Consider the following 72,089-nt stretch of genomic DNA (forward strand, 5'->3'; position numbering starts at 1 on the left):
TGCACTTCAGCATTATGAATTTTGTCACCGTTTAGAAAATAGTCCATGCCCCTATTCTTTTTTCCAAAGTGCAAGACCTCGCACTTGCCCACGTTGAATTTCATCAGCCATTTCTTGGACCACTCTCCTAAACTGTCTAAATATTTCTGCAGCCTCCCCACCTCTTCCATACTACCTGCCCCTCCACCTATCTTTGTATCATTGGCAAACTTAGCCAGAATGCCCCCAGTCCCGTCATCTAGCTCGTTAATATATAAAGAGAACAGCTGTGGCCCCAACACTGAACCCAGCGGGACACCACTCGTCACCGGTTGCCATTCCGAAAAATAACCTTTTATCCCAACTCTCTGCCTTCTGCCTGACAGCCAATCGTCAATCCATGTTAGTACGTTGCCTCGAATACCATGGGCCATTATTTTACTCAGCAGTCTCCCGTGAGGCACCTTATCAAAGGCCTTTTGGAAGTCAAGATAGATAACATCCATTGGCTCTCCTTGGTCTAACCTATTTGTTATCTCTTCAAAGAACTCTAACAGGTTTGTCAGGCACGACCTCCCCTTACTAAATCCATGCTGACTTGTCCTAATCTGACCCTGCACTTCCAAGAATTTAGAAATCTCATCCTTAACAATGGATTCTAGAATCTTGCCAACAACCGAGGTTAGGCTAATTGGCCTATAATTTTCCATCTTTTTCCTTGTTCCCTTCTTGAACAGGGGGGTTACAACAGCAATTTTCCAATCCTCTGGGACTTTCCCTGAATCCAGTGACTTTTGAAAGATCATAACTAACGCCTCCACTATTTCTTCAGCTATCTCCTTTAGAACTCTAGGATGTAGTCCATCTGGGCCCGGAGATTTATCAATTTTTAGACCTCTTAGTTTCTTTAGCACTTTCTCCTTTGTGATGGCTACCATATTCAACTCTGCCCCCTGACTCTCCGGAATTGTTGGGATATTACTCATGTCTTCTACTGTGAAGACTGACGCAAAGTACTTATTTAGTTCCTCAGCTATTTCCTTGACTCCCATCACAAAATTACCAGCGTCATTTTGGAGCGGCCCAATGTCTACTTTTGCCTCCCGTTTGTTTTTAATGTATTTAAAGAAACTTTTACTATCATTCCTAATGTTACTGGCTAGCCTACCTTCATATCTGATCCTCTCTTTCCTTATTTCTCTCTTTGTTATCCTCTGTTTGTTTTTGTAGCCTTCCCAATCTTCTGACTTCCCACTACTCTTTGCCACATTGTAGGCTTTCTCTTTTGCTTTGATGCATTCCCTAACTTCCTTTGTCAGCCATGGCTGCCTAATCCCCCCTCTGATAACCTTTCTTTTCTTTGGGATGAACCTCTATACTGTGTCCTCAATTACTCCCAGAAACTCCTGCCATTGCTGTTCTGCTGTCTTTCCCACTAGGCTCTGCTCCCAGTCGATTTTCATCAGTTCCTCCCTCATGCCCCTGTAGTTACCTTTATTTAACTGTAACACCTTTACATCTGATTCTACCTGCTTTCTTTCAAATTGGAGATTGAATTCTACCATATTATGATCACTGCCTCCTAAGTGCTCCCTTACTTTAAGATCTTTAATCAAGTCTGGCTCATTACATAACACTAAGTCCAGAATGGCCTGTTCCCTTGTGGGCTCCATCACAAGCTGTTCCAAAAAGCCCTCCTGTAAACATTCAATGAATTCCCTTTCCTTGGGTCCACTGGCAGCATTATTTACCCAGTCCACCTGCATAGTGAAGTCGCCCATGATCACTGTGACCTTGCCTTTCTGACATGCACTTTCTATTTCGTGGTGTATTTTGTGCCCCTGGTCCTGACCACTGTTAGGAGGCCTGTACATAACTCCCATTATGGTTTTTTTGCCTTTGTGGTTCCTCAACTCTACCCACACAGATTCCACATTATCTGACCCTATGTCATTTAGTGCTATTGATTTAATTTCATTCCTAATTAACAAGGCAACCCCACCCCCTCTGCCCACCTCCCTGTCTTTTCGATAGGTTGTGAATCCCTGGATGTTCAAATGCCAGTCCTGAACCCCCTGCAACCATGTCTCTGTGATGCCTACCACATCATACCTGCCAGTCACAATCTGGGCCACAAGCTCATCTACCTTGTTCCGTACACTGCGCGCATTTAAATATAGCACCTTTAATTCTCTATTGACCGTCCCTTTTTGTTTTCTTAGTGTGGTGGACCTTGGTTTACTGAGCCTTTCCATACACTGTGTCATATTTTGTGGGATGGGGACTATCGTAACCTCTCCTGAGTTTTGTCTTTTCGTGCTTTTTTGTATTCCTAAGCAGCTACACTTCCCACTGATTACTTCACCTCTTGGTTCCCTGACTTTCCCTTCCCCCCAATCTTTAGTTTAAAGTCCTATTGACCACCCTATTTATTCTTTTCGCCAGAACGCTGGTCCCAGCTCAGTTCAGGTGGAGACCATCCCAACGGTATATTAATGCGATGCATCTTTATCTTATGCAGCAACCTTTTGTGTGGCACCTTGTCAAAGGCTTTCTAGAAATCCAGATATACCACATCCATTATGCTCCCCATTATCTACCGCACTGTTAATGTCCTCAAAAAATTCCACTCAATTAGTTAGGCACGACCTGCCCTTTATGAACCCATGCTGCATCTGCCCAATGGGACAATTTCCATCCAGATGCCTCACTATTTCTTCCTTGATGATAGATTCCAGCATCTTCCCTACTACCGAAGTTAAGCTCACTGGCCTATAATTACCCGCTTTCTGCCTACCTCCTTTTTTAAACAGTGGTGTCACCTTTGCTAATTTCCAATCCGCCGGGACCACCCCAGAGTCTAGTGAATTTTGGTAAATTATCACTAGTGCATTTGCAATTTCCCTAGCCATCTCTTTTAGCACTCTGGGATGCATTCCATCAGGGCCAGGAGACTTGTCTACCTTTAGCCCCATTAGCTTGCCCATCACTACCTCCTTGGTGATAACAATCCTCTCAAGGTCCTCACCTGTCATCGCCTCATTTCCATCAGTCACTGGCATGTTATTTGTGTCTTCCACTGTGAAGACCGACCCAAAAAACCTGTTCAGTTCCTCAGCCATTTCCTCATCTCCCATTATTAAATCTCCCTTCTCATCATCTAAAGGACCAATATTTACCTTAGCCACTCTTTTTTGTTTTATATATTTGTAGAAACTTTTACGATCTGTTTTTATATTCTGAACAAGTTTACTAATCTATCTTACTCTTCTTTATAGCTTTTTTAGTAGCTTTCTGTTGCCCCCTAAAGATTTCCCAGTCCTCTAGTCTCCCACTGATCTTTGCTACTTTGTATGTTTTTTCCTTCAATTTGATACCCTCCCTTATTTCCTTAGATATCCACGGTCGATTTTCCCTCTTTTTACCGTCCTTACTTTTTGTTGGTATAAACCTTTGCTGAGCACTGTGAAAAATCATTTGGAAGGTTCTCCACTGGTCCTCAACTGTTTCACCATAAAGTCTTTGCTCCCAGTCTACCTTAGCTAGTTCTTCTCTCATCCCATTGTAATCTCCTTTGTTTAAGCACAAAACACTAGTGCTTGATTTTACCTTCTCACCCTCCATTTGTATTTTAAATTCCACCATATTGTGATCGCTCCTTCCGAGAGGATCCCTAACTATGAGATCCTGAATCAATCCTGTCTCATTACACAGGACCAGATCTAGGACCGCTTGTTCCCTCGTAGGTTCCATTACATACTGTTCTAGGAAACTATCGCGGATACATTCTATAAACTCCTCCTCAAGGCTGCCTTGACCGATCTGGGTAAACCAATCGACATGTAGATTAAAATCCCCCATGATAACTGCTGTACCATTTCTACATGCATCAGTTATTTCTTTGTTTATTGCCTGCCCCACCATAATGTTACTATTTGGTGGCCTATAGACTACTATCAGTGACTTTTTCGCCTTACTATTCCTGATTTCCACCCAAATGGATTCAACCTTATCCTCCATAGCACCGATGTCATCCCTTACTGTTGCCCGGATGTCATCCTTAAATAACAGAGCTACACCACCTCCCTTACCATCCACTCTGTCCTTCCGAATAGTTTGATACCCTCGGATATTTAACTCCCAGTCGTGACCATCCTTTAACCATGTTTCAGTAATGGCCACTAAATCATAGTTATTCACGGTGATTTGCCTAAAGATTGAACTAAAGTATCTGACTTTAAAGAGAAATGCCGAGGCGTTGAGAAATGGAGGGATTGTGCAGAGACCTTCTTGTTCAAAGAGACTGTCAATCAGGAAGGATTTCAGTTGGATGAAGAAGAACAAAAATGGACTATATTATTGTACCTGTTTGCGTGTGTTGTTTTTTACTGTGTGCATTTCTTAAAGGATAGTGAAAAGGCGAAAAATGAAACCATCTTGAAGTTGATGTTTATTTTTTTTCCTTGGGGGCAGGTGTCATGTGAGAGTACCTTTAAGAAATGGGTGTTTATAAATGGGTGTGTGTATAAATATTGTACTGAGAGTACTTTTAAGAAATGGGTGTTTACTACTGCAGTGATGTCAGAGAATGGGTGGAGCTGGGCTGTCTGTCAGCTTTTTACTTTCGTTTTTGAGCAGGCTGCAGGGTGTGTTTTAGTTTCATTTTCAGTGTTGGAGCTGAAGCCAGACCAAGCAGGTGCACTGCTGTTCTCTCTGCCATCAAAAGACTATCTCTTGATCATTTGGTGAATTCAGAATTATAAATGTTTTCAGTAGTGAATGTAAACCTAATGTGCTTCTGATAAAGGTTTTGTTTTTAAGTCGTATGGATGTTAAAAAGGAACGCTTAAATTATTACTTATTGTTGTAGTCTTTGGGGGTTGTATTTGAATTAATGGTTGCTAAGATGTTCACTATGTTTTAAAAAGGTTAACTTGAGTTCATAGAATAAACATTGTTTTGCTTTAAAAAATACTTATCCATTTCTGCTGTCCCACACCTGTAGAATGGGCCGTGCGCTCCCCATACAACAATCTATTCAAAATTGTGGGTCAGGTGAACTCCATGATACACTTTGGGGTTCTCTGAACCCTGCTCATAATACTAGATTGAGCAGACTCTCAGGCACCCAGAGTTTCTGCTGTTACCTTATATGGGAATAGGTTATGTGCAGACCACACCACCAGGGGCAGGCTCAGGTGTCTAGTCAAACCGGACGATTGGGTGCTGAGAGTCCCCCCAGAGGCCTCATTGGCAGAAAGCCAGAGGAAATGGCAAAAGGGTGGGAAGGCCGGGGGTATAAAAACAGGCACGCAAGGCACATCAGCAGTGAAGACTCAAGGGAGGGAAGTGGAGAAAAGAAAATGGAAGGGGAGGGAAGGGAAAGGGGAAGGGAGGGGAGCGGAGAGGAGGGAAGGGAACAGAATCTTGGATGTTTCTAGTTTTATATAGTTTGGATTAATTGTTGAATTTATACTTGCATTTGTCCTTTGTTCTCTATGCTATTAAAAGACACCTAGGTAAAACCTTTGAGTAAGTAAACTTGTCAAAGGTATCAGAATTGGGCAGATACAACACCTTTCTTGGAGATCCAGATCGCGCCTGCATAAAGGGCCCAGGAAGATTGCAAACTGATTTGTGCCGGGCACAAATCACATTTTGGGCCTCACACCAGATTTTCCCAACATAACGGGATTTGTGACAGGCCTAACACGGCCAGAAAATCATCCCCAATGCATAATGCTTCAATTTCATATCAAAAGGTTGTTAAATATTATTGACTCTTCCAATTTAAAAAAACTTTTCATATTAAATAAAATCCCTATGAATGGAAATTTTGTCACATACTTGATGAGGGAAAAACTAGTATCAGTTGTATATCAAAAATATAATTTGCTTTTCTCGATTCTGGTGAACCAGAGGAAGCCTGAACATAGCACTGCTGCCTCACAGTGCCAGGGATCCAGGTTTGATTCCAGCCTTGGGTGACTGTCTGTGTGGAGCTTTCATATTCTCTCCCTGTCACAGTGGGTTTCCTCTGGGTGCTCCGGTTTCCTCCCACAGTCCAAAGATGTGCAGGTTAGGTGGGTTGGCCATGAGAAATTGCCGCATAGTGTCCAAAGATGTGCGGGTTACGTGGGGTTACGGATTAGAGGGATAGGGTGGGTGAGTGGATCTAGGTAGGGTGGGAGGGTCGATGCAAACTTCATGGGCTGAATGGCCTCCTTGTACACTGTAGGGATTCTATGGAAATAAAGCTGCATTAATGTACTCACAATTTTCAAAATGTGCCATACTTGTAAATATGTAAATGCACCACTAAAATGGAAACAGAACAAGGCCAGCAGCGCGGGTTCAATTCCCGTACCAGCCTCCCCGAACAGGCGCCGGAATGTGGCGACTAGGGGCTTTTCACAGTAACTTCATTTGAAGCCTACTTGTGACAATAAGCGATTTTCATTTTTTTCGTTTTTCATGTCCAGGGTAATCTCGATTAGTCATATACTGGACAGTATGTGTTCAAGATGACTGTATTATGTTACCATTGTCATAAAATATTAGTGTAATAATTTTAATGTATGATAGATAAATTGCTTTACTGCTGGGTACACATCAATGAAGGGTAGAGTGCAGAAGAATGCATTAAATAAAGAAATAATTCATTAAATAAAGAACAAATAGAATTATGCATAATGTGCGGAATTATCCAGTCGCGCCTGCTCGGAGACCGAAAATTCCCTGAGGTCAATGGACCTTTAAATGGTCCATCAAGTGCTCCACAACGATTCCCGCAGTGGGCAGGGCAAGAAAATCTGCCCCACTGTCTTTCAATCTAGAGAACAATGACTTCTCAAAGCGAATGTTCCTTAAAATTGAATAATGTGACATTTTTATACATTTATCAAAGCAACGTCTTTAGGACACAACAGAAAATAATCGCAAATTTCAATATTTTCCTGCACTTTTAAGACCAATAAAATATCATTCCAACATCCTAATAGTGCAGGTTTTTAGGCCACATCGTCACTCAAACAAAGTATTGCTCACTGAAACCGACCTTTAATGTGCACCTTAGTTAGCAGAAATTATGAAAAATATAAATACCTTAGATAAATATGAATCAGCCAGGTATACAAGAAGACCCCATTTCTCAGCCACCAAATCATGTTTTTGCAAATTCTCAGCATACACGTGGACCACACTTTTCCGCCATGACATGTTATCTCATTTTAGCAGTCAGCCTCAATTTTGCACCGCATCATTGGATATTTTACTTACCAATACCTTACAGCTGGGTGCAAGGTTAAGCAGGAGTACAGGCTGTGTTGCAAAGTTGAGTGGGAGTTTAAGACATGCCCACACAGGGGGTTACATGTGGCGCAGTGGTCAGCACTGGGACTGCAGCGCTGAGGACCCGGGTTTGATCCCGGCCCTAGGTCACTGTCTGTGTGGAGTTTGCACATTCTCACCATGTCTGTGTGGGTTTCACCCCCACAACCCAAAGATGTCCAGGTTAGGTGGATTGGCCACGCTAAAGTGCCCCTTAATTGGAAAAAAATAATTGGCTACTCTAAATTTATTTTAAAAAAGAAATGCCCACACAGAGCAGACCCCATGTGGTGAGCGACAAAATCTACACTCATGTCAGCGGTTCACTCTTGTTCTTGGAAAGTAAGTCAAGCCCCGCTTTGGAGATTTTGTTTGGCTTCAAAAGCCGACATCTACGGTAGGTATATTATATTCGGTGAGCAACGTTCACAAGCGAGAGTTAACAGGCACCAAAGGAAATTGTATGAAGACTTGAAACAACTCATGAATGAAACATCAATGAATAAGGGCTGGATTCTTCCGTCCCGCCCGCCGCAAGAACACCACGGGCGTGACGCCGACAATGGAAAAATCCATTGACCTTGGGCGGGATTCTCCGGTCGGCAAGCGAATGCTTGCTGGAGAATCCCGCCCTAAGAATTATGCAAAGTCAAAAATTATTTGTACGCCACTACAATTAAAACTGTTAACAGGACAGCAACCATGAAAATTAACCATATTGTAACCATCCAGAATTGTCAGTACCATTACAAACCGATAATTATGCAGAGAGCATGAAAAATATAGCAAGTACAAACAACAATTTGAATAAACATGATTTCTATTTATAAAGCAGAAAAGTTACATTTGTCGCACATACGCAACTATATGTTGATACCCGAATATCTGAAAAACAGACTTTTGAAATGTTAATTTTGTTCAGTTTCTATTTAAATTTGAAATAACTGTATATTAAATAGTATGAAAGTAGTTCCATTTTTAATAATTCTTAATATTCATACCCGAGTTAATACTTTGAATCCCTTTTATTATCTGAAAGCCATGCAAAAACAGTTAGATGGCAGATTTTGATTATTTATTACAGCAGAAGTCCTGAGCAATACATGACATTTGTAAGGTTATAGCAAATCAGAAAATTCACAATGGAGAGCTGTCAAATTTCAACTTGTATCTAAATTACATTTTGTTTTGTTGACAAGCATCTCTAGCTTCAAAAGTATTCAACTAGATTTGCTTCAATTAGATTGCCTGATGGTTCCAAGTATTTCTGTATTCCAGTTCTTGTGTGTCCTTATTACTAGATTTTAGTTCACTATGAAGTGATAGAAGCTTGTCTGTCCCCTGTGTTAATTGTTCTGTTTGTACTTCTGCTTCCTTCCTCTTGTTAATGGGAGCTTAGCGTAAAGGGCAGTGAGGTAGAACATGGTCATGATGCAAAAGCCAGCCAAGAAAATACTTGCTTAATTATTCAGTAGCCTTGCTCAGTACTTCTTGTCTTCGTCTCAAGTCAATTATGTGAGCTTGATTAACCACAGTTGTAAGGATAGGGCCATTGTTTCATTTCAACCACATCCAGGTGCTGGCAGACAATAGTTCTGTCCCATCAACTTCTTTATTTCACATACACCTCTTCAATGCTTAATTGCTTCTTCAGCAGCTATGCCTCAACCACAGATTTTTTTTCACAACTTGACCTTTAGCCATAACCTTTTATAGTGTTGTTCTCTGAAGAACACGTGGCAGAAACATCACAGCAAACACTTTACATTTGCACTTGTCACTAACATTTTCACTGCTATAGAACACAGCCCAGATGAAGCATCTGTGATCACAAAGTTTAATTCAGATGGAGTGCGATACAGTTTTTTTTTGCAATTAATAAACAAGTCGCCCTTTTTAATGTTTTTTGTAAGGACATTTACTTGATAACGCATTTTGCATGTTTATGTTATGAAATTATTTCAGTTTATCAACCTCCCCATTAACGGTCTTCAATGGGGTTACATTTATTAACTTTTTTTTAAAGGCACTGTAAGTGTTAAATTTTCTTTGCTCTCCTTTTACCTCCAAGTTTCTGCCAACCTGACCTTAATTAATACAACACTTGCTGGAAATGGGAGCAAGGTTCGCACTCAGTCCTAGGCCTCCCCCTGAGCTTCTTGCAGTAATGAGAGTGTGTAGCATCATTATTCCCAGCTGAGGGGAAGGGTCACTGGGAATGGATTTGCAGGACTCTGATTGAGAGCTCCTCCATGCTGAGAGGAGCTGGCCTGCACCCGGACACCTGGTCATTAACATTGCTAATTACCAGCCATTAATCAGGGCCCTCGGTTTTTTGTGTGTCACCAACTCAGAGGACTGCTTGAATAAGAAGATTGTTCCCTACCTCCAGAAGAGGTGGAATAAAGAAGTTCCCATCAACTCAGGATGAGATGGATTAAGGAAAGGTTAGACAACAGTTTGAGATGAGCAGAAAGGACCTGAACTGCTTTCTGAGGGGAAATTAATCACCTATAATTAAAGAAATCTCTAACTAAATTTAGCTCACTGTCTCAGTTTCTGTAGTGATAAGTAAACAGTCTAATCAAGACTTTATGACCCATTTCTCTCCACAAGAAAAGTAATTTCAAGCATTATCTGAGTAAATTAAGTCAACTCATTAAGATATCTTTATTTTGCAACCAATGTAGGGAAGATTTCCTGTGTACTCTATTTAGTGAAATCTTAAAGCTATTTGCAATTTTGCTATGCATCATATTGAGGACATCTTCTGTCAGTGTCTTTTTGTTCCTGTTTAGTGGTTTGACAGGTTTCGGACAGATTGCATTTTTTTCTCTTTGTCCGTCAGAACAATTTAAGTTTTATCTCTGCTTTTATGTTAAACTAAATAGATTTTCCAATATTTGGACTGAACTCGTTTATCTTTTAATATGCAAACACTGTTTGCTGGTATACTTTCATTATAAACTCAGGCAGGATACAACACCTTTTCAACAAATATTGTTTGTGGAGAGTTACTTGAAATGAAAAAAGAATTAATTATTTTTCTTGTCAATGTAACATTTTGTTCTGAAATGCACTAGATGAATGTAATGTGGTAAAGAGCCACATTGTTTAATGCAACCATATATGAACACTATGGTGTTATTACGTAGGAAGTTAATTATTTTTGATTTTTGCAGAATATTTTATTTTCTGTTGCCTTCACTGTCATTTCAAGTACATAAAATAAAGAAGATTCATGGATTTTCATCAAAAATAATCTCCCAGGAAATTAGGGTAAAAGTTTATCAAATGCTCTTTTCCAATGAGCCAAAAAAATGTTGAGGAACATTTTCAATCCCGAACTAACTTTTTTCCATCTGATGCCAGGAGAAGGAATCCACAGTATAATTCAGCATAATTTTGAAAATACCCACTTTGCGGGGTCCTCTGACAAACACTCTAACTTTAATGTGTTTATTTGTCACCATGGAAAATTCTATTGAATTTCTGACAACATTCCTGTTGGAACCATCAATTTTAGACTTTTGACCTGTTGAGAATTATACAAAATGTTGCAAAGAGTTTCTTGAAGTAAAACCGGCAAGTCTTGGTGACGTTCGTCGTTCCTTTTTATTTCCACACTTGGCCATAAAAACAGCGGCGGGAGAAATGATTTTGTATGATTGTTGTGTTGCCTGGGAAAGTAGTATACTGGAAACCATACAAAGAACAGCTGAGAAGAAGTTGTGCGCTGGCATTGAAACATGCAAATAAAGCACATTCTTCAGTTTTCTCATGACGGATTGCTTCTGAAACTACTGTGCCAAGCTGCTAATATGCTAATGAGAGTGATGCATCAATAAGCTGTGTCAGCCCTAGAGAGTTCTGGAAGGACAGTGGATAGATACAGGAAAGGGGGAGGAGGGGGGGGGGAGGGCGGTGGGGGTGGGGGTGGGGGTGACAATAAGCCATTCGTGTTTAGCCAAAGCCAAACAGGTAACCTTCATCTCCACAGTTAATTGTCCACGTAACAAGCAGCGCACCAAAAAAAATAAGATGAACTACATGAACAATAATCTTTGCAGTCTGCACACTAGACTCCATCTCTCAAGCCACAGCGGATGAGGCTGCTACTGCTTTGAAAAGCTCCTAGAATGGCACAAAATTCCACATGCGTTATGTTCCAAGTGTCCTTGAGAAAATGGGACAAAAGTCTACTGACGCGATGCTGCCAGGCTACATGTAACTAATTAATATGGCTGGTCCCTATTTGCAGAAGGCCTTGTCATCCTCTAAAAAATAAAATAAGCCTGGCAGCCTGAAACTCTGCAATTAAAGTGTGAATTGCATGAGAGGATTACGTGAAGTGTTCTCGGCTGGGGAAGCCTAGACTCTTCTGTTTGAGTACCACAAGCAGCTGCTTGTAGGCTTTGCACCTGCCGGGTACCAGGCAGTCTTCACCTTAAGTCCGGAAAGGCCAGGCCTGTTCGCTATACAAGACAAGATTTTTAATTTTTTTTTTACGAAGAGAAAAACTTATTTTTAAACAAACTTAACCAGTGAAAGGTAGAAGGTTCTAAACCACATTTTAATGGTCAGGAGCTGCCATATTCTTATTTGAATTTAATTCAGATGGTTATTGTTTTGGCAGAGTTACAATGTAAATGATTTTCAGTGAAAAGAAAGAAGTCTTTACAGTTTCTTTCCCATAAGCCCTGCAGATCAGCATGCTCTGTTTGTACGTGCAATGTATTACAATTATGCACAAAAAAATGAGACTGTTTTCCTCAGGTTTTTTTTTCCACTAGGATTACAATCCAATCTGGACTGAATGTGGGGTTTTTTTTTCCACCAAGGAGCCTATTCAAAACCAGAACTTTGGATAGCTCAAATAATCAGGTTTTAGACAGAAGAGCTTGTGCACAACAACTCGCTGATTCAAACAGAAAGCATTTTAGGATTTTTTTCCCCCTGTCATCGAAAACAGGCATTATCCAAAACCAAGAGGTTAGCCAATGATACCAGTTATAACTTAAACGTGCCTCACAATTAAACTTTGCCCGAGCATTGCAGATGTGTACACAGTGGCACTCAAACACAGCACCTTCAAAAGATCTAATCAATCTATAAAAGGAAGGAGGCAGAAAAAAACATTTAAGACTTTAAAGATTAGCGAACTGCACAACTTTGTACCAAATATGTCTAATTGGAAGCACAATAACTTTACTCTGATTCTTTGGCATGCCTAACTTAGGCCCTCATGTAAATGATAGCTTTGTAATACAACTACCATTCAATTCACTGAATACAGCTTTTACACTAGACATTGGAAAATGATTCGTAGACAGGATACAAATTTGTCTATGGATAACTTTTACTCGTTCCTGCAACAGAGTAAATGTCATGAAAGGAAAGAAATGGTGACTGGATGTTGTTGTAAAACTTGACATTCCTCAAAAATGGTTAACTGCATGTCATGTATGTTTCTGTATCGGTGTGTTTTCCTCCCCTTCTATGAATATGAATCATGTCAACATTAACATTACTACATAAATGCAGATATTTGTTGTTGAATAAATTTGTACATCTGTTGGAAATAACGCTTTTTTTTCCTTTTCGCAGGACTCTTTCAATATCTTGGCCACATCCTAAAATGTATAAAATCAAATTTTGATTTCTAATTTTGTTTGAAGGATTCTCTGAATATTGAAAAGCTTGACAGTTGCACTATATTACTCAAACCTCTTTTTTTTTAAATGTAGAGTGCCCAATTCATTTTTTCCAATTAAGGGGCAATTTAGCGTGGCCAATCTACCCAGCCTGCACATCTTTGGGTTGTGGGGGCGAAACCCACGCAAACACGGGGAGAATGTGCAAACGCCACAAGGACAGTGACCTAGAGCCGGGATTGAACCTGGGACCTCGGCCCCTGAGGCCTGAGGCAGCAATGCTAACCACTGCACCACCGTGCTGCCCTTCAAACCTCATTTTAACATTCACAGAATATTACATTGGTAGATTTAATTGCAGGGAAATTGGTGCTTTGGAAGTTACCAAAAATGTTGTATGCTTGGAAGAAACATTTGCCATGAGATTAGGGAGGATGGTTTTAAACATGAATGGCTGTGTTTACCTCTGCTACAACATCCCGATATCCAATTTCCTTCCCCGCCACCCCAGCTCAGAGGACCACGATCCACATTATTGCTGGATCGCCCTGGGTAAATAATGATGGGAAGGTGAGATCTTGCAGCCATTGCAGCCACAGATGTTAACTCCATGGGACCATAAAGGGATGACTTACAGTAGCTCCTAGTGGCGCAGCAGCAAGTACCCTGATTGACTGAAGGGAGAGGGAGTTGAAGCCCAAGTCACTCACCTTTTCAAAGCCTCAGTCAGTTTGAGGACTTGCATGAAACAATGTTGTGCATTTGTCTATGTATTTCCACCCTATGACGTATCTCACTCTTCAGGTGCTGCATCTCCTGTTCCAGCTGTAGCATGTTCCCTCTTTGTGCTGTGATTCCAGCATGAGTTTGCCCAGAAAATGTAATAAGGCCCAAAGAGGGTTTGGGGAAGGGGTCAAATCAATATTAAGTCACACCTCAACACGTCTGCATGTGGATAATTAGGGTGGCCCTGCCACTGAGTGATTCCCACACAATACAAGATCTTGTGAGCAGTGTGCCCTCAAACTGATCTTTATCAACTTTTATCAGCCATCCTGTTCTTGTGGACGAATAATCTTGCAAAAGTGATTTGTCAGCCAGCCATGAAGTGAATAAGTTATTAATAACCGCATCCTTGCATCAAATGTGGCAGTAAAAATAATTTACTGCTGAATGCTCTGAAGCTTCTTCTTCTATTCATTCTTGGGATGGGAGGGTCATTGGCACCTTGGTACGTAGGAACATAGGAATTGGCGTAGGCCATTCAGCCCATCGAGCCTGCCTCACCATTCAATTAAATCATGGCTGATCAGTTAACTCAACGTCCCTTTCCTGCGCTATCCCCATATCCCTCAATGTCATTAGTATCCAGAAATCTACCAATTTCTGTCTTGAACATGCTCAATGATTGAGCTTCTCTTGACCTCGGGGATGGAAAACTCCAAAGATTCACCACCCCCTCAGTAAAGAAATTCCTCCTCATCCCAGCTAACTGTTACACTAAATAACCTGGAGCAGGATTCGCCGGTCCCCCAGCCGCATATTTCTCAGCGGCACTCCGTTCACTGGTGGCGAGATTCTATCTTTTCCCCGTTTAACAATGGGATTTCCCATTGAAGTCACCCCAGGCTGTCGGGAAACCCGTGGCCAGGTTGCGCGGGTGGCAGGAGCAGAGAATTGCAAAGGCTAAAGAATTCCAGCCAGTATTTATATTGGTGAGTAGGTTGTATAATAGATTAGAATCCGTACAGTGCAGAAGGAGGCCATTCGGCCCATTGAGTCTGCACCAACCCTCTGAAAGAGCACCCTAACCTAGGCCCAAACCTGAACTCTATCTTTGTAAACACACCTCGGGACAATTTAGCAGATCCAATCCGTCTGACCTGCACATCTTTGGATTGTGTGAGGAAACAGGAGCACTCAGCGGAAGCCCATGCAGACATGGGAAGAAAGTTCAAACTCCATGGCAGGCAGTCGGCCGAGGTCGGAATTGAAGTTATGAGGCAGCAGCACTAACCACTGTGCCACCATGATGATTGAGAGTAGACCTATGGGGGCAGTAATTGGCTGGGTGGATTTGTCCTGTTTTTTGACATACCTGGGCAATTTTCTACATGGTTGGGTAGATGCCAGTGTTGTAGTTGTACTAAAACTGCCTGGTTGAGGGCTTGGCTAGTTCTGGACCACTAGTCTTCAGTTCTACAACCAGGATGTTGTCAGGGGCCATAGCCTTTGAGGTATCCATTGCTTTGACTTGTTTCTTGATATCACATTGACTGAAAACTGATATATGTGATGTTGGGGATCTCATCAAAAAAGCCAAGATGGATCATCCACTCAGCAGCTCTGCCTGAAGATGGCTCCAAAGTGTCATTTTCACTCTTTGAGAGGGTCACATGCATGTTGACATCTCCTTTTAAGGAATGCTGGGTGCTACTCCTGGTACAATTTATTAAGCCAGGGTTGATCCTTCTTGGTAATAGCAGAGGGAGAGATATGTCAGGCCATGTGATTACAGATTGTGGTTGAATACAATTCAGCTCTTGATGACCACAGTATCTCAGGGCAGCATGGTAGCACAGTGGTTAGCACTGGTGCTTCACAGCACCAGGTACCTGGGTTCGATTCCCGGCTTCGGTCACTGTCCGTGCGGAGTCTGCACATTCTCTTAGTCTCTGCGTGGGTTTCCTCCGGGTGCTCCAGTTTCCTCCCACAAATCCTGAAAGACAAGCTTATTAGGTGAATTGGACATTCTGAATTCTCCCTCAGTGTACCCAGACAGGCAACTGGGGGATATTCACAGTAACTTCATTGCAGTGTTAATGTAAGCCTATCTGTGACACTAATAAAGATTATTATTATTATGAATGTCCAGTTTCAAGTTGATCAATTTGATCAAAATCTCTTCTATTTAACACGATGAAGAATCCTCAGTGTGAAGTTGAGACTTCACCTCCACAAAGACTGTGTGGTGGTCACTCCAACCAATACTATCATAGACTGATGCATCTTCAGGACTTGGCCAGCTCGATCAGTAGTGGTACTATCAAGCCACTCTTGGTGATGGACATTGAAGTCCCCATCCAGAGTATATTCTGCGCCCTTGCGTACCCTCAGTGCTTCTTCCAAATTGTGCTCAACATGGAGGAGTACTGATTCATCAGCGGAGGGAGAGTGGTAGATGGCAATCAGAAGGAAGTTTCCTTGCTTGTGTGTGACCTGATGCCATGAGATGTCTGGAGTCAATGGTGAGAACTCGCATGACAATTCCCACCCAACAGTATACCTCTATGATGCCACCTCTGGTGGTACAGGACATGCCGACGGATGAAGATTATGGAAGCTTCTGGGCCATTGACTTTAAGGTATAATTCTGTGAGTATAACCATGTCAGGCTGTTCCGTGACCAGTCTGTGGACAGCTCTCTCAATTTTGGCATTAGCCCCGAGATATTCATAAGGATGACTTTGCAGAGTTGACTGTGCAGGATGTGCGGCATTATTGTTTCCAATGCCTAGACTGACCTTGGTTGTCCCTCCTGTTTTATTCTTCAACTTTTCTGCAGATTGTTGATATAACTGAGTATGCTACTATCCCCCATGACCTGCCAATTTTCTTTCATTAGTCTAATTAACATGATAGTTCTCTTGTTAAATGGTGTGGTGCCGAGCATTCAGATCATAAGGGCAGAGTATGATGTTGGACTATTTATTGGATGATGGTTGCTGTGCCACAATTGGACCCAGAGATCTTTAGCAAGGCCAAAAGAGAATATTAGACAGGGTACCCCCAGTTGTGACCTCTGTATGTTGTGATGTTGAGTGAGGACAGCATTACATTTAGCTGTGATTCCCTGCTGACCTGCGCAAATCCAGGTATTTGTTCTTCATGTGTGAGCCCAGATAGCACAAAACCATCGTGTAGAAAGCATGCTCCCAAGAGTCCATTGCCACTGGGAGAAAGAAAAAGACAGATTTGCATTAAAATGGTTGAATTTAAGGGGGCCCTCAGGATTGGGTTGGGAGGTGGTGAGGTTGGGAATTAGAGGCAAGGGGAGGAGAGTGGATGCTCACCGCCTGCCCAGTATTGTGCAATTCTATGATGGGGATGATGGAGAACGGCCTTCCTGCCTAGAGGTCAATTGAGGCCCTTGTGTGGCCAGTTAAGGGTGGCATGGTGGCACAGTGGTTATCACTGCTGCCTCACAGCGACAGGGGCCAGGGTTCAATTCCCCCCTTTGGTCACTGTGTGGAGTCTGAACAGTCTCCTCTTCTCCACCCCCCCCCCCACCCCCCCCCGGTGTGGGTTTCCTCCGGATGCCCCGGTTTCCTTGCACAGTCCAAAGATGTGCAGGTTAAGTGGATTGGCCATGGTAAATTGCCCTTAGTGTCCAAAAAGGTTAGGTGGGGTTATTGGGTTATGGGGGTAGGGTGGGTCGTGGGCCTAAGTCGGTGCTCTTTGTGAGGGTCAGTGCAGACTTGATGGGCCAAATGGCCTCCTTCTGCACTGTAGTAATTCTATGATTCTATTCTATTCTTAAGGCGGCATGTGCTTGTCAGGTAATTTGGACGTTCTGAATTCTCCCTCAGTGTACCAGAACAGACGCCGGAGTATGGCGACTAGGGAATTTTCACAGTGGCTTCATTGCAGTATTAATGTAAGCCTACTTGTGACACTAATAACGTTTATTATTATTAAGAGTCTTTTCCTGCCTGCATTCAAGCGATGGATGCCGGGTCACTCTGCCGAGTGGGGAGGCTGGCCAGTAAGAGTTGGCAGCCTCCCGCGGGGGAGCCTTCTGTTCAGGCACCCTGTTGTCCATGAAGGACCCCTCATGATGGCCTCCCTGCACTCCCCAACCACCCCACCCATCTTTGCTGACTGGGCCCGGCAACCCCAACACCCTCTGAGGGCAGTGCCATATCCAGGACGGGTGCAGACACTGCAGTGGTCACTGCTCCCAGTGGCGCTGCTGAGAAGGAAGAACTGATGGCTCTCCAATTGAATGACGGCTCTTGGAAGCAGTATATCTTCCCTTAAAGGGGCAGGAGCCCTGATGCCAGGCAGTTAATTGCCTGATGGTACAGAATCATGTCCGGGCTCCTGGAAATGGCTGTGGTGGTGTTCTGGCTTTTCGGTTTTATGTTGTGCCTTCCATGACAGCAGGATGTCCCTTACAGCCAATGAGGTGCAGTCACTGTTGCACTGTGGGAAATCTGGCAGCCAATTTGACTGCAACAAGCTCCCACAAATAGCAACATAATGAAAACCACGTAATCTGTTTGTGCAATGTTGATTGAAGGATAAATGGCCAGGACACCAGGAAGAACTCCTCTGCTCTTCTTCAAAGTAATGGCATGGGATCTTTTACATTGGATTGAGAGGGCTGTCCCTTCACAGTTGGTCAGGAAAAGCATATGCTTGTTTTATCAGGATCAATTATCCAATTTGTCCCATGATCCAAACAGAACACAGAAGATTTTAACCGCCCACTGAATCTGGAAACCAAACAGTTTGGTAATATCACCAGATATCCAATAAGTTAAAGCATGGAATTAGAAATGGTTGTTTGGCCTATCAACTCTGGTGCTTCCACAGACCATGTTCATTCGACCCAGCTGTGGATTTTGCACAAGACATTTAATTCCCTGAAGGAAAGTCCTGTTTAAATACTTGCTGAGAATCAAGCAAAACTTCAGAATATCTCTTTGTTTTAAATTTAGAGTACTCTATTCATTTGTTCCAATTAAGGGGCAATTTAGCATAGCCAATCCACCTACCCTGCACATCTTTTGGGTTGTGGAGCCGAAACCCACGCAAGCACAGGGAGAATGTGCAAACTCCACACGGACAGTGACCAGAGCCGGGACCTCGGTGCCGTGAGGCAGCAGTGCTAACCACTGTGCCACCCTGCTGCCCCCAAAATATCTCTTGACTACACATCTTCATTATTCAACCCTACATCCATTGACAACCCCTTTAATTTGGCCATAGCAGTCCAGCAACCATCAGTTCGGTGGAGTTTTGTTTTATGTCTGGGTACTTATCTCTATAACTGCAACTCCATTCCTAACCAAATCCTTACTCCACTTTTTCCTTCCCCCAATTAATTTCAAAGTAAAAAATGGTTATGCTTAACATGAGAAGTGGAGATTTGTACAAGATCGCAATAACAACACTTTCAGTGCAATTTCACTTTTTGTTTTAGTTCACATTTTTGCACTTTTAACCGAAGAAATCTGCAGGAAGCTACCATTATCCGGGCATTGCTAAATCATTGATATTTTAAAGACCTCCAGCATGTCTCAGTATAAAACATTTATCTATCTCCCCCTTCAAAAGTCAAAATTCATTGAGGCACGTTGCATTTTTCTGGAAAAGGATTCAAAGAGCTTGTTACTTTTGTCTTGTTACTTTTGAAATCTGCCATTCAATGCTGTGATATTTACATCTTACAAGATCTCTAAAGTTGCTAATTTAATTCTCCTCATCAGCTTGAAAATATACTTTAGGTGCCTTGTTTTAAGTCAGCTTCTATATGTGTTCTGGTACAACAAGACTTGGCTGTGAAATAGCTACAGGTCTTTTGGATGAAGCAAAAATCCCTGAGTTCCTAAAAATACCGCTCTTCTCAGTAAGTGCATTGGGAGCGAGTACAAGCCTCTATTCATTTAAGACTGTGAAACCCGGGAGTTGCAATCCAGCTTAAAAATAGTAAACCCCTCCCTCCCCCGCTGGGAGGTTTCTTTGAACAATCTGCTCAGCTTTTCTTACCATGGAACCTACAAGAGACAGGAAATAATTCACGTGATTTGCCTTTACAAGTAGTATGGAGTTGAAACTTTGGAGCTCGAGGGGTCATTTGGAAAAGGTCACGTGATTAGCATTTGTAAGTAACCTTTTCTCTCACAGCTCACTGACACCTTTGGGCCATATAGAATTACGAAGAGATTATTTTCAGCATGCCGGGAACGCGAACGGCTCTACAAATTTTGCTTGCGTGTTTTGTTCGAAAGTTGACTGAATAAATTGAAGACATCTTTCATATATAAAATATTCAAAGTTTTCCGAAGAATTACAACAACGTTCCTGTTCAGTGAAAGTGACTGACCACGGTCGGCATGGTGATACAGCACATTGGAACTCCAAATGGTAGAATGCAGCTTTGAACCACAGTTTTTCACACAGTGAATTTCTCATCTTAACTTTGCAATGCCCGAACAAAGAAGAGCGACTTAGCAACAACAACTTGCATTTATATGGCACCTTTAACGTAGCAAAATGTCTCCAGTCGCCTAATAGAGTTATCAAATAAAATTTGACTAAACCACATAAGGAAATATTAGGTCAGAGAGCAAATGCTTGGTCAAAGAGGTAGATTTTAAAGAGTGGCTTAAAGAAGGACAGGGAGGTAGGTTCAGGGAGAGAATTCCAGACCTTAGGAGCTAGACAGCTGATTGCACAACCGGCATTAGGGCAGTGATAAAAATGTAGATTTGCAAGGAGGCTTATTCGTGGGAAAGAAAGACGAATAGGCGGAAGGCTAATCTCGTGCTTCCTTTTCAGCAGAAGTACAGATCAGTTTTCGCAGAGGGTCATTGGAACAGGCTAATTCAGAGGACTGAATCTGAAAGGGATAAAAATAACGGTAAGCATAAGCCAAGCATCACTATTTCACAGCGAATCCACACTTTGAGATTAAAGCTGTTCCAGTTCGATAAGTAAGGGATGGGGAAAATCTCAAATGGCAAGTTTAATACCAAAAGGATCTTGGTAAATACTTAACAGAAAATTGGAAATACTGCACAAATATGCTTTCTCGCTCACTTTCTCTCCCATACATACTGGGCAGGATTCTCAATTTGGGAGACTAGGGTCAGGATTCTCCGTTGCCCGACGCGGAAATCGGGAACGGCGATCGGGCGGAGAATAGCTCCCGACTCCGGAATAGCGGCAGCCGCAGGTTTGACGGCAGGTCTCAATGCTCCGTCCCCTCCAAATTGACATCATCAAGACGTGCGCCGCGCGCAATTGCAACCGCATTCGCATCTCATTATTGGACCCACCCACAATGCTCCACTTCCGATGGGGTGAGTTCCCAATGGCGCAGTCCACGTGTGGTCTCAACAGTTGTCAGCCTGGCATGGCGGCTGCGGAGAGAGAGAAAAGGCATACGGAGAGTGACCAGCACCGCCATACTTCAACAGTCATGCTGCTGGCCAGGGGGCTCCTGCCAGGGCTGGGAGGAGTGGTGGGGGTGGCCATGTGGTGGGCTGTGGGATGGGGGTGGATGGGTATGTGGTCCAGCACAACCGGCACCATCTTTTCAGGCGCGATCGTTGCATGTGTGGGGGTGTAAGTGTACGCGCAGCTGCAACTTATCAGCCCCGTGCATGTCCAGCACGGACCCGGCGATTCTCCCACTGTTTTCCACCCGTTCTGCGGGTGTTTCATGCGCCGCCGGTGCTAGCCCTCACCGATAGCGGAGGCGGTGCAGGCACGGTGCTTATTTTTCCGCAAATATAACGGAGAATCCAGCCCTCTCGTCAGAAATGAATGACTGCTGATCTGCACTGGCATGAGGAGCGGTGCCAGAAGCAATTCACTCTCCTTTGTCATGCAAGTTTATGGGGAGCTCAAGGGATTCCGCTATTGGGCCAGCAGCTGGCCCCCATCCTCCCTGCTGCCCCTGCAATGCAAATCAAGCCCTCTCCAGCCCCACAACAGGATTGCTGGGTCACTCAGCCACAGATGCATGCATGAGGATGACCCAATTCCCCCCCACCAGAAACCCACACTAGAGACCGCCATCAGAGACCCCCATAATCTGTCACTTTTCCATGAGAACCCCCCATATCATAGTCCCCCCATATCAGAGTCCCCCCATCAGAGACTTCCCCACATATGTTTATAAACATCTAGCTATGATTGATAGTTCCTGACCACATCCAAAGCAGTTAAGTGCTTTCTGGTGAGAAAAAGAGGAAGTGAAAGCATTGGGCTCCTAGATATTTATAAACATTGTGGTTAGGTTCAAAGCATTGAAGCATGAAGGAAAATGAAAAAAACAATCCAGACATCTGACTGGAAGCTAGTACCCTGCCGATTACAGCCTACTAAAAGCTATTTCTCTTTGAAAGTGAATAGAGCCCTTGCATCTCAAAGGATCTGAAGGGGGTTTGGCTTTCTATAAAGTAGCAGCTGATGCTTTCTACACATCTGCCTGAGGCAGCAGGTGTAAGGGACAGGTAAATGAAAAAGCAGTGATTTTTCGCTGTTTCTGCCTGGACCTCTCTTTAGCTTCCAGGCAGGGGTGACTGATGGAGAATGGTGTCTCTGATATGAGGGAGAGATCTCTAATGGGGGGGGGGTGTCTCTGATGGGAGAAGTGTCTGATATGGGGGGTCTCTGGTATGAGAGCTCTCTGATGGAGGGTCTGATTGGGGTCTCTGATATGGGGGCCAGATGGGGGGGCTCTGATATAGGGGTCTCTGATGTGGGAGTCTAATGGGGGTCTTTGGTAGAGGGCCTTTCATGGGGTGAGTCTGATCAAGGGATCTGATGGGGGTCTGGGGGTGGCATGAGCAGGATTTGCATTGTGATAGGGGAGGGGACCTGCCAATGGACTCTGGGACACCTATGTTAAATACTACCCCCTTGACCCACCGCAAGGTCCACTGTAGCAGGACTTTGCTGGCAAATACTTGCACCAATACACGCCGGCACGAATCCTGGCCGAGAGGACTGGGGCATCACTAAGGCATGGAGCATTCTGGTGTCCAGCCAGGTAATAAGATGGAAATGGGTTCAAATGACCGCAATGGTGCTGCCAGCGGGGGATCAGAGTCGGAGGCCCAACGTGAGATTTCCCACCACATCGGGAAGTCGGCTGCTGGCAGTGGGCGGCAGATAATCATGGCCACTAATTCTGATTTTCTCTCACTCTTGGGCGGAATTCTCCCATCCCACCTGTGACGGGTTTGGTGCCGGTTGGGAGCAGAAGATCCAGCGAGAGCCAGAAACCCACTGGCATAAAAACAGTTTGAAATTCTGCCTCTGGTGGGTGGGTTCTCCCGCTGCCTGGGGCATGAACATCATTTGCATTCACTTTCATCTCATGAATGCTCGTCAAAACAGCTGTTCATCAGAATGTCGTCAGGCCTACAAATCTTGTGTCACCGGTGGGAAGTCACGTTGGCCTCAAACCCGATTGAGAAAGAATGGTGTGCACAAGCTGGACCTCAGTTCGCTCGAGACTTCAAAGTGAGTGCACCATACATAGCCTAGCTGCCATAGTGCCACGCTGTTCCTGTTGCATTGAACGCCACTCATACCCTCCAGCTCCAAATGGCAGAGACCTGGGTTATCACTGCCTCCGAGTGCTGTGGCTCTGTGTTGGTGAGGTGTTCTCCGGAATGTGATCCTCAGTCTAATTTAGATGCGTGAACCACCAGGGTGTGTGTCTCTGCATTGGTGGAGGGCACAGGCGAACACAGTGACAGATCTTCATCGAATGGATCAAGAGCAAACTCCTCTGAGGTGACCTGGGGGACCGGGGCTTATGTTTCCTGTGCCAATCTGTCTGACCTGTTGCTACCTGTAAGAGAGAGAAGATAGATTTAGTTCATGAACAGGCTGAATATAACATTGCACATCTTTCACGGTGAATGTCAGGCTGTGATCAAATCACGGGAGGCTCACCCATGGCTTGCTGGGAGCGGTCAACCTTGCTTTCCCTACAGGAATGGTCACTGTCCTCCCCTGCAAAGGTGGCGGCATGCCCCTAGAATGTGATGAGAGGGGATGGAGGAGAGACTGGGAAGCATACATGCCTGCTGTGTGTGCTGAGTCCTCCCCAGTAAGGGCTAGAGATGCTGGTTGTGCAGCATGACAGATAAGATATTGGTGAATAGGCTTTCACAGGAGAAAGTACTTAGCTGCCTTTGATGTGGTGAGGAACTGTCAATCACAGAAAGTATGTTTAGAAACTTTGTGGTTAACATCAAAGCAGGGTACTTAGAATTATAGAATCCCTACAGTGCAAAAGGAGGCGATTAGGCCCATCGAGTCTGCACCATCTTTCTAAAAGAGCACCCTGTCTAGGATCAGGCCCCCATCCTATCCCCGTAACCTGGTAACCCCACCTAACCTTTTGAACACTAAGTAGCAATTTAGCATGACCAAGCCACCTAATCTGCACATCTTTGGACTGTGGGAGGAAACCAGTGCACCCGAAGGTAACCCATGCAGACTCGGGGAGGAAGTGTAAACTCCCCACAGACAGTCACTCGTGGTCGGAATTGAACCCGGGTCACTGGTGCTGTGAGGCAGCAGTGCTAACCACTATGACACCGTACCGCCTATTTGAGATGCAGTCAAACGTAAAGGGAAAGATAGATCAACAATCCACCAAGCACCTGTCTCTGGAGTAATAACATTGTCAATCACTGACAAATGAAATGTATTGCTTTGTGAAATTGAATGGAAGATTTGCATTACAAAGGCTGCCATGGGGTTGGAAACCATTTGAAGTGTACTTAGGTTTTGAGGAAAGCTGCTGCTTTAAACACTTTTGACTGAGGCAGCAGATGGCAGCAGATGTAACTGAAAATGCAGTGGTTTTTCACTTTACTGTCTGGGCTGCTTTTCAGCATTTAGGCAGAAGCCTCTGATGGGGAGGATCTCTGATGCGGGTCTCTGGTGGGATGTGGGGTCGGATGGGTGGGGTCGGACGTGTGGGGTCGGACGGGTGGCGTCGGACGGGTGGCGTCGGACGGGTGGCGTCGGACGGGTGGCGTCGGACGGGTGGCGTCGGACGGGTGGCGTCGGACGGGTGGCGTCGGACGGGTGGGGTCGGACGGGTGGGGTCGGACGGGTGGCGTCGGACGGGTGGCGTCGGACGGGTGGGGTCGGATGGGTGGGTGGGGTCGGACGGGTGGGGTCGGACGGGTGGCGTCGGACGGGTGGCGTCGGACGGGTGGCGTCGGACGGGTGGGGTCGGACGGGTGGCGTCGGACGGGTGGCGTCGGACGGGTGGCGTCGGACGGGTGGCGTCGGACGGGTGGCGTCGGACGGGTGGGGTCGGACGGGTGGGGTCGGACGGGTGGGGTCGGACGGGTGGGGTCGGGCGGGCGGGTGGGGTCGGACGGGTGGCGTCGGACGGGTGGCGTCGGACGGGTGGCGTCGGACGGGTGGCGTCGGACGGGTGGCGTCGGACGGGTGGGGTCGGACGGGTGGGCTTGGAGGAGTGTGGCCGGATGGGTGGGTGGTGTCGGATGGGTGGGGTCGGATGGGTGGGGTCGGATGGGTGGCGTCGGATGGGTGGCGTCGGATGGGTGGCGTCGGATGGGTGGCGTCGGATGGGTGGCGTCGGATGGGTGGCGTCGGATGGGTGGCGTCGGATGGGTGGCGTCGGATGGGTGGCGTCGGATGGGTGGCGTCGGATGGGTGGCGTCGGATGGGTGGCGTCGGATGGGTGGCGTCGGATGGGTGGCGTCGGATGGGTGGCGTCGGATGGGTGGGGTCGGATGGGTGGGGTCGGATGGGTGGGGTCGGATGGGTGGGGTCGGATGGGTGGGGTCGGATGGGTGGGGTCTGATGGGTGGGCTTGGATGAGTGTGGCCGGATGGGTGGGTGGTGTCAGATGGGTGGCGTCGGACGGGTGGCGTCGGACGGGTGGCGTCGGACGGGTGGCGTCGGACGGGTGGCGTCGGACGGGTGGCGTCGGACGGGTGGCGTCGGACGGGTGGCGTCGGACGGGTGGCGTCGGACGGGTGGCGTCGGACGGGTGGCGTCGGACGGGTGGCGTCGGACGGGTGGCGTCGGACGGGTGGCGTCGGACGGGTGGCGTCGGACGGGTGGCGACGGACGGGTGGCGTCGGACGGGTGGGGTCGGACGGGTGGGGTCGGACGGGTGGGGTCGGACGGGTGGGGTCGGACGGGTGGGGTCGGACGGGTGGGGTCGGACGGGTGGGGTCGGACGGGTGGGGTCGGACGGGTGGGGTCGGACGGGTGGGGTCGGACGGGTGGGGTCGGACGGGTGGGGTCGGACGGGTGGGGTCGGACGGGTGGGGTCGGACGGGTGGGGTCGGACGGGTGGGGTCGGACGGGTGGGGTCGGACGGGTGGGGTCGGACGGGTGGGGTCGGACGGGTGGGGTCGGACGGGTGGGGTCGGACGGGTGGCGTCGGACGGGTGGCGTCGGACGGGTGGCGTCGGACGGGTGGCGTCGGACGGGTGGGGTCGGACGGGTGGGGTCGGACGGGTGGGGTCGGACGGGTGGGGTCGGACGGGTGGGGTCGGACGGGTGGGGTCGGACGGGTGGGGTCGGACGGGTGGGGTCGGACGGGTGGGGTCGGACGGGTGGGGTCGGACGGGTGGGGTCGGACGGGTGGGGTCGGACGGGTGGGGTCGGACGGGTGGGGTCGGACGGGTGGGGTCGGACGGGTGGGGTCGGACGGGTGGGGTCGGACGGGTGGCGTCGGACGGGTGGCGTCGGACGGGTGGCGTCGGACGGGTGGCGTCGGACGGGTGGCGTCGGACGGGTGGCGTCGGACGGGTGGCGTCGGACGGGTGGCGTCGGACGGGTGGGGTCGGATGGGTGGGCTTGGATGAGTGTGGCCGGATGGGTGGGTGGTGTCGGATGGGTGTGGTCGGATGGGTGGCGTCGGATGGGTGGAGTCGGATGGGTGGGGTCGGATGGGTGGGGTCGGATGCGTGGGGTCGGATGGGTGGGGTCGGATGGGTGGCGTCGGGCGGGTGGGGTCGGATGCGTGGGGTCTGATGGGTGGGGTTGGATGGGTGGGGTCGGATGGGTGGGTGGGGTCAGATGGGTGGGGTCGGACGGGTGGGGTCGGACGGTTGGGGTCGGACGGTTGGGGTCTGATGCGTGGGGTCTGATGGGTGGCGTCGGATGGGTGGGGTCGGACGGGTGGGGTCGGACGGGTGGGGTCGGACGGGTGGGGTCGGACGGGTGGGGTCGGACGGGTGGGGTCGGACGGGTGGGGTCGGACGGGTGGGGTCGGACGGGTGGGGTCGGACGGGTGGCGTCGGACGGGTGGCGTCGGACGGGTGGCGTCGGACGGGTGGGGTCGGACGCGTGGGGTCGGACGGGTGGGGTCGGACGGTGGCGTCGGACGGGTGGCGTCGGACGGGTGGCGTCGGACGGGTGGCGTCGGACGGGTGGCGTCGGACGGGTGGGGTCTGAAGGGTGGGGTCGGATGGGTGGGGTCGGATGGGTGGCGTCGGATGGGTGGCGTCGGATGGGTGGGGTCTGATGGGTGGGTGGGGTCAGATGGGTGGGGTCGGACGGGTGGGGTCGGACGGGTGGGGTCGGACGGGTGGGGTCGGACGGGTGGGGTCGGACGGGTGGGGTCGGACGGGCGGCGTCGGACGGGTGGGGTCTGACGGGTGGGGTCGGGCGGGTGGGGTCGGACGGGTGGGGTCGGACGGGTGGCGTCGGACGGGTGGCGTCGGACGGGTGGGATCGGACGGGTGGGGTCGGACGGGTGGGGTCGGATGAGTGTGGCCGGATGGGTGGGTGGTGTCGGATGGGTGTGGTCGGATGGGTGGGGTCGGACGGGTGGCGTCGGACGGGTGGGGTCGGACGGGTGGGGTCGGATGGGTGGGGTCGGATGGGTGGGGTCGGATGGGTGGGGTCGGACGGGTGGGGTCGGACGGGTGGGGTCGGACGGGTGGGGTCGGACGGGTGGGGCCGGACGGGTGGGGTCGGACGGGTGGCGTCGGACGGGTGGCGTCGGACGGGTGGCGTCGGACGGGTGGGGTCGGACGGGTGGGGTCGGACGGGTGGGGTCGGACGGGTGGGGTCGGACGGGTGGGGTCGGACGGGTGGGGTCGGACGGGTGGGGTCGGACGGGTGGGGTCGGACGGGTGGGGTCGGACGGGTGGGGTCGGACGGGTGGGGTCGGACGGGTGGGGTCGGACGGGTGGGGTCGGACGGGTGGGGTCCGGTGGGTGGCGTCGGATGGGTGGCGTCGGATGGGTGGCGTCGGATGGGTGGGGTCGGATGGGTGGGCTTGGATGAGTGTGGCCGGATGGGTGGGGTCGGGTGGGTGGGTGGCGTCGGATGGGTGGCGTCGGATGGGTGGCGTCGGATGGGTGGGGTCGGATGGGTGGGGTCGGATGGGTGGGGTCGGATGGGTGGGGTCGGATGGGTGGGTGGGGTCGAATGGGTGGGTGGGGTCGAATGGGTGGGTGGGGTCGAATGGGTGGGTGGGGTCGAATGGGTGGGTGGGGTCGAATGGGTGGGTGGGGTCGAATGGGTGGGGTCAGGTGGTGGGGTTGGATGGGTGGGGTCGGATGGGTGGGGTCAGATGGTGTGGTTGGATGGGTGGCGTCGGATGGGTGGCGTCGGATGGGTGGCGTCAGATGGTGGGGTTGGATGGGTGGCGTCGGATAGGTGGGGTCAGATGGTGAGGTCGGATGGGTGGGGTCAGATGGTGGGGTTGGATGGGTGGGGTCGGATGGGTGGGGTCGGATGGGTGGGGTCGGATGGTGGGGTCGGATGGTGGGGTTGGATGGGTGGCGTCGGATAGGTGGGGTCAGATGGTGGGGTCGGATGGGTGTGTGGTGTCGGATGGGTGGGGTCAGATGGGTGGTGTCGGATGGGTGGTGTCGGATGGGTGGGGTCAGATGGTGGGGTCGGATGGGTGGTGTCGGATGGGTGGTGTCGGATGGGTGGTGTCGGATGGGTGGTGTCGGATGGGTGGTGTCGGATGGGTGGGGTCGGACGGGTGGCGTCGGACGGGTGGCGTCGGACGGGTGGCGTCGGACGGGTGGGGTCGGACGCGTGGGGTCGGACGGGTGGGGTCGGACGGTGGCGTCGGACGGGTGGCGTCGGACGGGTGGCGTCGGACGGGTGGCGTCGGACGGGTGGGGTCGGATGGGTGGGGTCTGATGGGTGGGTGGGGTCAGATGGGTGGGGTCGGACGGGTGGGGTCGGACGGGTGGGGTCGGACGGGTGGGGTCGGACGGGTGGGGTCGGACGGGTGGGGTCGGCCGGGTGGGGTCGGACGGGTGGGGTCGGACGGGTGGGGTCTGACGGGTGGGGTCGGGCGGGTGGGGTCGGACGGGTGGGGTCGGACGGGTGGGGTCGGACGGGTGGCGTCGGACGGGTGGCGTCGGACGGGTGGGGTCGGACGGGTGGGGTCGGACGGGTGGGGTCGGATGAGTGTGGCCGGATGGGTGGGTGGTGTCGGATGGGTGGGGTCGGACGGGTGGCGTCGGACGGGTGGGGTCGGATGGGTGGGGTCGGATGGGTGGGGTCGGACGGGTGGGGTCGGACGGGTGGGGTCGGACGGGTGGGGTCGGACGGGTGGGGTCGGACGGGTGGGGTCGGACGGGTGGCGTCGGACGGGTGGCGTCGGACGGGTGGGGTCGGACGGGTGGGGTCGGACGGGTGGGGTCGGACGGGTGGGGTCGGACGGTGGGGTCGGACGGGTGGGGTCGGACGGGTGGGGTCGGACGGGTGGGGTCGGACGGGTGGGGTCGGACGGGTGGGGTCGGACGGGTGGGGTCGGACGGGTGGGGTCGGACGGGTGGGGTCGGACGGGTGGGGTCGGACGGGTGGGGTCGGACGGGTGGGGTCGGACGGGTGGGGTCGGACGGGTGGGGTCGGACGGGTGGGGTCGGATGGGTGGGGTCGGGTGGGTGGGGTCGGATGGGTGGCGTCGGATGGGTGGCGTCGGATGGGTGGGGTCGGATGGGTGGGCTTGGATGAGTGTGGCCGGATGGGTGGGGTCGGGTGGGTGGGTGGTGTCGGATGGGTGGCGTCGGATGGGTGGCGTCGGATGGGTGGGGTCGGATGGGTGGGGTCGGATGGGTGGGGTCGGATGGGTGGGTGGGGTCGAATGGGTGGGTGGGGTCGAATGGGTGGGTGGGGTCGAATGGGTGGGTGGGGTCGAATGGGTGGGTGGGGTCGAATGGGTGGGGTCAGGTGGTGGGGTTGGATGGGTGGGGTCGGATGGGTGGGGTCAGATGGTGTGGTTGGATGGGTGGCGTCGGATGGGTGGCGTCGGATGGGTGGCGTCAGATGGTGGGGTTGGATGGGTGGCGTCGGATAGGTGGGGTCAGATGGTGAGGTCGGATGGGTGGGGTCAGATGGTGGGGTTGGATGGGTGGGGTCGGATGGGTGGGGTCGGATGGGTGGGGTCGGATGGTGGGGTCGGATGGTGGGGTTGGATGGGTGGCGTCGGATAGGTGGGGTCAGGTGGTGGGGTCGGATGGGTGGGGTCGGATGGGTGTGTGGTGTCGGATGGGTGGGGTCAGATGGGTGGTGTCGGATGGGTGGTGTCGGATGGGTGGTGTCGGATGGGTGGGGTCAGATGGTGGGGTCGGATGTGTGGTGTCGGATGGGTGGTGTCGGATGGGTAGTGTCGGATGGGTGGTGTCGGATGGGTGGTGTCGGATGGGTAGTGTCGGATGGGTGGTGTCGGATGGGTGGGGTCAGATGGTGGGGTCGGATGGGTGGGGTCGGATGGGTGGGGTCGGATGGGTGGGGTCGGATGGGTGGTGTCGGATGGGTGGGGTCGGATGGGTGGTGTCGGATGGGTGGGGTCGGATGGGTAGTGTTGGATGGGTGGTGTCGGATGGGTGGTGTCGGATGGGTAGTGTCGGATGGGTGGTGTCGGATGGGTGGTGTCGGATGGGTGGTGTCGGATGGGTGGTGTCGGATGGGTGGGGTCAGATGGTGGGGTCGGATGGGTGGGGTCGGATGGGTGGGGTCGGATGGGTGGGGTCGGATGGGTGGTGTCGGATGGGTGGGGTCAGATGGTGGGGTCGGATGGGTGGTGTCGGATGGGTGGGGTCAGATGGGTGGGGTCAGATGGTGGGGTCGGATGGGTGGGGTCAGATGGGTGGCGTCGGACGGGTGGCGTCGGACGGGTGGCGTCGGACGGGTGGCGTCGGACAGGTGGGTGGGGTCGGATGGGTGGTGTCTCGGGTGGGTGGTGTCTCGGTTGGGTGGGGTCGGACGGGTGGGTGGGGCCGGATCGGTGGTGTCTCGGATGGGTGGGGTCAGATGGGTGGGGTCAGACGGGTGGGTGGGGTCGGATGGGTGGGGTCGGACGGGTGGGGTCTTGGATGAGTGGGGTCAGATGGGTGGGGTCAGATGGGTGGGGTCGGACGGGTGGGTGGGGTCGGATGGGTGGGTGGGGTCGGATGGGTGGGTGTGGTCGGATGGGTGGAGTCGGATGGATGGCGTCTCGGATGGGTGGGGTCAGATGGGTGGGTTCAGACGGGTGGCGTCGGGCGGTGGCGTCGGACGGTGGTGTCGGACGGGTGGCGTTGGACGGCGTTGTGCATGCATGGTGTGTGAGGGGGGGTTATCATGGTGGGAGGATGCCCCTACTTATTAGCAGGGGTGGCCAGATTTGCATTGTTGGAGGGGGAGGTGGGGGAAGAGGCATCTGCGGACCTCGGTATCAGGTGCAAATTGGGTGCCATGCTGCCTACATTGCAAAGTATCTTCATCATCGGATGTGAAGCACTTTGGGACATCCGGTTGTCATGAAAGATTATAAATGCAAGGTTTTTTTCTTTGTCTTCTCCCTCTTGAATTTGCCTGAAATACTCCTTGGGGTAATAAATTGCATGTTCTATCCATTCTCTGGGTAAAGAACCTTCTCATGGATTTCCTATTGGATTTATTTGTGATATATTCATGGTCCCTAGTTCTGGTCTGACCTGCAAGTGGAAACATCTTCAGTGATATATTTATATGGCCAGCTGTGTCAGGCTGTAATTCTGAATTTAATAATATGCTTAAACATCTATCAAGTGTATTGTTCATCGTGAGAAGTTCTAGACCATTCTGACACTCCTCTGAAAGACCTTCATAATTCATTCCAGTTCAACAGCTCTTTCACACACTTCAAAAATGCTTCTGTGATTCATCCTCCTTGATATCAAATCTAAGATGACAACATGGTTTAGATTCCATTGAAGTCACAGTCCTGAGTGTAGGCAGACGACGTTGTGTAGCCTTCACTGAATGCCACCACATACCACGCCACCCCCAGAAAAAGCAAACAATATATGATTGTAAATCCTGATTGAATATATTTTTTGGCATACTTGAAGTATCCAGAGATTGTTAAAACAGACATATGGGGCCGGATTTTCTCCATGGGCCTCAGGACCTTACTGTTAGACTCTAATGGAGGTCAGAAGCCTGTGCTGTGTGGGTAACAGCCACTTACCAGTGATTTTCCCTGAATTGGCCAATTGGTGGACAAAAGATGGGCTTACCATCCAATTAAGAACAGTGGACGGGCTGTCAAAGTTCGACCATAAGACATAGGAGGAAAAGTAGGCCACTCGGCCCATCAAGTCTGCTCCTCCATTCGATGCAATCATGGCTTATTTGATATAATCCTCAACTCCACTTTCCTGCCTTATCCCCATAACCCTTGATTCCCTTACTGATTAAAAATCTGTCCATCTCAACCTTGAGCATATGTTATGACCCATCCTCTACAGCCCTCTATAGTAAAGAATTCCACAGATTCACTACTGTCTGAGAAGAAATTGCTCCTTATCTCTGCTGAAATGGGTGACCCCTTACCCTGAGATTATGCCCTCTAGTCACACACACCCCCCCGGCACCATGAGGCAGCGATGCTAACCACCCGACTAGACTCTTCCATAAAGGGAAACAACATCTCAGCATCTACCCTGTCAAGCCTCCCGAGAATTCCATATGTCACTTCTCATCTTCCAAATGCCAATGAGTACAGGCCCACTCTCAGAAAATCTCTCCATACCCGGGATCAACCTAGTGATCCTTCTCTGGACTACCTGCAATGCCAGAATATCTTTTCTGAGATAAGGGGACCAAAACTATTCACAGTATTCCAGATGAGGTCTAGTTAGTGCCTTGTATAGTTTTAGCAGGACTTCCCTTTTTTTATGTTCCATTCCCTTTGAAATAAAGGCCAACATTCCATTTGCGTGCCCAATTACCTTCTGAACTTGCATGCTAGCTTTTTGTGAATTATGCACAAGATCCCCCAAATACCTCTGTGCTGCTGTTTTCTGCAGTCTTTCTTCATTTAAATAATATCCAGCTCCTTTATTCTTCCTACTAAAGTGATAACATCACATTTTCCTACATTATATTTCATCTGCCAAGTTTTTGCCCACTCACATAACCTGTCTATATCTCTCTGTAGACTCTTTGTGTTATCCCCACCACTTGCCTTCCCATCTATTTTAAGAATAATCATCTGTTTTGTCACAAGTAGGCGTACATTAACACGACAATGAAGTTACTGTGATAAGCCCCTACTCGCCACATTTCGACGCCTGTTCAGGTACACACAGGGAGAATTCAGAATGTCCAAATTACCTAACAGCACGTCTTTCGGGACTTGTGGGAGGAAACCGGAGCACCCGGAGGAAACCCACGTAGACTTGTTCTACAATCTTGTAAGTAAAATAAAATAAACACATTAACTAAAACCAAACGAACAAATTGTCAGCCCCTTAAAAGGGGCACTGTAATATAAATCAAATATTTAAAGGTAATTTACCTAATTTGGATGAATATAATGTTTTTAGGGGAGACGATGCACTCCAGCCCCTTCAGCCACTGGTCGGACAAGGCCTTAAGCATTCCGGCTGGTGAACACTGCTGCTCCCAGTCCAGGGACACCCAGGCGCAGGTGTAACCACGAAAGAGGGGCAGGCAGTTGGGTCGAACAACTCTCTCAACCGGCCCACTACCTGGAGTTGTTAATGGCCACGTTGGCCAGGATCAGGATCTGTAAAATGAACAGGTCTGCAACCCTGACCACCCCCCTTGCACTAAGTTACCAAAGATCAGAGGCATGGGGTGAAATGTGAACAAAGGTTGAGGAGCAACCCCATCAGATAATCGAAAAGGAACTGCAACTACATAAAAGCTATAAAAACATGGAATATGGGCTCTTCCAGGCCGCAGTAATTACGAGGGGCCAGCAGGGAGCCCGTGAATCAGCTTAGCCACCTTCTGAATGGGACTACTGCGTGCAATACCCACACTGTTATAACCTGCCTGCCTACCATTGGCTGGGGACTAATGACAATCCCACAATCCTGTGGGAGTATGAGCTTCCCCAATGAGGGGGGCGGAGAAATCATTAGCACAATCCCTGTATAAATAAAGCTGGCCAGTTTGGAACCAGCCAGGAAGGAGTGAGTAGCAAGCGAAGTTGTTGCTGCTGTTGTATATATATGTTATTGTAAATAAATGTTATTTCTTTGTATCCTTAAAACTTGTGCTGGATTCTTCGTGGCCCTTACAAAACTGGCGACAAGAGTTCAAGTGAATAGTTGTCTACACTGCTGAAGCCGCCTCCCTGGATTTCTGTTGGATACAAGTTGGAAGTTGTTTTCTATTACACCATGACTCTGTATGGACGTTTGGATGTTTTTGATGCTGCGCTGGAAAGCTGGAACCAGTACGCACAACGGATGTGTTACTATTTCCGGGCAAACAACATCACCGAAAACGAGCGCCAGGTGGTCATATTGCTCACCACCTGTGGCCCACATACGTTTGGGGTGATTAGGAGCCTTACGTACCCAGCTGCGCCGGACACCGAAAGGTTTGATGAACTTGTGAACTTAGTGGGGCAACATCTTAACCCAACCCCATCCACGATAGTCCAACGTTACCGGTTTAATACCGCTGAGAGGACCCCAGGAGAATCCCTTGGACGACTTTCTATCCAGGCTATGCAGGATTGCCGAGTACTGTGACTATGGTGAGACCTTGTCAAAAATGTTACGCGACCGTTTGGTTTGCGGTATTAACAATGCGGCCACCCAGAGAAAGTTGTTAGCTGAGCCAACATTGACTTTGCAACAGGCCATTCAAATAGTATTGTCCCGAGAGAGTGCAGAACGAGGAGTACAGGAGCTACAGGGACTGGAGGTGCATGCCTTAGGGCGCTACCACTTCCATCCGAAAACGTCCCCCCACACCCCTGCGGTACCTTGGGTGAGGCGACGTCCGGATCGCCGTTGGACATTGCTCCCCGAAGGGAGCTTTCTCCAGAACCAATGGATGAGGAGCCATGTCCGTGTCAGACTTGTAGGCACCAACCCCGTCGCGGACGCCGGTCCTGGGGACGCCAGAGGCGCCGTCGTTCCGACCGAACTGGGGCCAGCCCAGGGGCCGTAACTTCCATGTGGATGAACCTGCGGCGACTAGTCCTGAGGACGTGGAGACGGAGGATGACTGCCTGCAGCTGCATTGTGTTACCCCCAGTAAGGTGACAGTATGGGTCAATGGTCACCCGCTTGAGATGGAGTTGGACACTGACGCAGCGGTCTCCATGATCGCCCAGTGGACATTCGACCGCATCAAGCAGGGTATACAGACCCTTACATTAACCAACACACAGGCCAGGTTGGCCACCTACACGGGGGAACCATTGGACATTGCAGGAACTACGATGACCCCTGTTGTTTATGGATGCCAGGAGGGGCGTTTCCCACTTATCGTGGTGCGCGGCCATGGGCCCAGCCTGTTGGGTCGGGACTGGTTGCGCCATTTGCGGTTGCAATGGCAGCACATCCTCCAAACAGTTTCTGGAGGGTTGACTGAGATGCTAGGATGATACCCAGATGTATTCCAGCCCGGTTTGGGGAAAATAAAAGGGGCTGTAGCCCATATCCAAGTCGAACCAGGAGCCACGCCGCGATATTTCCGGGCGCGCCCGGTGCCTTCCACCTCGCTTGAAAAGGTAGAAGGGGAGCTCACTCGTTTGGAGACTTTGGGTATTATCAGGCCCGTCCGTTTCACTGACTGGGCAGCACCAATTGTACCTGTAATGAAGCCATCCACAGTTCGCTTGTGCGGCGACTATAAACTTAGTGAATACGGTTTCCCGACTCAACTGGTATCCTTTGCCTCGCATAGAGGATCTCTACCCGAAGCTTGCAGGCGGACTCTCGTTCACAAAATTAGATATGAGTCACGCCTACCTACAGTTGGAGCTGGACCCTGCCTCCCGACCATATGTAACGATTAATACACACCGGGGCCTGTCTGAATATACACGGTTGCCCTTTGGAGTATCCTCTGCCTGCCCTATATTTCAACGCGTTAGGGAGGGCATTTTGAGAGGTTTACCGCGTGTCGCTGTCTACTTAGATGACGTTTTGATCACAGGGACGTCGGAGCAGGAACATTCGGAAAATCTGGAGGCTGTCCTTAGACGCTTTTCGGAGGCTGGAGTCCGTTTACGTCGCACAAAGCCTTTCAGGCGAAGGAAGTAGTCTACCTGGGTTATCAGGTGGACCGCGAAGATTTGCACCCCGTCGCAGAGAAGGTGCATGTGATTCAACAGGTCCCCGCCCCGACTGACACTTCGCAGCTTCGTTCTTTTCTCGGCCTCGTAAACTATTACGGGAAGTTCCTCCCAATCTGGCAACTGCGCTGGCCCCGTTGCACCTTCAGCTAAAGAAAAATCACATCTGGGTTTGGGGTCAGCCGCAAGAAACCGCTTTCCAGCGGGTAAAACAACAATTGTCGTCGTCTGGGTTACTAACCCACTATGATCCTGGGAAGCCTTTGCTCATCACATGTGATGCATCCCCGTATGGTATTGGGGCCGTCCTGTCCCACAAGATGGAGAACGGGGCCGAGCGGCCGATAGCTTTCGCCTCCCGCACATTGACTGCAGCAGAAAGAAAGTACGCGCAGATCGAGAAGGAGGGCCTGGCGGTGGTCTTTGCGGTGAAACGTTTCCACCAGTACGTGTATGGCCGCCACTTCACTATCGTGACTGATCATAAGCCTCTGCTGGGACTTTGCAGAGAGGATAAGCCGATACCGCCCATTGCTTCCGCACGGATCCAGCGCTGGGCTTTGTTGCTTGCTGCATACGAATATTCTCTGGAGCACAAACCTGGAACGCAAATAGCAAATGCCGACACACTGAGCCGAGTGGGGGCCCTATGTCGACCCCCACGACCGGTGAGGTGGTTGCAACCCTAAATTTTATGGACACCTTGCCGGTCACGGCATCACAGATCCATGAGTGGACCCAGACGGAGCCAGCCCTGTCAAAGGTTCAGCACATAGTCCTGTATGGTGGGCAGCATAGACAGCTCCCAGGTGAGTTGCGGGCATTTTCCTCCAAGCTGTCAGAATTCAGCGTGGAAGACGGCATCCTCTTGTGAGGGATGCATGTGATTGTCCCAGAAAAAGGACAGGAGCTGATCCTAAGAGACTTGCACAATTGGCGTCCAGGTGTGACCAAAATGAAAATGTTGGCCCGGAGTTATGTCTGGTGGCCAGGCCTCGACAGCGACATTGAAAAGGTGGCCCAAAACTGCTCCATTTGCCAGGAGCATCAGAAGCTTCCGCCGGCCGCACCCCTACATCACTGGGAATGGCCAGGACGGCCTTGGGCGCGCTTGCATGCGGATTTCGCCGGCCCTTTTCAAGGATCCATGTTCCTTCTATTAATCGATGCCCAGTCTAAATGGCTAGAGGTGCACAAGATGGTAGGCACAACGTCCTGCGCAACAATCGAGAAGATGCGCTTGTCTTTCAGTATGCATGGCCTCCCCGAGGTGCTGGTCACGGACAACGGCACTCCATTCACAAGTGAGGAGTTTGCGACGTTCATGAAGATGAACGGCATACGCCATATCCGCACTGCCCCTTACCACCCGGCTTCCAATGGGTTGGCGGAGTGTAGACATTCAAACGAGGCCTAAAGAAGCAGTCTTCCGGGTCAATGGACACGAGACTGGCTCGCTTTTTGTTTTCGTATAGGACCACCCCCCATGCGGTGACTGGGGTAGCTCCTGCAAAACTACTAATGGGCCGGAGACTTCACACCCGCTTTAGCATGGTTTTCCCGGATATTGGCGCAAAAGTACGCCGCACACAAGAACGGCAGGGACATGTTTTTTCTCGGCATTGGCCGATTCGGTAGTTTGCGCCCGGTGACCCAGTGTTCGTTCGGAATTTTGCTGGTGGTGCCCAGTGGGTCCCTGGCATAATCTTTCACCAAACGGGCCTATCTCTTACCAGGTGCAAGCCCAGGGTCATCTCCAGCGCAAACATGTAGACCACGTTCGGTCCAGAAGACTATCCCTTGCAAAGATTCCCTACCCCCGGAGCTAATTTCTACAGCCACAGAGACCAGACACAATGGAAAGTAGTCCTCAAAATCTTCCTCTGGTGCCTCACTCAAAGCCTGCGCAGGTCGTTACAGAACCGCGTGGAGATAGAGACGCCGAGATGACGGAGGCAGCAGACTCTGACTCCGAACTGGAGACACAGGACGCATCAGAGGAGGAATCCTCGGGCCCATGGGCCGTGGATGTACAACCATTACGCTATTCTTCACGGAAGAGCCGTTCTCCGTCTCGTTACACGCCGCCTGATCCAGCGCCTCGTGCAAATGGTGTCCGGCCTGCGGCAAAACGTGTCCGACGCCCTCCTTCGCCAGGGTCTTCGGTGGATTCTTTGGACTTTGTGGGGGGGGGGTGTTATAACCTGCCTGCTTACCATTGACTGGGGACTAATGACAATCCCACAATCCTGTGGGAGTATGAGCTTCCCCAATGAGGGGGGCGGAGAAATCATTAGAAGACCCCCTGTATAAATAAAGCTGGCCAGTTTGGAACCAGCCAGGAAGGAGTGAGCAGCAAGTGAATTTGCTGCTGCTGTTGTGTATATATATGTTATTGTAAATAAATGTTATTTCTTGGTATCCTTAAAACTCGTGCTGGATTCTTCGTGGCCCTCACAAAACACACCAAATTCCCAAGGGAAAATTGGGGAGAATTCCCACACATGTAACCCTCCATTGGGGGCCTCAACACCAGCAGACAACAGGACAGAATACCAGGCGTTTACTGACTAGGGTGAGGATGTGGACGAGCAGCAGCCCGTACAGGAACCCCGCTATTCAGGGTGAAATGGCACGGAGGAAATTTACGTGAGATGGTTCAAACTGTGGAGCTGAGGGCCGGAGGGAGGCATTGGAATATGGGGCCAATGTGAAATTCCATCCAAAGGGAGGTCAGTGCAGATGGGAATCCACTGAACGATTGAACTGGCTCAACACAAATGTTATCAGGGCTAAGTATCACATTCAGTAAGTTCCTCTCTTTATACTCTTTTGGGTATATCCATACAATAAAATGGATTAATTAACAAATAAACCAATCAAACAATTTGAGAGCCACTTAAAGGTGCACTGTAACAAAAGACAAAGCTTTAAAAAAGACATAACAGGCTAAAATGTAGTTTTAGGGGCTGATGAGGCACTCCAACCCTCATGGCACCCATCCCTCCTGGAATGTATCAAGCACACCAGTAGATACTCCCTGCTTGCTCTCGAGGGAAATGTTGTGGAAAAGTGACAGGCAGCCAGGCCGAAAACCATCCTCCCTCAACTGCTCACTGCCTGGATCTTGGCCAGTCCAGGAGCAGGATAACAAGAACATCCTCCTCCCTGCCCAACCCCCTCAGTACCTGGTACCCAAAGATCAGGAACATGGGCTGAAGTGCGAACAAAACCTGAGGACCAACTCCACCAACTTGTGGGGTTGAGGTTTCTGAGCGAGGTTTCAGGAGTTGAGGCTAATGTGAAATTCCATCCAAATGGATGTCAGTTCAGACATGGGACCACAGCAGGCTTCAGCCTCAACCCCAGAGGTGCAGTAGGCACCGAGCACCACAACTTTGAGGATTTAGATCGCTTCGGGTGCAAGAAACTCTGGGTGCAATCTAACGGAAAAGTACCTAAGGGCATGATCTACCCAAACGCGAACAGAGTCCCGTAGCGCGCAATTAGCCAGGTATCTCCTGGCGCCCAGAGTGCCGAGAAACGCCACGCTATCGAATGGCCATTCGGGTAGATTGGGGGCCTCAGCGGGGAATGCACGGCCCACACTGCACTCAGTCCCGTTTTCTGCACTGAGGTGCTCCGCTCGCCGGAACTCCTCAGTGCAGGGAGAAGTTGGGATGCCATTTAGAAATGGTGTCCCAATCTCGACCCTCCGACGCAACACCCAACCCTAACCCAATAAGGAGGTCCACAGGCCATCCCGCAAATCCCTGCACCTGCACAGGGTAACCCCTGACCCAATCCTTAGCTTGGGGAAACTGCCAGTCTGGCAATGCCAAGGTGCTCAGGTGGCACCAGCAGTGCCAGGATGCCCCCTTGTCCAGAGGGCAAGCACCCGGGGGCCTCCGATCCCCTGGGAGACCCCCATGAGTGCCATTTCATCTGGTCCCCATTCCTGGTTCTGTCGGCAAGTTCCCCACCACTTTCTAACCACACAGTTACTTTTTTGGGCCCTAGGGAGCTTCCCCCAGTCAAGCCCACACTCAGGGTGGTAGGATTTACTGGCTATTCACACTGGCGGAAAATTCCGTCCTCACGCCAGCGCATGGGTTTCCTGGCAATGTGGGGTGCGGTCACTGGGAAATCCCGTTGACAATGGCAGGGTCGGTATATCCCGGGCTACCTCTGCTGCTGAAAAACACGTGGTGGGGTGGTCGATAAATCGCACCCTTAGAATTATTTCCATCACTGGAGAGCTGAACTCACTGGCCAGACTGGCTCCTCAGAGATCAGGCCACCATTTTGAAATGGTGCCCCTGATCTCCAAGTGGGCTTGTGGTTCCCCCATACCCTCCACTCATCGGCAATGTCACCCCCCATATACATAGGCATTACCCCACACGCCCCCAAGTGATGACAGCCGGCTATTGGGTCGCTGAGGGCTTCTCGCTGAGGGCTTCCCCTTTTCAGGCCTTCCTACACCCCTTTTGATACCCCCCACCTTTCATCCCACCCAACTTTCTGGAGGCTCCTTATACCTGCCCTACACCCCCAGCCCCAAACTTCATACCCCCTCCTTTCATGGGCATGGCCCCCCCCCTCAGGCCCTGACCTTTGGCAGTGCCACCCTGGCACCTGGGCACCCAGGCAGTGTTCTGTCAGCTTTGCAGTGCTACCTTGGCACCGCCAGCATGGCAGTGCCAAGGTACCAGAAAGGCAGTGCCAAGGTAGCTGCATTCAAAGGGGAGTGCCAGTGGGCCATCCAGCCCTGTCTCTGAGCACTCAGGAGCCTCCAATGGCTTGGGCGATGCCCCCCCACCTCCCGGGTGCCATTCCACCTGGTCCAGGTTTGTGTGGACAGGTACTGAATGGAGTCCAGCTGGGGACTCCCTGGGGAGGCCCCTAGATGCTGGGAACCTGATAGTTCCTAGGTCAGCATTCCTAAGCAGGTTTTAAACTTGCTCAGGCATGCGAGGCTTGGTCCTGCCCATTGTGCGCGGGATCCTGATCGCAGCATCCCACAAGACCCGAGTAGATCCCGCGAGACGTACTGCCTGTCTGGAAGCCCGTGGAACTCCTGTTCAGCCACAACATGACCGGTAGATCACGCCCTCTGTTTATACTACTCCAAATTCAATAAACAAATGGGCAAATTAACAAAATAAAATGATTGTTCCTTAAAGGGGTATTGTAACAGAAACAAAAGTCAAAAGGAATCTTATCTACTCATATTAAAATTTAAGCATGTCAGCCCCCACTTTGCCCATCTGTCACTGAAGGCACTAACCATACCAGTGGGCAGTGTGTACTCCCTCTCCAGCGACACTCTGACAGGAACATAGCCGTGGACAAAGGGCAGAGTTGGGCCAGATGATCCCCCTCAACCACCTGTGCCTGGAACTGTTGATGGTGACTCTCTTTATACTCTCTAGAGCAACACTAAACAAATGATCAAATTTACAAGTCAAGGGGGCGGCATGTGGTGCGGAAGGCCCGGGTTCGAATCCAAGCCCTGGGTCACTGTCTGTGTGGAGTTTGCACATTCTCCCCATGTCTGCGTGGGTTCCACTCCCACAACCCAAAGATGTGCTGGTTAGGTGGATTGGCCACACTAAATTGCCCTTTAATTGGAAAAGAAAAATAATTGGCTACTCTCAATTTATAAAAAATTAACATGTCAAGTTAAAGTGATAGCCCCTTAAAGGGCCACTCTAATGGAACAAAGCTCCAAAGAAAACTTACTTAACTAAACCAAAATGTGGTTTTGGAGGCCAATGAAGGCCTCCTGCTCCCACAGTGCCCACCGGCTGGGGAAGGCTTCAACCATGCCAGGGGTCTCCGCATGCTCCTTCTCCAAGGACACCTGGCCACAAACGTAGTTACGGAAGAGGGCAGACAGTTGGGCCATCGATCTCTCGTCATCCCGTTGCCTGGACCTGTTGCTGGCACTTCTCCTTATAAGTGCTCAGTCCTTAATCAAACAATTGCCGCTGTGTATCTTTAACAACATAATCAACTAACTATTATGAGTGATGATCTGCCTTCTTGAACTGATCCAGCCCATATGATGCTGGTGCACACAGAGTGCTGTTTGGGAGACAGTTCCAGGGTTTTGACCCAGCAACAGTGAAGGAACGACAATACATTTCCAAGTCAGGATGGTGTATTGCTTGAGGGGAAACTTCCAGATGGTGTTCCCATGCATCTTCTGCGCTTGTCCTTCTTAGTGGTAGAGGTCAAGGGTTTAGAAAGTGTTTTCGAAGGAGCCTTGGCGAATTACTGCAGTGCATCTTGTAGATGGTATGGCCTGTAGCCACTGTACTTCAGTGGTCAAGGGAGTGAATGGAAAGGCGGTACCAATCAAGTGGGCTCCTTTGTCCAGGATATTGTCAAGCTTCTTGAGTGTTTTTGGAACTGCACTCATCACTCCTTGTCAATGTACCAGCAATTGCCTGCTTTGGCAATTACATTGTTAAGCTAATGCCCCATTAAGGATAGGTGATAATCATTGGCTCAACCTCCAAAAGAATATAAATGGACACAGCTGGAGCTGTTGGAACCATAAGGAGTTTGTAATGCAACTAAGATGTAGCTGAAGGTAAAAGGCAAGCTGTTGTAGTATTTCGCCACCATATACTATTATTGATCTTGCCACTCCTGACTTGTGCCTTGTGAATGGTGGACAGGCTTTTGGGAGTCAAGTGGTGAGTTATTCTCTGCAGAATTCCCAGTCTTGACCTGCTCTTGGTAACCACGGTATTTATATGGCTAGTTCAGTTTCTAATCAATGGTAAGCCCCAGGATGTTGATTGTGGGGGATTCAGTGCTGTTAATGCCATTGAATGTGTTAGGGTAATGGTTAAATTCTTGCCTGTTGGAAATAGTCATTGCATAAATAAAAATTCTCCTAAATTCTCTTCTCAATCTCTTGGTGACAATTGTGAACTCATTGCTGACTTCTCAACTAGTTTACAAACCGGGGAAACTGTGATTTAAATATTGTGGAATCCTTCAGGGTAAAATTAAAATAAATAATCCAAGGAGGAAACTTGTCCCCCTCACAATGATGAGAAAGGGCTGTTCCTCAAAAGTCACAAGGGTGTTGGTGCTCTATGGATCCTTGACTCCGAATAAGAATTGCCTCACAATCCGACCATGTTATAACACCAGGGAAATGCATGCCTTTCTGTTAATGGTGATCAATGGCGCACACTCTGCTTCCAAGATTTCTAGCTTTAGCTTTTCGCCTGTTTTCTATGTAGTGGAAACTGACGTTTGGATGAGCAGCAAAAGTTTATTCAGCAAATGGTTTATAACCAGAGAAATCCATGGAGGATGGAGCATTCAGTGACTTGGCTCTCTGCACATATTAATAATTTCCCATCTAGCAACATCCTAGTTCTGTACTTCAAATGGATTTGATGTCCTTTCGATAACAGTATTCCCAAAAATGGGAATTTCAATTGTGACCACAGCAATTTCTTTGCACAAATTTATTGTTGGTTAATTATTTATTCTATGCCACTGACCATTTTATTTTTGGCAGTGTTCTAACTCCTAAGATGGTGGTTTGCACCATGGTGGTGACTACTGTTCAGCCTGCCCTGATGTGCACTCTTTCTCGTATGGCAGTCTCTGTTATTTTTGCTGCACCCACAAGTTCAGCCACACCCCACAGAGGGGTTGAGTTCGACATCTACATGAACGTTCAATAAAGCATGAACAGAAACACAACATAGTTTCTTCCACAATCAAGGAATTGTCCCCAAGATGCTTGTAACCATCAATGTGTGTCAATACATTTAGATCTCTTGACTATGCTATTCTCAATAAATAAGAAGGATGCACAAATAAATAAAGTGAAACCCATATGATGTGAAATGATGACAAGTAAAATCTAAACTTGAAAAATGACCAGATTATCTTTGCGCTCTAAATAGGTTCCTGGCAGGAACATTTTTGCTGTGATGCAAAGACCCCTTGCTCAGCCAGGAGGATCTGTTATAGGCCACCTGTAACTGCTGCATTGTCAGCTGAGGACAAGTTTCACCAATGAAAAGCTTCCGCTGCTGTATGACTGTACATGTATCTGTGTTTCACCGCCTGCACATTCAATTTTAATTGGAATCATGTGGAATGCAAGAGAGCGGAAATGCTACAGGTGAAATTCTGCCCATGTTGGCAGAAGATTGAGATTTATTAATTTATGTTTACGCCCAAATCATCCAAATGTACTGTGAACAAAAGTGGACTCCGCATTGATCGCTAGCATTTATAAGTTACAAACCTTCATCAACCAACTTTTTATCCATATCACTGCATTTCCTCTCATGCTCTATATTTGGGTTTTTCCAACAAACCTCTTGGGTGGAATATTGTGGCAGTAACAAGGGTCTGGACACCAGCTGGAGAGCTGGCAGGAGCCCCACGTCACTTGTTTTCAGGAAGGCCCACTGCATCTTGGTTCCATTTCAGTACTCGGCACGCCTTTTCATGGACCAAGGACTCCAGGGGAAGAGGTCCCGCCCATCAAGAGGCCGGCAGCTCCATAGAATCCTGAGAGTGCCATTTATCCCATCGAGTCTCTGATACTGTACCTAGGCCCATTCCCCTGTCCTATTCCCGTAACCCCACACATTAGTCGTGGCCAATCCACCTAATGTGCACATCTTTGGACTGAGGGAGGAAACTGTACATGCAAACAATCCCATGCAAACACAGAGAATATGCAAATTCTGCATAGGCAGTCACCCAAGGCTGGAATTGAACTTGGATCCCTGGTGCTGTGAGGCAACAGTACTAACCACTGTTGGCCCACTGAAGGAGAGGCAAGGGAATCTATGTGTGGAGCCAGAGGAAATGGGCGAGGTACTAAATGAATACTTTGCATCAGTATTCACCAAAGAGAAGGAATTGGTAGATGTTGAGTCTGGAGAAGGGGGTGTAGATAGCCTGGGTCACATTGTGATCCAAAAAGACGAGGTGTTGGGTGTCTTAAAAAATATTAAGGTAGATAAGTCCCCAGGGCCTGATGGGATCTACCCCAGAATACTGAAGAAGGCTGGAGAGGAAATTGCTGAGGCCTTGACAGAAATCTTTGGATCCTCGCTGTCTTCAGGGGATGTCCCGGAGGACTGGAGAATAGCCAATGTTGTTCCTTTGTTTAAGAAGGGTAGCAAGGATAATCCCGGGAACTACAGGCCGGTGAGCCTTACTTCAGTGGTAGGGAAATTACTGGAGAGAATTCTTCGAGACAGGATCTACTCCCATTTGGAAGCAAATGGACGTATTAGTGAGAGGCAGCACGGTTTTGTGAAGGGGAGGTCGTGTCTCACTAACTTGATAGAGTTTTTCGAGGAGGTCACTAAGATGATTGATGCAGGTAGGGCAGTAGATGTTGTCTATATGGACTTCAGTAAGGCCTTTGACAAGGTCCCTCATGGTAGACTAGTACAAAAGGTGAAGTCATACGGGATCAGGGGTGAGCTGGAAAGGTGGATACAGAACTGGCTAGGCCATAGAAGGTAGAGAGTGGCAATGGAGGGATGCTTTTCTAATTGGAGGGCTGTGATCAGTGGTGTTCCACAGGGATCAGTGCTGGAACCTTTGCTCTTTGTAGTATATATAAATGATTTAGAGGAAAATGTAACTGGTCTGATTAGTAAGTTTGCAGACGACACAAAGGTTGGTGGAATTGCGGATAGCGATGAGGACTGTCGGAGGATACAGCAGGATTTAGATTGTCTGGAGACTTGGGCGGAGAGATGGCAGATGGAGTTTAATCCGGACAAATGTGAGGTAATGCATTTTGGAAGGTCTAATGCAGGTAGGGAATATACAGTGAATGGTAGAACCCTCAAGAGTATTGAAAGTCAAAGAGATCTAGGAGTACAGGTCCACAGGTCATTGAAAGGGGCAACACAGGTGGAGAAGGTAGTCAAGAAGGCATACGGCATGCTTGCCTTCATTGGCCGGGGCATTGAGTATAAGAATTGGCAAGTCATGTTGCAGCTGTATAGAACCTTAGTTAGGCCACACTTGGAGTATAGTGTTCAATTCTGGTCGCCACACTACCAGAAGGATGTGGAGGCTTTAGAGAGGATGCAGAAGAGATTTACCAGAATGTTGCCTGGTATGGAGGGCATTAGCTATGAGGAGCGGTTGAATGAACTTGGTTTGTTCTCACTGGAACGAAGGAGGTTGAGGGGAGACCTGATAGAGGTATACAAAATTATGAGGGGCATAGACAGAGTGGATAGTCAGAGGCTTTTCCCCAGGGTAGAGGGGTCAATTACTAGGGGGCATAGGTTTAAGGTGAGAGGGGCAAGGTTTAGAGTAGATGTACGAGGCAAGTTTTTTACGCAGAGGGTAGTGTGTGCCTGGAACTCACTACCGAAGGAGGTAGTGGAAGCAGGGACGATAGGGACATTCAAGGGGCATCTTGACAAATATATGAATAGGATGGGAATAGAAGGATACGGACCCAGTAAGTGTAGAAGATTGTAGTTTAGTCGGGCAGTATGGTTGGCACGGGCTTGGAGGGCCGAAGGGCCTGTTCCTGTGCTGTACATTTCTTTGTTCTTTGTTTGTTCTTTGACACCGTGTCACTCTATTGAATTACCGAGCAAACTGGGGATGGGATTTGCTGCTGGTACAACACACATCCAAGGCGTATGATCATCGCTAAAACCCAGGCCAGAGGAGGCCGAAGGTGTAGGGGATTGGAAGCAAGGGCAGGGATGTGGCTCTCAACAGTGGCCCCCACTTCCTGAGTCAAGATCCCTCATCAAGCATTGAATAAACACCTCCCCAGAGCCCACAAGCAACTTGCACCTTTTGCTTGTCATGCTTCCTACATGATGAGTCCTATTTTGTTCACCACCAGCAGAGGGGTGAGGCCTTCAGGTGGATATTAATCACCCATTTAAGAGCTTCAATTGGTGATAGGGTGAGAAGGTTGCTGCACCCACAAGTTCAGCCACACCCCACAGAGGGGTTGAGTTCAACATCTACATGAACATTCAATAAAGCATGAACAAAAACACAACATAGTTTCTTCCCACCATGGACTTAATCAGGGTGGAGATGGGGACGTCCCGCCTAATTAAATACCCTCCTGCCACCAAACCTTCCACGGTCAAAAGCACAAGATTCCACCTCTTCAATGACGTGATATTAAACACCACTTTCAATACCACTTTCAATACTTTGTAACGACACCAGCATCAAATTACTATGTCAGATCAGTTTGATCAAAAACATTTCTAAACCGTTACTATTAACCACGTAAAAATTATCAAAATTGAAACCGTAAAATGTAATTCACTTATCACAAGCATTCAGTTGTGAAGATTTTAACAATTAAATTTTATTGCTAAATATTTGCATTCATCATTCCAAAGAAACGAACATTTTGTGTACCCATACGAGCGCTCCCAAGTTTGATACAACATGAACAAATTCGGAATAAATCTCCTTCTACCCTGCCTCAGAAATAGTTGTCTTGGCCCCAACCTTAGGACCAGCCACCCTATACACGACATGACCTTTCCAATTCACAGAGCAGTCATTCTTGCGGGCGCACAATGAGGTTGTCTGATTACTGCTGGTTATTGCCAAATGTAGGAATTGGGAGCCATGTTGTGGCTGCCCAAATTCTGTTCTTTAATAATTCTAAGTACCAGTTTGCAGTGTTAAACTGAAATAACTGCAAACAAATCAAGAAGCAACTCAGTGAATCAAAGATGTTAGTGAAGCTATGGCTCACTGTAGTATTGGCGTGGTCGATCTCTCTGAAGCTCAAATGGAAATCTCACCTTTAACTTGGTCGCGCCTCAGAACATATTTATTATAAAAGTTAGAACAGTTTTGATATTTTGCCTTTATTTATTCGCTCAGCAACCAACCTGCCTATAATGTTTTCCTCTGTGCTAAAAAAATAAAGTCTAACAGAAATATGCCATAGTTATGTCTACTTAGCAGGTGTGGAATTCTAACTTCATAAATGTCCAGGTAGATTATTTTACCAGAGTTACATAATTGAACTAGGTATTAAATCTGAAAGCTTCATGAGCTGAAAAGATTAAAATGCACGTCGGAGTTGGGTAGGAAATTCATGAGGAATCGGAGACCTAGTGAATGTCTTCAGTATGTCAGTAAAATGTCCCTGTAGAACTATCAAACATGAGCATGTAAAGGGCACAGTTTAAAAAAGTATCGGCAGTCATTTTTTTTAGAGAAAACTATGAAAAGATCTTCTTTATGACCCACCAGAAATGTGGATTTTTCTTTCCGTCGCCCCCAGGGTTTTCCTGGGGTTTTAGAAGACCAGAAAAATCTCTGCCTTATTTCTGCTGATCATTTTGTACAGACGGTAATTTCAGTAAAACCACAAATGCCAGCAAATCTATTTGTTAACTGGGCATGAAACTGAGCTTTGAATCATTTATTTATGCTGGAGATGCTGGTGCCAACTCTGTGAATTAATTCCGTAATAAAGTAGAACAGAGAAGCTCAACTTTGCATTTTCTACACATGTATCATCAGTGTGATAAACATCCTTGGCAGTCAGATACCTTTTCAGAGGCTTATGATAAGGCATATCATAGATAAATGCTCCAAAATGCATTATTGCCAAAAGTGCTGTATTTTCTATATTTTCAAAATCTAACTCCCAAAGTCCTTTAAACTGAGGAAACAACTTTGGGCTTTTGCTCTTCCAGTGAAATGTTAAATTTAAACTGCTCCCATATTTGTCTGTAATCACACATCATCTACCTCTTTGTAAACTGAAAGTGGCATTGATACTTGTGTGCGTCCAGCCACTGCCATTTCTAATGTGGTTAAATTCTATTAAGAAGCTACCATTGTCACACACTTTGGTGTTTATGAGCCTCTCTGTACTTACGATCACTGCCACTGAGGTGTTTTATGACCCCTAATGTTTAGTAGTTGTCAACGCTATCAAAAGGTTCACAACCTCAATTGACACCCCTCATTAATCCTATGCTGCAACAAAGATCAGGATTCCAACGTAAACTATTTCTGTTTTGATACCAGTAATAGGATTGCTGCAGCACTGCAGATCATTTCCATTGCTTTATTTTTTTTTTTGTGAAGCCTCATGACGACAGTGCTTCTGTCCATCTGTCTGTCTAGCATTGTGACTTTAATGAAGCTGAAATATATCATCGACACCAGAGAAATCCAGTGAGATATTAAAGGACAAGTTTGAATAAAACTATAAGACAAAAACTAAGAATGTTGGCATTACATTGATTTTCAGCATCACCTGTGGATTTTATTTTGGATTTGGAAGGTAGAGGAAGAAGATTATAAAGAGGGTATTTAAGAGTGCTGAGTCTGGCCGGGCTGAAGGCACAGTCTCAAATGGATGGGGTGTAAGGTGGTTTGGGGGGGTGGGGGGGGGTGGCTGCGGTGGTGGTTGCGGGTGAGGGTTGCACAAAAGGACAGAATTAGAATAGCTACAGGTTGGGTGGGGTGCCACAGATGTAGACCTAGAAGAGTTTACAGACAGGATGCACAGGGAGGAAAGAGGCCATTGATTTAAACGCAAGGTGAACTTTTAAATTGAGGAATTGAAGAACAAAGAACGAAGAAAAGTACAGCACAGGAACAGGCCCTTCGGCCCTCCAAGCCCGTGCCGCCCATGCTGCCCGTCTAAACTAAAATCTTCTACACTTTCTGGGTCCGTATCCCTCTATTCCCATCCTATTCATGTATTTGTCAAGATGCCCCTTAAATGTCACCATCGTCCCTGCTTCCACCACCTCCTCCGGCAGCGCGTTCCAGGCACCCACTACCCTCTGTGTAAAAAAACCTGCCTCGTACATCTCCTCTAAACCTTGCCCCTCGCACCTTAAACCTATGCCCCCTAGTAATTGACCCCTCTACCCTGGGGAAAAGCCTCTGAGTATCCACTCTGTCTATGCCCCTCGTAATTTTGTAGACCTCTATCAGGTCGCCCCTCAACCTCCGTCGTTCCAGTGAGAACAAACCAAATTTATTCAATCGCTCCTCATAGCTAAGACTGGGGGAGATCATAAGTTTCCAAGGACAGGGATGATGGGATGCAGAGTTTAATGCAGCATAACATCCAGGCGGCAGAGTTTTGAATGAGTTTAAGTATACGGGAGTTGGAGGATGGTCAAGAGACCATTGGAAAGCTTGAGCCTGCAGGAGATGAAGTTCCAACAGCAGATGAGCTACAAGTAGAAATTAATGGCCTTCTTGCATGGATGAAGGTCAGGTTGGGTCGATTCTTACTCCTGCAACATCTGTGTGGTGGACGTCGCACACTTGCTTGCTATGTTCGCAGCAAGAGCTGCTATTTAAGTAAGCCATCAGCAAGCAGCTGGCACTTTTGGAACTGTACCTCAACTGGAGTCATTGCCTTCAAAAGAGGACAGAGAATCAGATTAAACAATCTATCAAGTATTATTACATAGCCTTTGCACGTATCAGTGAGAAAAATCCTTCTATTGTACAGAATGATTTTGTTGAAAGCAATCTGCCTGTAAGGGAAAAGACTTGAATAATATATATTGTTCATGTTAATCAGATAAAAATCAGTCCAAATTAGTGTTAAAGCAAATGGAATTATCAGTGTCATGGAACATCTAATGTATGTACAGTGTTCACAAGAGGTGTTCTTGATCCCAGCTGGGCTGTTGGGAGATGGTATTATGCATATGCCACGGGGAGGAATGAAAGACCAATGGTTGGTCACCCTGGACATGGCCATGCACCTTCTGGTAGCTGGTTTTACAGCAGCAGCTGAAAAGGCTTGGGACCAGGTCACATACCCATCATTACACCAGAGGAATAAGTGCTCAAAGCAGCTTCGGGGAGCCAGGATGGCAGAGAATCCAAATGAGCTGGGTTTCAGAATGAGAGCTGCCAGACTCTTCTGTAGTATTGCGTGTCCTGGGTAGAATTCGAAAGAGCAGGCTACATGCACGCCAAACTTTATCTCAACCCCACAGTGTGTGGATTGATGCATTTCAGTGGTCTGGTTGTTTGTTGCTTCCATTATTTTTCTTTTCTTTCTATTATACGTCTATCTTCAAAGTTGATGTCAATTACTCCTCGTGGTCATATTGACACTTGACCAAGTGTTGTCAATGCTAGTGATGTATTACGGAACACATCAATGTGAGATGCACACACATGGACAGAAGCTGCAGTATAATAATTATGTGACTCTCCCTTTAAAGGATTTGTAGAACGTAAAATTTGTACTCTTCCCTGGGACCTGATATCAGCTACAGCTTTAAACTGATCCCATGGGGGTGAAATTTATACTTGCAGACGGATTCAGTCATAAATCTTCAAAGCTTACTGTTCCTGTATGACCAAGTAGTCTCTGCATCGCCTGCACAGTCTTCACTCAAAAGCAGAATCTAAAAGGACATTGTTGTCTTGCAAAGCTGTTTACCAGGTCAATGAACAGAGATTGGACTGATTGACAATACAATAACATCGCCAATCTCTTCTACCATCGGCTTTTTAATTCCATTTTTGGAAGAAGCCTTTAAGAGTAAAATAATAACTCAAAAATCCAACCCTAAAAGTTGACAGGAGAGTGAATACAGCCATTGCAAAGCACACTGCATCATATCAACAACTAAACAATGTTGGAGTTCAATTTTCCCCCACGCTCTCCAATGAATTGACAATAGCTCCCAGCCTGTACCTTACATGAGTATAGTTTACAGATGGGTCTGTGTGTGTAATAGGGGATATTTTCTACATCTCAGGACATTTCAACAGTCCAATGTAGAGACACATGGTGATGCACTCTTTTTTTTTGTTTCACAAATAAGTGAGAAAATTGAGAGCTGGCAGCTGAGTTTCAGTGGCCTCATCTCCTACGAAGGTTTGTTATTCCATTCATCCAGGTACACTGATGATTGTACACTATGTTGACATGCTTTCACTGCTTTTGTCCAGAAAGAGGAAATGATCAGGCTTTTAACTCAATAACTTTTGAATTACTCGCAAATAATGTTTTTGGATGAAGCTGACAGGAGTGGGACATCTCATTTTATAGGCGCACCACATGTAAAACATACATAAAGTGCGAAGTGTTGTTAAAGCCTTGTTAAAGCCTATCACAACTTTCTAGCCATTATGATAGTGTGGACTCCTGTGATAAATGAGGGTTTGATTTATCATTGCCCTGAAGCACACAATGCCGTGCCCCTAGGTGCATGCACAGGACAGTGAGGTATTAGAGTGTAGAGAAGAAAGAAGTTGATTGTTTGTAACATTTTTTTCTTCGATTAAAGGAAATCATTAAGGGGGGTGGCGGGGAATAAACCACTTTACAAGGTTTTCACACTTGTTCTGTAAACATATCATGAACACTTGAGAAGTCAATATTCTTTTCCAGAGTAGTGATGCCAATATCTGAATATTGAATATCCTTCCACTCTACGGATTTTATTCGCATAGTTCAGTGTAAATGGGAATGTTTTACAGTTTGACTCTTGCCCTGCTGTTTCTAGTATACAGGATACCTCAGAATAGTGCAAGCAAAAAACTGCAGTGAAACTGAAAAGGGTTCCAAAGGATTAATAATGCTTTTGGCAAACATTTATTAAGTAACAACACAGAAATTTGGAAATCTCACGGTCAACAGTGTGAATTGTGATATTTTACTGTCTGAGGTACCTTAAGGTATATCGATGACACAAGGAAGGGGAGCCAAACACTTTGCAATATTATTAAGGTGTTGGTTTAAAAAAAAATAGTCTGACCATAGTCCCATTGCTTTTTGATTAATGATCTGCACCTTCTGGAATCCCAACTACAATGTCAACATCAGAAATTAAATTCCTTTGTAATCCAGGAAAACAAAACCCCAGAGAAATCATTATTTTTGAATTTAAATTAGGACAAACAATAACTAAAATGAGTTTGTATACGACTGTTATATATCCATAGGAGAGTTCACTTGAAAGATTAAACTTATACCACCGGCAATTAAATAGTGCTTTTGTGATAATACCTTATTATGTTATGTTCCCCTGACAGAATTTAATAGAATTTAGTGTGTGTACATTTCTAACACAGAGACTATGGTCAGGCGTGATTAGAGGAACAGTGGCTGCCTGTCCTGTGTGCAGAGTGCCCCCTAGTGAATATTCTGTGCCTCTGCAGAATATTGTGTTTTAAAACTGACAATGAATTAAAAGTCTCATGGCATCGCAATTAAGAAATTGTTTCACAAGACTGGAATTCTTACAGGTTTTCTCAGGGCAGCTTCTTCGGAAAGTGGTATCAATGATGGCCGTGGCCATCCAGTGCCATAACAGGATTATTTCCCCACAGCTTGAAGTCCTGATCTTTTCTGTACCATTAAGGAAAATGCCATGCAGAGGTTAGCTATTTCTCCACAAAACGAGAGAACCAGTTCCACAAACCTGTTGGTGATCATTTTAAAATGTGTCATTGGCAATAACCCAGCTCATTCTGTGATGCACGCAGGGAAATATGGGGAGGGGGAGGGCGGAAATTCCAAATAAACAAGTTTCATTTCCCAGATGGCTTCAAATGTGCAACGACTATAAAATACATACTTTCAGTACTGTCCTAGGACTGCTTTGTGGCAGAGGCTAGGGTTCCCTCTCATTTGCCATTATCTTTGATTATACCGAATCAAAGATTATAACTAACTAAAAGCTGAATCTTCCTTCCAATCACATAGCCAGCAACGGGTAGAGCAGTGGTCAGTGAGATTCATAAACAACATGCACAAATTAGGGCCCGTCCTTAGTTAGTAAAATTTTAAAAAGTCAGTTGAACATTTTTGTGCCAATGTTTATCGATAAACTGCTCAGTTCAACTCTAGAGCCTTAAGACTGTAAGATTGTCTTTGTTGTAAAGTACTCTTGTCATCGATCAGCACTGAACCTAAACAACACTTTGTGTTGGATCAAGAAAGAAAGTAAGTTCAAAATTAAAATCCACAGAAGCCTAGGATTCCAACCATATTAGTAAAGCGTTTAAATATGCTGCTCAGCTGTTCCGTAACCTGTTATTTTTTTTACCTGTCTTTATTGAGTACACCAAAAGGTTTGGGGTATTATCCCGATCAATACATTTGTGAGAAGTTCAATGAACATTTGGCTCCTGGTTATCAGTTGGAGAGGTATTACATCTGTGAAACAAACAACATGCAGTTCAGTGGCTCTCAATGTTGCCGAATATTCTTAATATTAAAAATAAATAGTGACAAATTATTATTGAGAAAGAAGTGGACCAATCATTTGCTACATGATGTTCCACTTTCACAGATTAGGACTGGTAAAGATAGATTAGAATAATTGTGCCTAAAAAGCAAAGATAATGCCCTGATTTATACATTCTACCTTGTTATGCTAAACCAGTAAAATGTCTACATTAAGTAGCACAGTTGAAGCTGAGAATTGTTTACCATTTATGATTTGGAGCAATAATTTTATGTGGGAGTTTTCTTAAGAAAAACAGCAGCATAAGAGGGGACACGGTAGCACAGTGGTTAGTACTGTTGCTTCACAGCGCCAGGGATCCGGGTTTGATTCCCGCTTGGGTCACTGTCTGTGCGGAGTCTGCACGTTCTCCCCGTGTCTGCGTGGGTTTCCTCCGGGTGCTCCAGTTTCCTCCCACAGTCCAAAGATTGTGTGTGTTGGGTGGATTTGTTCAAACTAAATTACCCCGTAGTGTCCAAAAAAGTTAGGTGGGGTTGCTGGGTTACGAGGATAGGGTGGAGGTGTGGGCTTAGGTAGGGTGCTCTTTCAGGGGCCGGTGTAAACTCGATGGGCCAAATGGCCTCCTCCGGCACTGTAAATTCTATAAAAGTGACTGCACCAGGACTTGCACTTTAAAACAAATTTCTCTGAAAACGAAGCCGATAACAGCTTGATTTTATTACTGAGGTGCTGTATTCTATTTTCCTTTACAGAATATTAGTTGCCTTTAATTGAATCACATTTAAATCCATTATTTCTTCTTTCTTCTCCCACTTTCCTGAAAACACGGCTACTGGCTGGGTTACAGTTACAAGGAGCTGTTGGCTTTCCATCATCTCGCCCAACAGGCTATTCTTTATATATGTTTGAAATTGAGGAGCTTAGTCAGTGAATTTACATGGGCTAGTCAATCAGTGAAGGAATCACAACTGGGCTTGATACTGTTCTCATCTATGGCAACATTTTCGCTTCCTGTCGCAGAGGCCATCACATTTTCCTTCTGTTCTTCCTCACCCAGGGGCACTTGAGTCAAAGGTTTGTGGGTTCAAGACACACAGTAGGAGTGCATAATTGAAGTTGACACTTCATCGCAATACAGGTGATGCATTGTTGAAAGTTTCAAACTTGCGTAAGAAGTTAAGCCATGGTCCAGTCTGCCTGTTGCGGGCGAATTTAGCACTATTCAAAGTGGGCAGGAAATTTAATTGGTGGGAATTGGGGAGCACAGCAAGTTGGGTCAGTCCTCTAATGTGCACACCTGTCAAGTGAGAGTCCACACGGGGAGTACTGCCTCATCATTTCAAATTTAATTCCCAAGGATTCCTGTCAGAGAGCTCCACCTCATGTGGATGCGACATTGTCCCAACTGACTGACACCATGGCCGGAATTCTCCGAGCCCACGGCGGGACGGAAAATCGCCCATCACGCTGGAAATTCCCAACCCGCCGCTCCGACGCCGGAATACGATTCTCCGGTCGCGCCAGTCGCGCGCGCGCGGACGACGCGGCGCCGGTCTCGTGGTGATTCTCCACGATCAACCGGCCGCGTTCCCGCTGAGTTCCGCCGGCATGGTTCCAACCTTGTACCACCCGGTGTGAGCTTGGACCCGCGGCCGCGATGGCCGTCCTGGTGAGGGGGCGGGGGGGGGGGGGAGATCAGACTCCAGTGGGGGGGGGGGGGCCAGCACAACGGCCAGGCCGACGATCGGGGGCTACCGATCGGCGGGCGCGCGCGATCTGGAGGGGGCCTACCTCCTTCCGCGTGGACCCACTGTGTGGCTCCGTCATGTTGCGCTCCGTCTGGAAACAGCCACCACGCGCATGCGCCGCGCGCATGCTCGGACCCACGCCGGCAGTGCAGTGCCGCGTATCGGCGCCAGAGCTGCGTGCAGCACTCCGGCGCCGTGCTGGCCCCAGCGGGCCACTGAATCGCTGGGCCAAGAGGCCCATTGACGCCGGCGTGAAACACTCCGGTGTTTACGCCGGCGTCAACACTTAGCCGGGATTTTGGAGAATCCCGGCCCATCACTTCCAATCACTCACAATCAGAGAAAGTCTGACACAGTTAGCTCTCCCTCCTTGTTCTGACTCTGCGCAACTGTGGTGCTTTGTGAAAAAGTTAAAACTAGCGGAGAATCTATTCGGCCTTCTCCGCGCATGAAATGCTAATATTGTTGTACTAAATAAATCGGCCTTTTTTTTCCTGTTCTGGTCAATAACATTATGGGTTGAAGAATGGATTAAAATGTTCTCTCTTTGTAAACCATCCTGTGTGCTTATTGTGTTTTAAATGCATATGGGGCATATTGCATTTGGTAAGTGAACCCTTTTTGTTTTGTGAAAGTCTCTTGATTCTTTCGATATGCAGATGTGGCTGGTTAGAGTGCAGCTTTCATTTTACTTCATGTATAGAAGTGATCCTCCATCCACCACCTGAGCAGCAATTAGGCTGCTGCAGAAAGTTGAGCTGAATAATCCGGTACTGCGGCTAGCCTTCCACTCTTGCTTCGGTGAAGAATAAATCTTCTCATTTCCTCCTTTTTGAAGTAGCCCTTTTACAAAAAAAAACATGTTTGTAGTCAGCCTTACATTAAGAGAGTTTGTTTTAATGTGAGCCTGCGCTTCGCATCCTTTGGTGCAAGCAGCTGCCTGATACTGATTTTTAAAAAGAAATGTCCAAATATTTTTCTCAATTTTAAAACTGTACCTTTGACTAAGTCACACTTGAAAGCATAATTACGTCTGTCAGGACCCCAGCTTAGTTGGGTGTACTTATCATTAGAATATGAAAAATAACCCAGGTGTGTGCATGGCAGGATAATACATGCCCTGCACCTCAGCAAAATACATTTTTATTGCTTGATTAACATTGGAAAATTGACACTTTTTTTGTTCTTCAATATACCCTCATATTTTAGACGTGTCAATATTGTACCTGGGATGTATGACTGTAGACCACAATAAGTCAAAATGAGCTATTGAGTAAAGGTAAAATAGATAATTACACAGAATTTTCAGTAACCAAATCGGCCATACAACCCAACTAGTCTGTGCCAGTGTTTATGTTCCACAGGAGCATGTGAAAAAGGAAAAAAATGTTTAAAATTAGAATCTTTAAAATTATTATTGTGTCTGTTTAATCAATCATTAAGATGCATGCCCATAGACATCAGGGCTGGTCAATCCCACCAGCAGTCAATGTCAAGCCACCTCTGCTGTCTGAAAACACACTTTGTGTGTGTGTGGAGGGGGAGCGTTGGTGATGTGTATGGAAAATCCCACCCTTAGTCTTTCCTGAATCCAGATCATGCAAATCATCACCATCTGCAAGTTCCCTCCAGACTGCATACCATCCTGACTTGGAATTATATCGCAGTTCCTTCACAGCACATGGGTCACAATCCTGGAACTTTCTTCCAAACAAAGCTGTGGGTGTGCCTACACCAGATGGATTATCGCTCACCAGGACCTTGCCAAGGACAATTAAGGATGGGCAACAAATGTTGGCCTTGCCAGCAACACCCACGTCCCATGAAAGGAACAAAATTAATGCTCCCTCCCCGCCCTTCTTATCGCAAGCCTGAGGTTTCTCATTCACTAATTACCAGGAAAAGTCCCCAATCTGCTGCTTGATGCTGGTACTCCCACCCGCTAGCCCGGCTGCCACCCAGGCTGTCTGCCAAGCAAGCGACTGTAGTATGTTTATGAGGCCCTGGTTTTAAGATTGGCCTCCTTCAGCCCTGCCATGGTTTGCACATACTCTTCCACATCCAACCTATGACTAGTCAGTGGGCAGATATGAGGGGGTCAATTTCTGTGAGTAGTTATATTGTTTTTTTTTACTACAAATGCAGGTGGTTAAAGAACAGCGTTGGGCTCCATTTCACTTACTACTAGTTCCGGGGCTTCTCGCAGGGAGTAATATCAGCCATCCATAGTATTGGACAGTCACATTCTAATAAAGTGCAAATGATGCAAAAACATCTCAATATATTATGTACTTGTTGGCACTACTTCCTGCTAGGCAACGTTGCTGTGGCGAGTGGCAGGAGGAATTTGAACTTTAAACACTTTAAAAGGAGCTGTATCAATTCCAGACCAATCTGAAATCTGTTGTCCTGGAGCTGCAGGCCATGTTACATTATGGTCGGTGCCCAAGGCCTGATGCAGAGATTTCCCTCCCTTCCAAGAGGGATGTTACATAAAACCATTGTGAATCCTGCTTGAATCCATGTGTAAATGCTAGGATTAGCCTGACCTCCGGAGATAATCTGGAGATACACAGAAAATGGATGGGTGGAAATCCCATCTCACTGACGTGTGCAGCAGTTCTGCCTGGGAAAAAATTGACCCTAAGGAATTGTTTTCTCCTTCCCCAGATACTTATTACTGGATGTATTTGCCCAATTTTCACAGCTCATTTTCTCCACCCCATCCTGCACTATTTTCCTGTATTGTTGCCAGACTCTTAGCCTTTATTATGGAAATCTGTAGCAGGTCACCAGGAGGTGGACCAGACTGACTTGAGCTGCCTTGGTTACCTTTGATTCCCGGGGCAAGCACTTCACTTCTATTCAGATGTCCTTTGGCTGATAGCCTGGATCTGAAAGGGTTAACCATTTGAATACCAAAGAGTCTGCCCAAATTTGAAATATATTGGCCGAGAATTGTTTTCTGTGCAACTTTTCACCATTTTGGTTTGGAAAAGTTACTGAAATTTCAGTTTCGATTTCTTTTTCTCTGTGACATACCATACAAAACTGTGTGAATAGTAGGTTCAGGCAGGCATCTAAGTAATGCTGGTGCATCAGCTCTTCAGATGATGAAAAGAATAGTCACTTAATAACAGAGGAGTTGGGTACAATTCTATATGCAGCATGTTAAGGAATTGACTAATGCAGCAGGCTCCTTTCATGATAGCCTTACCTTATCCCCCATAGCGAATTGAAGGGGTATGACCAGGAACAGCAGTGGCGCAAAGCATTTACTTAAATATCTTTCCAAGATTTCACCCACCGCGGTGGGCAAAAAGTGCATAGTGTTAAAATAAGTGCAAGGCAGCTCACTGCTTTTCTAATGTAAGTGGGCTTGTGATTTTTGTAAGCCAAAGGATCACTGGTAACTTGATGAAATTGGTAAGATACGCCTTTCAGTTTTGTTAGAGTACAATCCCTGCAGCAGTAATCCCTGAAGCATTATTCTCAGTTGTTCTTAAAAGCTGCAAGGTACTGACAGCCATAAATTGATAATCCACTGGAGTGCATTATGGTTTGTATTTTTCATTAGAATGAATTGTCACTTGCTTGAGTAGTGAAAATGACATTCACTCCTGTACAATAAATACCTCGATCCTTAAAACTCAATTATCCAGTTGCAGCTCTTCTGGGTTTATTAATTGAATTTGTTTCTACATGAGAATGGACGGTAATCTCCATGTACCTGACCCTCTGCAGTTTGGAAGCTTCTGGCTCTGACTCTGCATGTGCCCAGCAGCAGGGATCCTTGGGACTGTCTCCAATTTTCTGTTGTTTCAACGGACTTAGAAAAGGTTTAACCTCAGGCTACATCTCAAACAGGTGTTCTGAAAATTTAATATTGATGTGGCTATGAATTTCTTCCCCACAGATGCCGTCCCAACAGAATTCATGTCCGATTTAGTGTTCAGCTGGCAGCTTGGCTGCTTCTACGCGCCGAAGCAAGGGAGTCCGGTGGAAATATTTCCAGTCAGCAGCAGAAAGTAATATTTTCCACCCATTTATCAGAATCAACTGAAAGCCTAGAAGACATGCCATTTCTTCAGTTCTAGTGCACAAGCACACACTGCCTTAACAAAGGTTAATTTAGTCAGGTTATCAACAAGATGGAGTCAGCACAGTCTATGACTAATGAAGTGGTAGTTCAGGTCACAAATGTGCGTAAAATTAAAATGTTAATTCAAGCATTGCTGCAAATGCGATGATGAAGACAGATTAACCTCTCTAATGGATAGCATTAGGGCCAGTGCAGCACCTAAGTATATGCTAGCTTCAGAAAATGATTATAATCTATGCTCTTAATATGGAGGAATTACAGTCATTGAGGATAATATAGTTGAGCCAGGTGATAAGAATACTCTAAAATTGAAAAGATCATGAACCAAACCAAGAGGGACTAATGGAAGTGTCCTCTGAAAGCTAATGTTGTCTGTAAACAAGAGCTCAAGGAACAGGAAGGACCCCGACAGAGAACATGCCATTTTTTAATACAAGCCAAAAAATTTGAATATTTATATTCCTTTTCCCCAAGAAATCTGAACTCTTTGTTTTGAATTCTCAACAAGTAAAATTACTGAGTTCCAAAGGATCTTCAAAACAGCATTTTAATACTTGTTTGTTTAGCAGCCCAGCAAAGAGGAATCTTTTTTTTAAAACGCAATAGGGAAACCAGGATTTTTTTTTAAAAGAGCCCAGTTCTATAATATCTCTAAACTAAACTTTCTTTTCCACATCTTGGAGTACCCTGCATTTGTTTATTCCATGGGGTGCTACCATTCTGTGTTCAACCACCACAGAAACATCAGTGTCTTCACACTGACCTGAAACCTTCTTACTGTCTTGACTGGAATAGCAGCTTTAAAAACTTTGAAAGAAAAAGCAGTGTGTGAGTTTGAAGCTTCTAACTTCAATATAAGAGTCGGGCATAGAAAGGATTAGCATGGGACTGGGTAAAGGACCACCACAATTCTGATGGGCAGGCACACATGTCCCGAGCCTAGAGGGCAGTCTTATACTGGATAGAGACACGTGTAGAGGCAAGCATGGAGACCGTTCCGAGCTTAGACCTTATACTGTATATATATATATATATATATATATGTGTAGAGTTACTGGTAATTAGTAAACACTTACTTGCTAAACTATACAAGATTCAGAACATCTTTGAGGCCTACCAAAGTACACAAAACATCTTAAAACACGGTGGCAGCTATCAGAAAAATCCAGAGCTTCACAGAAGCTGGAGAAGAAATTTAAAACCTGGAAGGTTGGAAAGATCAGTACTCTCCCCTGACAAAAAGCAGTAGAAGTGAAGACAAAGAGGGAGATTGCATGAGAGAAGTTCTGAAGCAGGATTGGAAGCAGAAGGCAGGAATAAACCTCCACACTGCAGCAAAAGACTCCATTGAATCCCATGAAAATCCAGCTTCAATCACAAAGTGCAAATTCAGAAGACCTTGCAGGAGTGAGCTAAAAACAAATGCCAGAACGCATTCTAAAAAGCTGCTAAGTCAGCAACAGTTAGAATTGCTGTTTTTAAAAAAAACCATGCTCCGCCTGAGTCATCGCCTAACTACATGTTGGCCAAATTGACTTCAAACAAAAAAAATTAAATTAAATAACAAATCATCAGTAGTTAAAATATCCAATAAAAGCTGGGAATGAATGGTTTCACATCCTGAAAATACTTAGATCCTACAAGGAAGACTCAAAGGTCAATCAAGGGTGTCATCACTGAAAACCTTAAAACACAGAAATTGCAACTGCCGTTACTGCAGGAGCCCACTACAACTGACAAGTGTGGGGACCCTCATTGAGAAAAAGCGTACAGCAGCACCATCTTGGATTTAACACCATTTAAAGCCATGTACATTTTTAATGACCTTCGGTCCAAAATCTTCCTTACCAGATCGGTTTGGATTCATGCAAGGGTCAAACCAAACACAAAATTGGCCATCCTGGAGAAGAAATATTTTTAATCTATAGAGCACATTAGGTCTAAGAAGGGTATCAGAAGAAATCCAAATTGATATATTTTTTATTCGCTTAGTGAACTTGTTGATGAAGTAATCCAAGCCATTGAATTGATAAATCCTCAACCAGCTTTGATGAACTGTTAAAAATCTTTGACAAATACTTTAACCATCATGTTTTGGAGCATACAGCGCTTAAAAAGGGAGATAGGCAACCCCCAGTAAAACTACAAACGGACTAAAGACATTTCGCAGGCAAATCACACAATGGCACCAGAGAGACAAAGAACATTACAGAAATAAATATCTTTGAAAATCCCAATACATTACCCAAAATGCAACAGCAGGTGGAAGTGCCTAACCATGATTGAAGGCAAATTAATGGAATGTTTTCAAACTGCAGGCGGACAAGGAAAAGACAGAAGTTAAGCCAAAAAATGTAGATTTGGAGCTAACAGCCAAGGAATGAGAAGGAACAACACTGGGCAGGATTCTCTGACCCCGGGCCGGGTCGGAGAATCGCCGGGGTGGGGGGGAGCGATTCATGCGATGCCGCTCCGACGGCGTTCCGCCGATTCTCCAGTGACTGGAGAATTGGCGCCATTCGGGGGCCGCGTGCGATTCTCTGCTCGCATTGGGCTGAGTAGCCGCCGAGATAGGCTGAGTCCCGCCGGCGCCATTCACATGTGGTCCTACCCGTCAGGAGCTCAGCGTTCATCCTGTGGGGGGCGGCCTGGCGGGTGGGAGGGGGGAATCCGACCCCAGGGGTGGCCTCCACCATGGCCTGGCCTGCGATCGGGGCCTACCGATCGGCGGGCCGGCTTCTCATGGTGGGGGCCTATGTTCCTACCCGCCGGCCCCCTGTAGCTCTCCGCCATGTTGCGTCAGGGCCAGCACGGAGAAGGAAAATAGCACACATGCGCGAGTTCATGCTGGCTGTAGTGCACATGCGCAGACCCGCGGCGTCCGTTTGACGCTGGTATCGGCAGCTGGAGCTGCGTGAGTCGCTCCAGTGCTGTGCTGGCCCCCTGTAGGGCGCAGGATCGCTGCTCCTAGGGCCCTGTTGACATCGTCGTAAAAAGTGGCGGCGTTTACGACGGCGTCAACACTTAGCCTCAGGATCACAGAATCCCGCCCTCTATACCGGCAACTTCTGAGTATGGTTGGGTTGTTGAGGAATGAAATAGCTGAAGTGGAAACCAAGAACCTAGAATGGCAATAGAATGTAGAACAAAGAGTCTCAGAAACAATTGGCAAAAGTGCAATTGCAGAATGTGAGCCTGAAGGATAGCTCAGGGTAATTATGCTCTGCCAAGAAAAAACTGATCAGTGTAGAGAACCAACTATCATGCTTGAAAGATGAGTTTGATAAGTAAAAAGGAGAACTGATGAGAACACTGAGGTGACACTCGCAGGAGGTAGAACACTTGAAAGAGGACTTGAAACAACTAAATTCAACAAAGTTAGATCTTCAATTAAAACTTGATGAACTTCAAACATCGGAGGTCTCCGATCAGGAACATGGAAATTGCTTGGAACAGGAGAACAAAATGCTGATGCAGCACGGTAGCATTGTGGATAGCACAATTGCTTCACAGCTCCAGGGTCCCAGGTTCGATTCCGGCTTGGGTCACTGTCTGTGCGAAATCTGCACATCCTCCCCGTGTGTGCGTGGGTTTCCTCCCACAGTCCAAAGATGTGCAGGTTAGGTGGATTGGCCATGATAAAGTGCCCTTAGTGTCCAAAATTGCCCTTAGTGTTGGGTGGGGTTACTGGGTTATGGGGATAGGGTGGAGGTGTTGACCTTGGGTAGGGTGCTCTTTCCAAGAGCTGGTGCAGACTCGATGGGCCGAATGGCCTCCTTCTGCACTGTAAATTCTATGATAATCTATGAGAACAATTGCCTGAAAGCAGAATTAACAACCAAAACTGATGTCGTTCTTCCACTTTGATACAATCTGAATAACATGGAGGATGAGATGTACAGTATGGAAGAGCAAATCCAGACTTTGAAAGCAGGTGGGGGAAATTCTACAAAACAGATTGAAGAACTAACGAACAAATTGAAAGAGTCTAAAGAGCTATTAGTGACCATAGAAGAAGCATTCTGAAAAGAACTGAATGTCCAGGTGATATTGTTAAATTTATGTAAGATTTCCACAGATAACTCTGAAACAAAGACAACTGATCTTACCAGAGTTGTTACTGGGCTAAATGAAGCTCAGAAAACAACTAAAAAAATATGAGTAATCAAATTTCTGGCTCAAATTGTGAATAAAATGGAAATGAAGGTTCCATTCTTGAACGTAAACTCCCACATGCATCACGGCGAACCACAAGTAAGAAGAAAAAGAGAATGAGCACTACTGGCAAGGAACAAGATAATTCAAAGACTCTCCATAATACCAGATGTAGTGTTAATGAAGAGCAATTTCACTGTAAAGAATGAAAAAAAGAGAATAGAGAACAACAAACCAAGTGTCAGAATGACCACATCCAAAACAATCTCCTATTCATCCAGGTTTTATCCACTGCAACAGAATCTAACACTCCTCCAACTGCTATACAGGGCGGCACTGTGGCACAGTGGTTAGCACTTCTACCTCACTGCGCCTGGGTCTGGGTTCAATTCCAACTTGTATGACTCTGTGTGGAGTTTGCACTTTCTCCCCGTGTCTGTGTGGCTTTCCTTCGAGTGCTCCGGTTTACTCCCACAGTCCAAAGATGTGCAGGTTAGGTGGGTTGGCCATTATAAAATTGCCCCTTAGTGTCCAAGGATGTGCAGCATAGGTGTGGTCACGGGGATAAAGTAGGGGAGTGGGCCTAGGTAAGGTGCTCTTTCGGAGGGTTGGTTTAGACTCAATGGGCCAAATGGCCTCTTCTGCACTGTAGGGATTCTATGGTTCTATCGTAAAGACACGATCTGTAAGAATTATAAAGACTTCAGACCGCCTGAACCTGTAAACACAGGCTTGAGGTGGGGACATGGGTAGTAAACATAATCAAATATGTTAGTAAACAGGAATGAATTGTAACTAGGTTGGACAAGGGCTTGGGGGAGGCATAGTAAGAATCTGACATAGAAAAGGGAACTGCATACAATACTGCCTGAACTGTGATGTAAAGGAACACATGTCCTGAGTCTAGAAGGCTGCCTTGTACTGGGCAGAGACGTGGGTAGAGGCAAGCAAGGAGACAGCTTCATGCCCTTTAGTATACAAAGATGCGCAGGTTAGGTGAGGTTACGGGGTTAATAGTTTGGGTGGGGGCAGGTGTGTGGGCCTAGGTATGCTGCCCTTTCAGAGGGTCAGTGCAGACTCAATGGGCTGAATGGCCTCCTTCTACACTGTAGGGATTCTATGGAGTTCCTAGCTTAGACCTTATACTATATATGTATATATATGAGACCTACCGAATGCACATTACAACACTGATGTGTGTAATTGGGGCAGCATGGCGGCACAGTGGTTAGCACTGCGGTCTCTCAGCGCCGGGGTCCCAGGTTCGATTACAGCTCTGGGTCACTGTCCATGTGGAGTTTGCGCATTCTCACCGTGTTTGCGTGGGTTTCACCCCCACAGCCCAAACTTGTGCAGGGTAGGTGGATTGGCCGTGCTAAATTGCCCCTTAATTGGAAAAAATGAATCGGGTACTCTAAATTTTAAAAAACAACAAAAAAACTGATGTGTGCAATAACTTTATAATATTAGTTCGGGACCTTTTTCAAAAACATCAAGGGACCAAAGTGAAAGGTCACTGCCAGTTCTGCAGGGCACCAGCAAGTTGAAAAGATCTTAAAAAAGAGAAAATTGAGATCAGGTGATGTTAAGTTGAGTTATAAAATTTTGTAGATTTTAGAAGAATGAAAAAGAGGAAGGTGATTTATGCCTTTAAGATTCATTGAGACAGTAGTTATTAGGTTCAAGGGCAATTAGGAATGGGTAATAAATGCTGGCCTAGCCAGCGATGTCTACATCCCATGAATGAATAAACAAAGTGCTCTTAAACACATTGTGGATATAGAAAGGAGGAAAAATATGTAGGGTGACATCTTTGGAATTCAGAGGGGACAAAAGAGATAAGTTCAGCAGAGCATTGACCATAATAGCATTAATTAAAACAGAGCAAGACGAGAAGGTTACAACGGAGATGAAGGTTGGAGTCCAGTGTCCAACTACCAAATAATGCTTTTTGTCACCTGTAAAGGAGTTTGGGGGAGCTGCTAGAATTCAAGGCTTGGACAGGGCTTTAAGGGGTGTTGAGGGGGGAGCAAGTGTTTGGCATTTATCTGTGGAACACTTTACCGCAGAAGGCTGTGGAGGCCAAATCACTGAGTGTCTTTAAGACAGAGATATAAGGGGATCAGGGGTTATGGGGAGAAGGCAGGAGAATGGGGATGAGAAAAATATCAGCCATGATTGAATGGTGGAGCAGACTTGATGGGCTGAGTGGCCTAATTCTGCTCCAATGTCTTATGGTCTTATGAAGAGGAAACTGAGGCTCGTGAGGAATAATTGAGCAACAGAGGAAATTTGGCAAATAAAAAACCCGCCTTTTATACTTGCCTTTAAGGCAATCTACATTCTAGCCAACTTGCACTGCTTTTCATCTTATGAAAACTTTCTTGCAGAAGCCATCATTACAATTAGGTTGCCTCTGACTATTGCTCTTGCATTGCTCTGTCTGCCTCGGAGTTTTCCAATCCTCAACTGTGCTGGTTGCAGCAGCATATGATACAGTCAGCATGAGCATTATAAGGCATTCTATGCATTTATTTCTGGAGTGCTTTCTGTGTCTTTCACCCCACCTCACCTTTTTCAGGCTTCCCTCAGGTGAGGTGTCTGTGATTTCTTAAGGGATAGGGGATGAAAGAAAAAGAGCTTAAAAATATTCAATTAATTGCTTTAAATGATATCCAATTAAATTACTCTGAAGCACTATCATGTTCATACCATTTCTATCTTAAGTCTTGCAGGCAGAAATATATAAGCAATTTATTCAGTGTCTATACTGGTAACCTGAGGAGGGGTTTTGAGTTTGAAGTAGTCCTTTTTGGATCTATAACACCAGGACTATTTCAGCACCTCACAGAGAACAGGATGACAGATCTTCAGTGGATGATTTGACTAATATGTTGTAAAAAGATCATGCCATCTGGCTACTCCTTTGAAAAGCAGATGACTGACTGGATCAGGTTTGTATTAAGGTAAATGAGACAAGTGGCAAAACCCTCTGAAGTAAAAAAAAATCTATCCTGAATCATTTAACAGCCTAAAGCATAGGGGCCGAAGACTTAGAATTCAATTGTTATTCGTGCTTAGTTTCTCAATAGTATACTTTTAGCAAGTGATTCTTATCACAATTTGTTAAGACTTAAAACCCAGCATGGGTTTACACACATGAAAAAAGGTGTGCAATTAGATTTTTTTTGTTTAATTAGACATTGTGTGGTCCTTTGTTAAAAACCAAAAGTTGCCTTTCGTTACCTCACTCTAGTGGCCCATTATTTGTATGTGAACTTTCTCAGTGAGTGCTGGAAAGCTATTTAACTGCTGGCGGCAGACATTGGAGATCAACTGGGGAGGCGGTGGCATAGTGGTATTGTCACTGGACAAATAATCCAGAGACACAGGGTTCGAATCCCACCATGGTGAAATTTGAACTCCATTTAAAAAATCTGGAATTCAAAGCCTATTGACCATAAAAGCATTGCCGATTGTCACAATTTAGGGCAGCATGGTAGCACAAGTGGATATCACTGTGGCTTCACAGTGCCAGGGTCCCAGGTTCGATTCCCCGCTGGGTCACTGTCTGTGCGGAGTCTGCACGTTCTCCCCGTGTCTGCGTGGGTTTCGACCGGGTGCTCCGGTTTCCTCCCACAGCCCAAAGACGTGCAGGTTAGGTGGATTGGCCATGATAAATTGCCCTGAGTGACCAAAAGGTTAAGGAGGGGTTATTGGGTTACGGGGATAGGGTAGAAGTGAGGGCTTAAGTGGAGCGGTGCAGACTCAATGGGCCGAATGGCCTCCTTCTGCACTGTATGTTCTATGTTCTATGAAAAACCCATCTGGTTCACTAATGTCATTCAGGGAAGGAAATCTGCCGGCCTTACTCGGTCCGGCCTACATGTGACTCCAGACTCTCTCAGCAATGCTTAACTGCCCCCCACTGAAATGGCCTTGCAAGCCACTCAGTCCAAGGGCAATTAGGGATGGGCGACTAATGCTGGCCCAGCCAGTGACGCCCACATCCCAAGAATGAATTTTTAAAAACTTTGCGTTTCTACCCAATAACCGTTGGCTATTTACCTTCTGTAACCCAATGGGCGGAATCGGGGCAATATGCAGGACCCACTCCTGCAAGACGTGGGACCACATCAATAAGTTCCCCAGACATGACTTTGTAATTGGCCGCTGCTGGGCCCATTGTCCAATTAAGGATGGTGGGCAGTGGGCTGCTGCCGATTTTGCTGGCCCAATAAGAGTTCTGGCAGTATTGGAGCTTCAGCCGGGTCATTGTGAGAGGTCGATGCTGCTGAGCAAAGCCAAAGACCATGGGGGTGCCTCAACATGGAGGATCCTGGAGGAGGTCATTCGAATTTAAAAACTTGGGTGGTTAATGGTGTTGGATCCTGCTGATCAGAGGGGAGTCTTTGGGACTACAGTCTTTCCTGACTGCTGCCCCCTCTATAGGCATGGAGTCTCCAGCTCTGATGGGCCATTGAGACTCCATCTCTTTGCAGTTGATAGCCTCCCCAAGTGGCAGTGTGCGACTCTGCTGCTGGTAAAATATCAGTGGTCTGGGAAGCTGACCCTTAAACAGGCATTTAATTATTCAAATTAATTTCCCACCTCAGAACAATGAACAGCTGAGCCATTGCCATTCCTACGGGCACGGATTTTCAAAGTTTTTTAAAAGAATATTTTAATTCTCCTTTTTCACATTTTCTCCCAAATTTGCACCCACCAACAATAAACAATAAGCAGTAACAAATATAATGTCAACCCCCATATCAACAACAACAATCCCATCGTCCCACCAACCCACAAACAACTGCCCGCACGTTAGCATAAACAACTAACAAAAATGAATCAGGAATCACCAAATAGTCACCATTAACACAGACAGTCCCCCCCCCCCCCCCCACTAATGTTCGATGTTATCGAATTCTTGAAAGTGCATAATGAATAATGCCCATGAATTGTAGAACCCCTCCATCCTTCCCCTCAGTTCAAACTTAACCTTCTCAAGAGTCAAGAATTCCAGCAGGTCCCCCCGCCACACCAGGGCACAGGGTGGATAGGTTGCTCTCCATCCCAACAGGATCAGCCTTCGGGAGATCAACCAAGGCGAAGGCTACAACATCTGCCTCCGCACCCGTTTCCAACCCCGGCTGGTCTGAAACCCCGCCTATGGCCTCCCAAGGGCCCGGGTCCAGTTTCACGTGCACCACTTTAGAGATTACCCTCAAAACCTCCTTCCAGTAATCCTCCAGCTTTGGACAGGACCAAAACATATGAACGTGGTTTGGGGGGCCCGCCCTGCAACGTTCACACACATCTTCCACTCCCTCAAAGAATCGACTCATCCTCACCCTTGTGAGGTGTGCTCTATATACCACCTTCAGCTGTATCAGCCCCAACCTCGTGCACGAGGTGGAAGCGTTCACTCTCCGGAGCACCTCACACCAGAACCCCTCCTCCATATCCTCTTCCAACTCTTCCTCCCACTTTGCTTTGATCCCTTCCAGTGATGCCTTCTCCTCTTCCAAAATAGCCCCGTAAACCGCCGACATTACCCCATTCTCCAGTCCCCCTGTCGTCAGCACACGGATTTACATAGTTGAGGGTTTGTGAAACTTTTTGTGTGTCATGAGTATTAAACCATTAGTATATCTGCTTGTATGAGTTGAGGATTATGGTCTTTGACAAAGAGTCATCCAGGCTCGAATCGTTAGCTCCCTTCTTCCTCCGCAGATGCTGTCAGGCCTGCTGAGGTTGTCCAGTATTTTCTGTCTCAAGTTTAAAAATATCATCCTGATGTTTAATTCCCTCCCTAACTTTTCCCCTCCCTATTTCTGTGAACGTCTTCCAGCCCTACAATACTCTAATAATTCTGCATTCCTCCAATTCTGGTACCCCTTGACTTCTTTCATTCCACCATTAGCAGCAGTCGGTTTCAACTATTGAGGCCCAGTTCTTTGTAATCCCCACCGCTGAACTCACTACACCTTCTAAGCTACTCCATAAAATGCAACTCTGACCAAGCGTTTGGTCACATGCCCTTTATCTCCTTTGACTTGGTATGAATATTTTTGTTTGATTGTGCCCCTGTGAAGAATCCAGGAACATTGTATTACACTAAAGGGGCGATAGAATTGCAAACTGTTGTTGTAAACTCACTCTACAATCGAGGAATTGTTCCACTAAATGCTTCTGATCTTTTTAATCCCTTCTACAACGTTATCTGTAAAATGCCACAGAAAATGGGAAATGAATACCAGAAAAATTTGCAGCCTCTCCACTGAAAGATAAAATGCTTTTGACATTTACCTTGGATCTGACCAATGTATGACACGTATCGGATTAATGCCTTCGCACTCCTTAATTCATTTATTTACTTCTTGCCTTATAGTAAACAGAAGGTTCTGATATACCTCCACTTAGTGCTGGGGCTGAAAACAACATGAGTGTAAATATGACTGAAACCAAAGACATTTAGATCTGTGTTGAAGTATTACATTCAGAAAAGTAATTGAAGCGGCAAGAATGCTGTTCACAAACATGGAACAAATGTAGCCAATTTTGCCATAACCTCAACAAAATTCATTTTGAAAACACCCATGAAAGCATTCAAAATTTCCTGAGTCAATATTTACAGTTCCTCGCGGGCATAGGTTCATAGGGTCTTTGAAGTTTTGTGTCTTTAGTTATCCAATGGAAGAGCCAAATGAAAATTCTAACACTGCAACCTTTTCCCTTTCATACGGGCATGGATTTACAAAGTTGAGGGTTTGCGAAACTTTTTGTGTGTCATGGGTTTTAAACCATTAGTATTTCCGCTTGTATGAGTAGAGGATTATGGTCTTTGAAAACAGTAAAAGCAAGCAAATGACAAAAGAATTTCCATGCACAAAGCAGTCAATGAAGTCAGTTCTCTTACTTTAGTCACGCAGGCTGCTAACCACAATTTGTTTGCAGCAAACATCAATCTGCGCGAGTGATTGTTACTGTACACCTGCATGCAATTTCTCAAGTTCACCTGCCTATCGCTGAGTATATTTGAATCTGTATTGATCAGATAATTTAGGTACTGGATTTCCACTCTGTTAAACAAGGATGCTCAATGAAGCGTTACGCTACTAAACAAAAACAAAGGCATCCGACATAGCTATTAATTAGTCAAAAGCAGAGTGCAATAAAATGAACCTAAAATTGTGCATTTCTCTTGTCATTCTTCATTATTGCAGATTTATACCTTTCATTGGACATTGCTTCTGCCTCTGTCTTTTTAAATCTGTACACCATGAATGAAAGTCTGCTCAGACTGAAAGTAATGCAGACGTCATGGTGCTTGGGTCTTTCTCAGTCCATGATCAGCACAGAGAAACTCAAATAGAAAAGACTTGAAAACAAATGACTTGGCTTCATATTGCACGTTTCACAAACTAAGGACGCCCGGAAGTACTTAACAGCCAATTAAATACTTATGAAGTGTAGTCAATGTTGTAACGTAGGAAACGTGGCAGCCAATTTGCACGCAGCAAGTTCCCACAAACACCAATGTGGAAAGGGGTAGATCGTCTTTGGTTGAAGAGAAATGTTGGTCCG

This window comes from Scyliorhinus torazame, chromosome 14 (assembly GCF_047496885.1).
Source record: "Scyliorhinus torazame isolate Kashiwa2021f chromosome 14, sScyTor2.1, whole genome shotgun sequence".
NCBI classification, from domain to species: domain Eukaryota; kingdom Metazoa; phylum Chordata; class Chondrichthyes; order Carcharhiniformes; family Scyliorhinidae; genus Scyliorhinus; species Scyliorhinus torazame.